We start from the raw sequence: 72,089 nt of genomic DNA on the forward strand, positions 1-72,089 counted from the left end.
ATATTTTTTTACCAGTATCAAAGTATGAAAAATAAGAATAGGTTTGAAACGTTCTGGCATGATATATTCCATGATATAGCTGCTCACCACAGAGCTATAAATACAGGTAGTCCTCTACTTACGATGGAGATGCGTTACGACGACCCCATCGTAAGTCAAAAATATCGTAAGTCGAAGATGGCCTAGCCTACCCAGGAGTCTTAAAGAATTGTGATAATTTAGTAAAACAGAGCAATTTACAGTGCCGTACTGTATAAACTATATACTCTATGTATTTATTAATTACAATACTGTATTGCACAGTAAAATGTAAAGTAAAAAAAACAAGGTACATTCTTAGCCTACCTATATGAACTGCAATTTAATAAAAAACATTTTCAGGAAACAATCCTATCTGCTATAAAAACTTTTAACATGCATTGAACATATCGTATCGTGGTAACCCTAAAATGAAATCGCTAAAGCTACGTATCATACATGCATTAAACGTATCGTAACGTATCATATTGTACTGTTTGCCTGCCGCGCGAAATGTTAAATATTTTTACAATTTTGTCGTATCGCTATCGCCATCGTAAGATCGAAATATCGTAAGTCGGACCATCGTAACTCGGGGACTATCTGTACTATGATACGCGTGGCATTGTCTTTGTACTGTTCGTCTTTTGTCGTTCTCTGGTCTGACACTGGTGAGACGAGGCCATAAAGAACAAAGCTGTCTCTAGTGTTTGCTAATCAGTTTAAAAAAACAATGTATATATTACCAGAGCATATTTGTTTTGCATGTTCACAAGGACGTGTGGTTAACGCAGACTTGATTCCTTGCAACAGGTATAATCTATTTGGTGTTTGAACATCTTAACACCTATATTCTCATTTGTGATAATTTTTATTGTTTTATATTTATATTATTTTATTATTTCCCTTCTACGTGACTTTACCGAAAGAACCAAGAATATGAATCCCTGCAGTCACGAAAGCTTTAAATCAAAATCTTAACACCTGTTTTATTGCCTGTTTTTGTATCAAAGCTAAATACTATTCGGTTAAAATTCATATTGATTTCTCCTGAAACCACTGAACATGCAGTTTTTCTTTCACGTTTAAAGCATAAAGAGTAATGGACTCATTCCGAGGTGGATCGGTGGCGCAGTGGATTAGCCGACTGCACTATGAACCAGGTAACCCGAGTTTGATTCCTGGCTACGGCTAACATCGGCGGCGAGTGATGGCTGAACCCGGTCCTGCGGAATACCCCGAGCCTTGTTTCCTGCCAAGGGCCATTTGGATATTTACAACATCATTCGCGGGCCATACAAAATGATCAACCAAAAAATTAGCCAGTTAAATTTGGTCAAATATTTAATTAACTCGCCCCTAATGCGATGGCTGGAACTGCTTCTCTTTGGGCGAGGCGTGTGATGTTAGCTGGTATTGATGTTGCTACTCGCAACTGCTTTTCCACTCATGTATAGTAGTAGCCACAAACTCTACACTACCTCTCAGACCCATTTGGATATTTACAACAGCATTCGCGTGCCATACAAAATCATCAACCAAAAAATTAGCCCGTTAAATTTGGTCAAACATTTAATCAACTAGCCCTTAATGCGATGGCTGGAACTGCTTCTCTTTGGGTGAGGCGTGTAATGTTAGCTGGTATTGATGATGTTGCTACTCGCAACTGCTTTTCCAGGTTTGCTCCTAGATTTATTGAATTTCGAGTCCCGCCTGCGGTTGCTTTGGCAGGGCCAGACACCAAATGATTCCGCGGGGCCTCACACGGCCCGCGGGCCGGACGTTCCCCACCCGTGCCCTCCTCACACCGCGGTGAGGTATGGTCAAATGACTACTCTACGACCAAAACAACACACCGCCACCAAAACATGTACATGGCACAAACTCTATCAAGCACGGGGTTAATGCGGAATAACGTCAAGAATATGAAACAATGTTCGGCATCATCGTTGGCCTTGCTCACTCCACTGCTTTACGAAGGACTCCCTGGCCGGACGAGTACACGGGGACGTGGTCTACCGCGGTGCTTCCTCGTTACTCTGTTTGTGTAAATCTAATCAGAACACTCATTTAAAAACAACAGCGCGGACACATTCGACCTTGAATCATTTGCAACCGCACGCTGCTTTGGGCCTAAGCAACCGCCTCGCCTAGAACACACACAACACACACACGCAACACCACTCGATATTTTCAGACGGACACGCTCTCTCCGTTGCCAGGGAACTCTCTAAAGCAAGCAAGCGGCGGCGGCAGAGCACCATTGACGAGTTTACAATGCGAAGAAGAGGCGAAGAGATGTAAGACAACACCGCCCGTGTCTGTACCTCTCAAGAGCCGCACGCGCACTGGTGACCCCGTGACCCCGGTGACGTCACAGGTGGGCGGGTCGTAATCGGAACTTCAAGCAAGAGCTGAGCGCTGAAGACGATGGCTTGGTTTTTTCGATTTCAAGCTTTCGTGACTGCAGCCGGGATTCGTATTCTTGGTTCTTTCGGTAAAGTCACGTAGAAGGCAAATAATAAAATAAAGATAAATAGTAAGAATTTATATTTTTTTATGTTTTTATTTCCCTTCTACGTTACTTTACCGAAAGAACCAAGAAGACGATGGCTTGTGTAGAGCCCGAAACGTCGTGATTTATTTTTTGTATTTTCTACCAACGTGACTCTACCGATAGAACCAACGAGTATGGGATTCCTGCAGTCACGAAAGCTTCAAATCAAGATCGAAGTGGCACTTATCTATACTATAAATACAACTTTGTTTTTTTTTACCAGGTAAGGCCCACTGAGCTGTATAGCTCTTATTTTAAGAAGCGACCTGTCCATGTGGAAATGTATAGTGGGCAAATGCTCGAAAAGCGTGATGTTGCTTCTGAATGTGGAGGGAAAACCGAAGAAAAAAAATCCACGCCACCACGGGGAGAGAGAGACACGCAAACTCCAAATCTACAGCAGACATCAGGGTCTTGATCGATCCCACGATCTCCTGCATACCAGGCAAAGGAGTTAACATCTCCTAGTCACCACAGCATCCATCTGACAGTTCACAAGCAATGGTAGAAGCTAGCCTGAATACTGATGAGACATTGAATGTTGAAACCAGCCCTTGCATGTAATTATCTGGCAGTTCACAATCGCTGGTTTAATCTAGCTTTACTCCTGATGAGAAACTGAATGTGCGTGCGATGTTGAACTTCTTTCGCACCGTACGTAGCCAACCTTGCTCATTGGAGGTGCGGGGGAAGGGCAACAAACTAAACACAAAAAGCAGTTCTTAAGAAATGAGTTTGCAATTCAAGTTTAAAAGTGAATAGCTCCCCAGTGGCGTCCTAATATCGACGTTGGGACAACCGGGTGACCCTCATCCTCAGCGAGGCTTTCCTGGGTAAAAATTCACAATAACAAAAAAAGTGATGATCTTTAATTGTGCCATCAGCGCCACCAAAAAAAACCAATAAAACCCCAACATATCTCGAGATAAAGAGATGCCCCCCTTTTTTACCCATATGGTCAGCGGACAAAATAATGAGAAGAGGTTTTCCCCTTTTTTCTGGCAACAAAAGAGGTGTTGAGATGTTAAAACACCAAACTGAAACTTTTTACAAGGAATCGTGTCTGCATTAACCACAATACTTGTGGTCAGAATGCAAACAAATAACATGCTCTGATAATATATGCATTGTCTTTGAAACTGATTGGTCCACACCAGAGACAGCTTTCTTTTGAGCCTCGTCTCAAACGGTGTTAGACCAGAGGACGCAAAAAGGCGTACAGCACAAAGACAATGCCACAATCAGAGTAATGAGGGCTCGGGGTGAGCAACTACATCATGGGACCTTTGCCAGTAACAAAATATGAGAGTAGGTTAATTTCCCCTTTTTTCTGGCAACAAAACAGCTGTGTTGAGATGTTAAAACACCAAACTGAAACTTTTTACAAGGAATCATGTCTGCATTAACCACATACTTGTGGTCAGAATGCAAAGAAAATCAGTTTCAAAGACAATGCATATATTATCAGAGAACGCTTTTTGTTTGCATTCTGACCAAAAGTATTGTGCCTAATGCAGACGTGATTCCTTGTAAGAAGTTTCAGTTTGGTGTTTTAACATCTTAACGCCTGTTTTACTGGTAGGAACCTCCTGGTTACATCAGCCCACAGGGGATTATTGTGTCCGTCCGTCGTGCAGGGAGGGGCTGGGTGGGGAGGGAGGGGCTGGGTGGGGAGGGGAGGGTGGGGAAGGGCTGGGTGGGGAGGGTGGGGCTGGGTGGGGGGTGGGAGGGGTGGGGCTGGGTGGGGAGGGGCTGGTCACCCCGTGGTGCCCTTATAAAACTCAACGTTTAACCTACTCACGCCGGCTTGTGCCCGCCCTCACAGTCGGGCATATTTGCGGAATACACCACGCCGCCGTTGACCCTGGCCATTGACCGAGCAACCCAACGTTCCTACCAATGTGTTGTTGCCATAAAAAAGGGGAAAACCTATTCTCATGTTTTGGTACTGGCAAAGGAGGTCCCAATGATGTAGTTGGACAAAAATAATGTGAACGTTGAATCTTCGGCGGGGTTCGCTCGCTCTCTCGCTTGCTAGAACTCCGATTACGACACCGCGGCGTCACCGCCTCCACGCGCCACACACGTGTCCGGAAGTGACCGCGAGAGCGACGCACGTGTTATCATCATCAGCTGCTGCTGCCGCTGTACGAGTGTGGTTATCAAAGTGCACCTAGCCTGGCACACAGGCGAACGGCGGGTGTTGGGGGTTGCCGCCCTTACACGTGGGTGAGCCGGTGGCGTTGCGGTTCGCGCGTCGCGCTACGAAACATGGCGAACCCGGGGTTCCGAGATTATGGGAACCGGTCCTGGGCCTCCTCCCCTAGGTCGACTCAGCCTCAAATTAGTACCTGGAGCGACGTGGAAACATCGCTACTAGGGAGACAAAGGCGGCCGGGCGTGGTGCTGGCCACCCAGCCTCTCGTGTGCCACAGTGCCGGCCTTCATAGGTGCTACTCGCTTTGGTGCAAGAAAAGATGTGGCCACTACTTGAGCAAAATTGGCACAAGACAGAGGAGGAAAGTGGAAACAAACGACGAAATGTGCAGTGGACACCTACGGGCTATCTGCCCATGGGTCGTGACGATGTTTACGAAGCGATATTCACAGTGTTCATGCAAAACAGTCGCTGATTTAACTCTAGAGTCATTTAAAGCGGTTCTGGGCACCGTATTCACGACTTGCACTGCAGTTTGAGCCTAAATATGCCTTGGCTTTTGCACGTATACGTGTAGCAACGTTAAACATTTAAATGAATATTTGGACGCGATCATTCGCTTTGCTGTGTCGTGTGTTCCTGTTTGCATGTTGGTACTGTTGAAGTAATTGCGCCTGCTTGGATTGGTAATTGTTCCAGTTTGCTTTGGTTACTACAATTTCCTGCAAAGTGTCTTGCGTTTTTCCAAGTTGTTGTTTTCTTCCAGTAGATAACAATTTTGAAATGTCAATTGAAATCTCTTTAGTTATTAATTCAGTGTGCAATAATTACGTGATAACTAATACATATATGTGTTTGTGGGCACTGACATCTACAGCGGCTCTTGTAATTGCCATGCCTCCTAGCAATCAATGCACAGCTTGTGGTTTAAACATGCGGTGTAACGTGCCGGCTCTGGAAATACATAGTTTGTCGTGTGCATCAACTTAACGATTCAAATGACACAGTCTCTCACATACAAGTGTATATGCAAAGGAAATGTGTTGTCACAGTCCATACAGGGGTGTCACGGTGGCGAGATGTTAACTATCTCGCCTTGTATACAGGAGGTCGTGGGTTTGATCCCGACCCAGATGCCAGCTGTATATTTGGAGTTTGCATGTTCTCTCTCCCCATGGTCGCGTGTATTTTTTTCCTGGACCTCCGGTTTTTCCCACCACATTTAGAAACATTCCTTTCGAGTATTTGGCTGCTATAAATTTCCGCATCATGAAGCCACATTGTTGGGTTATAATTCATGGCCGGGTCTCTTCTGAAAAAATAGCCATATAGCTCAGTGGGACTTACCTGGTTAAAAATAAAAATGGTAAAATAATAGCAAATAATATAATTAATGTTTGTCACTTGCGTTGGTGTTAGGTTGTCTCTCAACGCACACAGTGAAACCTTGGTGCGACAAGATCTCCCTGCCAGCAGAGAATGAGCCCCGAGCCATGAGAACCAAGTCCTCTGCAGCAGCAGCATCAAGCCTCTCTTGAACCTCTGGCTCTGAGCCCCTTGCTCAAGATGTCTGTGTACCCGGCTCGGCAGCCCGAGATCATCCGTGCGGCACAAAAGGACGAGTTTTACAGCAACGTGATCAAGGGTGGCTTGGCGGATGTCTTTCAGCTGCTCGTGGGTATGACCTGGCAAACTCACTCGCTGCCTCCATCGCCAGCCAGAAGTTCAGCCAGAAGTTGTAGAATTTGAATAATGGCTACAGCCCTACAGAGTTGGGGTAGCTGGGAATGGGGGCCTAAGCCCCCCCCCCTCCCTCATACCCCCTAGTGAAGACTCAGCCAGTCTTCTGACGACTTATGAAGTTAAAATATTTTGGCACATTATTTAACACCAGTGGCTTTTCTTTGAAGTTAAGATGATTGATGATGGGCAAAAGCAGATCATATCGTTATTTATATTCTTGGTTCTTTCGGTAAAGTCACGTAGAAGGGAAATAATATTATTTTATTATTTCTCTTCTACGTGACTTTACCGAAAGAACCAAGAATATGAATCCCTGCAGTCACGAAAGCTTTAAATCGAAATTTATAACTTTATCTATTAATATTTGTCTCAAGTTTGTTCAACACTGAATGTGTCATGCACCCGCTAAGTTTTTGTATGCAACCCTTTTGACAGGGTCATATAGTAAGTCACGTTACAGGGTTGTATGGTTGGCACACTCGCAGATTTCAAAACACATGCTTTAACGTATGTTCGTGAATCAAGTAGCTTTCATCTTCTTGGTTCTTTCAGTAAAGTTCAGACGCTGTCTTTCCGACAGACCTGTTCTTCACCTGATGACGGCTGCTTGCGTTGTGGCCGAAACGTCGTGAGAATTGTATTTTATTATGTAAAATTTTTATTATTTTATTATTTCCCTTCTACGTGATTTTACCGAAAGAACCAATAAGATGAATCCCTGCAGTCACGAAAGCTTTACATCGAAATTCAAGTAGCTTTATCATCGTCGTCTTCATGATATGGCTACTGTGAGGTGAGGGCCTCCCCACGTGTCACCAATGGTGGTTGGTTGGTTTCTACATTGTCCATTATTTGGTCCTCTAATATTTGTGAATAATATATATACATATTACAGAATGTGGAGGAATCTGATGAGCTATGAAGCTCTTTGTCACACATGTCTAATAGGGGCAGGTCAGTAAGTGACATCGACAGAAGAAATAGTGTAATTCTATAAATCTGTTTAGAAATTCTGAGTGTACATCGGGCCGTATGAAAATACTGTTTGTTTGATGCATTACAGGAGCACGCAAATGGCTACAGTGGAGGCGAGAGCTGGAGCTTTTGGCTGACGTCACATACCTCAGTCTGACAACGCTTTCAGGTGCCAGTGACAAGATGCTCTTACTGATGAACGTAAAAAATGTACAAATCAGAACATTGCGTCAGACCATTTATATGAAACAATTGATTGTTGCTGGTGAGTCATATGTTGTAATTCACGTGACAGCTGCAACCTGGAGAAGCACTATATTCACCACTGTTAAAAATAACCATTCTTGAATTGAAATTTCCTTCAAGTCCGTCGGCCTTCTCAGCTGTTGTGCCGCGGCTGTTTGCGTCACCGATATTACCCCGAAGTATTTCCACTTTCCTCTCGTGTGTCGCTGCATCTTTCAACCGAGGTAGCTTCCATCCTGTCCAGTGTCCGATATTCGACGTCCATTGAATTTAATCCCCACCGCAAATCACGACTTAACTCGCCGAATCACAAATTGAGCAGGCGGCAAATGACCGCAATGCCCTCGGCTGGGCGATGAAGGGTGCCTGAAACCGGTTCTGCTGCCATCCTCTACCCACCCATTCCGCCCCCCACCGACGCAAAACCCACCCAGGCTTCCAGACGCTGGGCGAGGAGTACGTGAACGCGGTGCAGGTGGACTCGAGCGGCCGGCGTGTCCCCTCGACGTCGAGGCGTGTGCTTTACGCGCTCCTGCACACCGCGCTGCCGTACCTGCTGGAGCGGGGGCTGGTGCGGCTGGAGCACGCCATCCAGCAAGCCGAGGTACAGGCGGCCGCACCGCGGTAACCCCCTTGCCTAGAGGAGGGGAACGAAATTGGGATTGGGGCGCTCTACATCGAGATTGTTTATTTTGTCTTCACGTGTGTAATTATTGTGACGGCGCTTTGGTTGGCAGATTTGTACCAGAAAGGCACCGCAAGTCAAAAATACATTGACTTGACTAGAGACCCAAGTTCGATTCCTGGCCATGGCTTACATGAGTGACTAATGAAATCCGAATCAATTCTGTGCCCCTCTCTTGCCCTGCCCCCATTCACCAGACTGCATTGACCAGCATGGTGAAGTATGGTCAAATATCCTCCACGACCTACATCACATGGGGGGGGGGGGGAAGCCTTCATCTAGCAGCACATTGACAAACAGCTGCATAAATAACATCGTTTGTAATTCATACGAATAATAAGTGGCGGACAAGTACATGTCATCTCTTATTGCCTTTGCAGAACAATGCACAGCTACAGCAGAGGGGCGAGCGTCCACTCTCTCATGGATCCTCAACCTACTCCCTCGACGACGAGAGCCACCTCCTCGCTGCCGGCAACAACGAGTCGTCGTCGGGAGCGCACAGGCGCACGCTGCTTTGGCTGTGGCGCGCGCTGGGAAACGCCGGGCATCGCCTGCAGGCACCGCTGGGAGAAATTGCATTGTGGATGCAGAGCAGGCTGGCGGAAGTGCAGGACAAACAGAGGCTGCTGCATGTTGTGCAGACGACGAGACAGGCACTCGCGTTCCTGCACCGCCTGCACATGTCCCTGTTCTACATCCGCGGTGTCTTCTACCACCTGGCAAAGAGGGTCGCGGGCATACAATATGTGAGTGCTGCTGGTGTGCAGTCGCTTGAGATACAGTTGCGTTACGAAATGTGAGTGCTTCGTGACGGTCAAGCTTCCTCGAGTATCAGGACTCCTCTTAAAGAGGAGGGATGTTTAACACGTAGGTTTTTTCACTCCCAGTATTATCGATAACAAAGGGATTTACGCTCTCTAATCCAAAACCAATATTAGATCATTGGGAACATTGATCAGTTCAAGTTCCAAGGTGGCTGTCGGATTCAGACCAGGATCTCGGAGCGTGCTCTGACCTCTGTGCTCTGACCTCTGAGCTCGTAGGCCACCTCACTCACCCGTATTGGTAAATGCAAACTGCATCTCACAGGATCTTGCCTTCAATTGCCTGTGTAGAACACACCCTCTTGCATCTTGCACCCTCTTTTTCCACTGTACGACCGAGCATGCCTGCGCCGGGGCTGTGCCGACCCAGCCCGGCGTAGCGCTGGAGACGGCCACGTTTGTCTTTCCACTGCAGAACCCAATGGGCGTCACCGCCACGCGGCCTGGATCCTGCCACAGTGAACGAGTCGAGTCGCGCGTTACGATGTAAATGATGAAACCAACTCGTGGGGTGTCTTCTTGAGGCCACAGTTTCACGGTTTGGTCCTAGCTCAGCTCAGTTAAATAGCCAGGTGAAAACAACCCATATCACGAGTAGACACAGTCCTGGCATGGCTCAAATGAACAAGTGGAAAAAGGGTGGCGGTTTACGGGCGCCGTGGTGGCGAGATGTTATCTGCCTCGCCTGGTATGTAAGAGTTTGTGGGTTCGATCCCGACCCTGACGGTTGTATATTTGGAGTTTGCATGTTCCCCCCATGGTCGCGTGGATTTTTTTTACCCGGGTCCTCCGGATGTTCCCCCCACATTTAGAAACGTGCGTTCAAGAGTATTTGGCCGTTATAAATGTCCACGTGATAAGCCACTTCGTTGAGCTATCATTTGTGGCCAGGAAACTTCCGAAAAAGAGCGATATAGCTCAGTGGGCCTTAGCTAATAATAAAAAAAAAGTTCAATAGCCAGGTGAAAACCACCCACATGAGGAGCCAGCCGTGGCATGGCTCGGATGAACAAGCGAAATATATTTTTTTGTCCCGATGTGCACGGCAGGTGCTGGTGAGAGGCTTCCCGCAGGAAGATGCGAGCATGCGCACCGCCTACCGTGTGCTGGGCGCCCTGTCGCTCGTGCAGCTCGCCTGCACGCTGGCGCTGTGCGCCCGTCGCGCCGTCACGAGGGCCCGACCGCGCCGCGACGGGGAGATCCAGCGTGTGGCGCCGTCCTCCCCATACGGCGGCGCTCGCGGGTGAGACGCCGAGCACTGAGCTCTCTCTCCCCTCCTGCGCGCGCGTTCCCAATGGGGGACGCTCGCTCAACAGTGGAGCCCCTACGAGCCGAGCGATTTGGTGGAGGACGAAGCCCCGTGAGGGTTAAGGTTACACTTTTGGGGCACCACGGTGGCGAGATGTTGACTACCTTGCCTGGTATGCAGGAGGTCGTGGATTTGATCTTGACCCTGACACCTGTATATGTGGAGTTTGCATGTTCTGCATGTGGTCGCGTGGATTTTTCTCGGGGTCCTCAGGTTTTTCCCTCCGTCTTTAGAAACATACGTTTAGAGTATTTGGCTGCTATACTTTTCCACATGATAAGCCACTTCGTTGAGCTCTCATTTGTAGCCAGGCCACTTCTGAAAAAAGGGCTGTATTGCAGTGGGCCTTACCTGGTAAAATAAAACATATTTTTGGTTTTTAAATCTAGATTGAAAACGAATTCTTTACAACTGCCTTTTGTATTTAGTTTGTTATCCTTTTCCCGCATCTCCGATTAGCATGGTTGGCTACGTACGGTGTGAAAGAAGTTCTGCATGCAAACATAAAAGCACTTTTATTGAGGATCTATTTATTTAAGAATTGTAGTTGCGGGGAAATAATCACTTCTTCTAAATGACGAGCTGGTGCCAACTAGCTTGAATTCCTTGGTGAATGCGATCAAAAGTGACTGGGCGGTAGAGGGCAAAGCCTTACAACGCCTTCAAGTATGAAAAATGATTAAAAAGAATTGCTGGCACAGGCTTGTGCGTTACTCCTAGATCCAGGAGCTGCCGGGTGGCAGAAACCATTGGCGAGAGGTGTGGTAGCATCAGTGGCTTTGGCCACGATGACATCTCGATCTTGATCTCTTTGTTCCTTTGCTCATGACGATGACGATCAGAGGTCGCAACCGGGTACCCGATACCCGTACCCTACCCGATACCCGGCTACCCGTACGCGGCCGGGTACGGGTACCCGTTTGCGACCCTGGTGCGGCAAGGTACGGGTAGACCGTGAGTCATTGGTGAGTAACTATTTGTCACTCATTTCCCAACGTCTTGTCTCTTCTCACAATTCAAGTTCCTAGAATCAACCCACCCGCGCCTGCAACATGGCTTCATCCCAGAGGTCGCAATCAGGTACCCGATACCCGTACCCTACCCGTACCCGGCCGGGTACGGGTAGGGTACGGGTACGGCCGGGTACGGGTACCCGTTTGCGACCCTGGTGCGGCCGGGTACGGGTAAGGAATCAAAACCCGTTTGTGACCTCTGATGACAATGCAAGCGATGCCAGCGTGTGCCACAAGCTGCGCGTTCCCCGCGCGTTGGCTGGCCGCTGGCGCCGCCTGGTGGCTCACGGCTTGAGCGTCCTCTCGTTTGTGTCTTGGGCAGCGAGGGAGCGTGGGGGAACAGCAGCAGCAGGTGCTCGCTGTGCCTGGAGCCGCGCCGGCACGCCACCGCCACGCCGTGCGGACACCTCTTCTGCTGGGCCTGCATCACCGAGTGGGCCGGCACCAAGGCAGGGCTTCTTGGCACCGCCAATGACAAATATCCTCCTTTCTTATTTTTTTTATATATATTAAGCAAATGTTTGAACTCACTTTCATGTGTTTTTTTTTTTTACGATGAATTTAAATACCGTAGCACAGCTTGTCAAATCCTGTTCTGAAGACCTACCACAGTCTAGGTTTCAATGTTTTCGCAGCGGCATTTGGCTCACCATTGAACAAAGACGGTCACTGCATCGCATGCTTTTAGACGTGCTTCTGCGGCCGTCTGGAACGCTCTTCCTTCGATATTAGGAAGCCAATGGGAGCTATGCACTTTTAAATCTGGATTGAAAACTCATTTCTTTAGAGCTGTTTATTGTGTTTAGATTTTGTCCTTCCCCAGCACCTTCGGTTAGCACGGTTGGCTACATACGGTGCGAAAGAAGTCCGACATACATACATTGTTGACCAATCATTTCATGTGTGCCATGTGAAATTAAGCCTTGTGTTGAATTTGGAGATTTATTCAGAGTATGGTGTAGCATTAGGACCGACGCTACTTTCCCCTCCGCGTGTTTTACACACTCCCATTATGAGTAAGCTCTGACCTTTGTACACCATTGTAAACAACACAAACACTCAATGCCTTCGTCAATAACACTGTGGCTGTGACAGGGAAAAACAAACCTTCTGGCTACCATCAAAGGTTTGTACACGAAGCCATCCAGATATACAAACACAGACATAACTTCAACCGTGATGATGGGTACAAACTGAGTAATCATTGGAAAGATGTTATTAACCATGTAAAAAAGATTTAACTACACATATTTGTACCATCTTATTTGACAGGTACTATTCTACTTTACCGAGTGTTGACATCCCCAGCGTTTAACAGTACTGCCTTTTTTGTATTTGGATTGTCAGCCAACACCGGTTGCAAACCGCCCCGAAGTCGAGGTGCACTGATTGTTCTCTTTTAGCTCCGCCCACCCCCCCAACACGTTCCATTCATTGGCTACCACATTCAGATAAGCCCCTCCCCCTTCCCTCCCCCTTAACTTGTATTTAAGAGCTTGTCTCTTGGAATTTTGCCTCACTTGATACAGTAAATTTAGCTGTGACGGTCCCACCTGATGACAGAGACTTGTGTTGCCTCCAAAACGTCGTGAATTATTATATTTCTATTATTTTATTATTAATTTTTTTACCTACGTGACTTTACCGAAAAAAAACTTAAGAGTATAAAAAATATACACAATCGGAGAAACGTTTCAGGGAATCGCCCTTCTTCGTAGCACATCGTTAAAAAAGCTGTCTCTGGTGTGGACCAGTCAGTTTCAAGGACAATGCATCTACTACCAGAGCCCTTATAAAACTCAACGTTTAACCTACTCACGCCGGCTTGTGCCCGCCCTCACAGTCGGGCATATTTGCGGAATACACCACGCCGCTGTTGACCCTGGCCATTGACCGAGCAACCCAACGTTAGGTTTTTTTTTTTTACTTGATACAGCTGTTGTGGCTGTGACGGTACCACCTGAAGACGGAAGCTTGTGTTGCCTCCGAAACGTCGTGATTTTTATTTTATTTTACTTTTTAATGTTTTTTTACCTACGTGACTTTACCGATAAAACCTAAGAATATGAATCCTTGCAGTCACGAAAGCTTCAAATCTAGAATCAACCCAACGTTCCTACCAGCTCCCTCCGCAGGAATGTGTTATCGCTAAGTAATGTTCGCCAAAACAGTTGGCCAAGTCGCCCGCCTGGGTTCGGGCTCGTAAGACTGGTGCGATGAAAAACCGTAACTCCTTGCCATCTTTCGATTTAAAGCTTTCGTGACTGCAGGGATTCATCTTGGTTCTTTCGGTAAAGACCAGGTCTGTCGGGGAGACATACGCTGTCTCCCCGTCAGACCTGGTCTTCACCTGAGGACGGCTGCTTGCGTTGTGGCCGAAACGTCGTGAGAATTGTATTTTATTATGTTTTATTTTTATTATTTTATTATTTCCCTTCTACGTGACTTTACCGAAAGAACCAAGACGATGAATCCTTGCCATCTGTATTTTTTGTTTTTCAGGCGGAGTGTCCACTGTGCCGAGAAAAGTTTCAGCCCCACCGTCTCATTTACTTGCGGAACTACAGATGAAAGTTGCTCATTTAGAAGCCCCGCACCCTCACTACTCCTCGTGTCAAATTGTTCTTTCCGAATGATGAACGGCCACTGACTTTGTTCCTGGTCGCCAGTACTTCAAATGTGAGGATGGAACTGTAAATTGTGTCAATTCTATTGGAGTTTGTTAATGATTATTAATTCGTTGACAAGCATGTAATTCATATGTTTGGCATGTACATTTGTGTAATTATTTAATTAAATGTTCCGGCTTATGCGCTCGTATGTGTGTGTTGTCTCTTGGAACCAGCTTATTGGTATGGACTCGGAACAAGTGTGCAGTTAAAATGTAAAATTTGCCATCATGTCACGATGCCTATTACAGTGCAATTTCAGCAATTTTTGCCACTGAAAATAATGCGAGCACCAATTCGTTGTTCTGTGCGAATATCAGTTGCGGCTAAATTGTTCAGCATTATAAAGTTGATTTTATTCTGTGACAAACAGCTTTCAGTTGTCATTTATGTTCGTATGTATGTAGCGTTTCATTTGTGGTTGATGATGGAATTAATGCTGGGTGTTTTTCATTGTATTAAATAGCACACAGCCTTGTGTTTGCTATGCCATGTGATACAGGGTGGTTCTGTAGTCAGGTCACAAGGGGTAATTAGATTTATTTGAACAAATGACAGGGTTAGTGAATTTATTCTAACAAATGTTCAAAACTGACTTCCATCAATTCACGCATGAATTCTCTTGACATGAATGTAGGACGTTTTATTTAAGGATTAGAGTTGCAATCTTTGAACATTCATTGTTTTGTCTCAATTCATTCCGAGTTCTTGGTTGAGTTTTGTAAAAATGTTGGGTTTGAGGTGACCCCCACATGAAAAAGAAAATTGTAAAGTAATAATGATCACAGATTTAATAAAAATAACTTAAAAGAATAATAGTAAACAAAAATAATGCCAGTGTTAAAATATATTAATTAACCGATGTGTTCTCTATGGTCACCCTGTATAACACGGCAGCCAAGTTTGACTGCTTTGGATGTTTCTAATGTGACCCTCGGGAACTTATCGTAAGTCATCTTCTTGGTTCTTTCGGTAAAGTCACGTAGAAGATAAATAATAAAATAATAAAACATAATACAATTATTCTCACGACTTTTCGGCCACAACGCAAGCAGCCGTCCTCAGGTGAAGACGCTGTCTCCCCGACAGACCTGGTCTTCATCTGAGGACGGCTGCTTGCGTTGTGGCCGAAACGTCGTGAGAATTATTTTATGTTGAATTTTTATTATTTTATTATTTCCCTTCTACGTGACTTTACCGAAAGAACCAAGAAGATGAATCCCTGCAGTCACGAAAGCTTTAAATCGAAATTTATCGTAAGTCACTTTAGTTGTGGTGTTGGTGCCTTTGGCATTTGCACTCAATTGTAAGAGTCATAAACATGGTCCAGTGTGACTTGGGCAATTGTCAGTAATCCACGGTTCATACGAATACAATATGTAGACAGAATCAGAACCTTCATCAGAATCTTTATTTATCCTTGAGAAATCCGATGATCTGTGAAGCTCTTTTTCACACGGCCAGTCGGGGCGGATCAGAAAGTTACAACACACAATAATGATGGCAGTGCAAAGTATAGGAAAGGTAAGGAAATTACTAAAAAAACATCTACTTTTAATTTTACTTGGTAATGCCCACAGCTATTAGGGGCCGTCCATAAATGACGTCACGCGATTTTGGACGATTTTTGACCCCCCCCCCCTCGTCACACGGCGTCACAAAAAGTTAGACTCCCCTCAAATATGACGTCACAAAGCTCTGCCCCCTCCCCCCAAATTATTTTTCAACATGCTTCAAATCGCTTAAAACTATTGTCATTGTAGTGCGTATTGAATGTGGCGCTGCACTGTGATGTATGAGAAAACATTTATTAAAAAGTCTATTTAATTAAGTAGAACGTGTCAATATTTATTTAAAGTTGCGCATTTTGATGTGACGTTACATTTCTCAAACCCCCCCCCCTCGTCACACCTCGTCACAAATGTCTGACCCCCCTCCCCCCCCAGGTGCGTGACGTCATTTATGGACGGCCCCTTAGTTATTTTTCTGAAGCGACATAGCTCAACGAAGTGGCTTATGTGGAACTGTCCATAACGACTATTAACACGGAGGCTTTCGCCAACAATAGCAACCATGGAACAGTTTATGTTTTGGGTTAGATCGTGTAAATATATTTGTCGTTAAACCCGCCACCACCCACATCCCTCGCAATTGCAGTGTTAGCTTCAGGCCTTGACTCGTAATTCAACAAGACGTGCCCTTCATAGGCGATAAACAGGCCACAGAGAGTTGACAAAGTTTGGACTTTGCACTTAACACAAATGGGCCTGATGAGAATTTAAAATAGATACAGTATGTCTGATGCCCAGTCTTTTTTTAAAAGGGACATGAATAGTCGCCTAACAGTAGTTATTGTGTACTCTGCAAACTCTTCAATGTTAAACATTACTAAATACACGCATTAACATAATGAAATCCGAATCAATTCTGTGCCCCTCTCTTGCCCTGCCCCCATTCACCAGACTGCATTGACCAGCATGGTGAAGTATGGTCAAATATCCTCCACGACCTACATCACATGGGGGGGGGGGGGGGAAGCCTTCATCTAGCAGCACATTGACAAACAGCTGCATAAATAACATCGTTTGTAATTCATACGAATAATAAGTGGCGGACAAGTACATGTCATCTCTTATTGCCTTTGCAGAACAATGCACAGCTACAGCAGAGGGGCGAGCGTCCACTCTCTCATGGATCCTCAACCTACTCCCTCGACGACGAGAGCCACCTCCTCGCTGCCGGCAACAACGAATCGTCGTCGGGAGCGCACAGGCGCACGCTGCTTTGGCTGTGGCGCGCGCTGGGAAACGCCGGGCATCGCCTGCAGGCACCGCTGGGAGAAATTGCATTGTGGATGCAGAGCAGGCTGGCGGAAGTGCAGGACAAACAGAGGCTGCTGCATGTTGTGCAGACGACGAGACAGGCACTCGCGTTCCTGCACCGCCTGCACATGTCCCTGTTCTACATCCGCGGTGTCTTCTACCACCTGGCAAAGAGGGTCGCGGGCATACAATATGTGAGTGCTGCTGGTGTGCAGTCGCTTGAGATACAGTTGCGTTACGAAATGTGAGTGCTTCGTGACGGTCAAGCTTCCTCGAGTATCAGGACTCCTCTTAAAGAGGAGGGATGTTTAACACGTAGGTTTTTTCACTCCCAGTATTATCGATAACAAAGGGATTTACGCTCTCTAATCCAAAACCAATATTAGATCATTGGGAACATTGATCAGTTCAAGTTCCAAGGTGGCTGTCGGATTCAGACCAGGATCTCGGAGCGTGCTCTGACCTCTGTGCTCTGACCTCTGAGCTCGTAGGCCACCTCACTCACCCGTATTGGTAAATGCAAACTGCATCTCACAGGATCTTGCCTTCAATTGCCTGTGTAGAACACACCCTCTTGCATCTTGCACCCTCTTTTTCCACTGTACGACCGAGCATGCCTGCGCCGGGGCTGTGCCGACCCAGCCCGGCGTAGCGCTGGAGACGGCCACGTTTGTCTTTCCACTGCAGAACTCAATGGGCGTCACCGCCACGCGGCCTGGATCCTGCCACAGTGAACGAGTCGAGTCGCGCGTTACGATGTAAATGATGAAACCAACTCGTGGGGTGTCTTCTTGAGGCCACAGTTTCACGGTTTGGTCCTAGCTCAGCTCAGTTAAATAGCCAGGTGAAAACAACCCATATCACGAGTAGACACAGTCCTGGCATGGCTCAAATGAACAAGTGGAAAAAGGGTGGCGGTTTACGGGCGCCGTGGTGGCGAGATGTTATCTGCCTCGCCTGGTATGTAAGAGTTTGTGGGTTCGATCCCGACCATGACGGTTGTATATTTGGAGTTTGCATGTTCCCCCCATGGTCGCGTGGATTTTTTTTACCCGGGTCCTCCGGATGTTCCCCCCACATTTAGAAACGTGCGTTCAAGAGTATTTGGCCGTTATAAATGTCCACGTGATAAGCCACTTCGTTGAGCTATCATTTGTGGCCAGGAAACTTCCGAAAAAGAGCGATATAGCTCAGTGGGCCTTAGCTAATAATAAAAAAAAAGTTCAATAGCCAGGTGAAAACCACCCACATGAGGAGCCAGCCGTGGCATGGCTCGGATGAACAAGAGAAATATTTTTTTGTCCCGATGTGAACGGCAGGTGCTGGTGAGAGGCTTCCCGCAGGAAGATGCGAGCATGCGCACCGCCTACCGTGTGCTGGGCGCCCTGTCGCTCGTGCAGCTCGCCTGCACGCTGGCGCTGTGCGCCCGTCGCGCCGTCACGAGGGCCCGACCGCGCCGCGACGGGGAGATCCAGCGTGTGGCGCCGTCCTCCCCATACGGCGGCGCTCGCGGGTGAGACGCCGAGCACTGAGCTCTCTCTCTCCCCTCCTGCGCGCGTGTTCCCGACCGGGGACGCTCGCTCAACAGTGGAGCCCCTACGAGCCGAGCGATTTGGTGGAGGACGAAGCCCCGTGAGGGTTAAGGTTACACTTTTGGGGCACCACGGTGGCGAGATGTTGACTACCTTGCCTGGTATGCAGGAGGTCGTGGATTTGATCTTGACCCTGACACCTGTATATGTGGAGTTTGCATGTTCTGCATGTGGTCGCGTGGATTTTTCTCGGGGTCCTCAGGTTTTTCCCTCCGTCTTTAGAAACATACGTTTAGAGTATTTGGCTGCTATACTTTTCCACATGATAAGCCACTTCGTTGAGCTATCATTTGTAGCCAGGCCACTTCTGAAAAAAAGAGCTGTATTGCAGTGGGCCTTACCTGGTAAAATAAAAAAAAATTTTGGTTTTTAAATCTAGATTGAAAACGAATTTCTTTACAACTGCTTTTTGTATTTAGTTTGTTATCCTTTTCCCGCATCTCCGATTAGCATGGTTGGCTACGTACGGTGTGAAAGAAGTTCTGCATGCAAACATAAATGCACTTTTATTGAGGATCTATTTATTTAAGAATTGTAGTTGCGGGGAAATAAGAACTTCTTCTGAATGACGAGCTGGTGCCAACTAGCTTGAATTCCTTGGTGAATGCGATCAAAAGTGACTGGGCGGTGGAGGGCAAAGCCTTACAACGCCTTCAAATATGAAAAATGATTAAAAAGAATTGCTGGCACAGGCTTGTGCATTACTCCTAGATCCAGGAGCTGCCGGGTGGCAGAAACCATTAGCGGGAGGTGTGGTAGCATCAGTGGCTTTGGCCACGACATCTCGATCTTGATCTCTTTGTTCCTTTGCTCATGACGATGACGATCAGAGGTCGCAACGGGTACCCGATACCCGTACCCTACCCGATACCCGGCTACCCGTACCCGGCCGGGTACGGGTACCCGTTTGCGACCCTGGTGCGGCTGGGTACGGGTATGGGTAGGCCGTGAGTCACTGGTGAGTCACCGTTTGTTACTCATTTCCCAACGTCTTGTTTCTTCTCACAATTCAAGTTCCTAGAATCAACTCACCCGCGCCTGCAACATGGCTTCATCCCAGAGGTCGCAATCAGGTTCCCGATACCCGTATCCTACCCGGCCGGGTACGGGTAGGGTACGGGTACGGCCGGGTACGGGTATGGGTACGGGTACGGGTACGGGTACCCGTTTGCAACCCTGGTGCGGCCGGGTACGGGTAAGGAATCAAAACCCGTTTGCGACCTCTGATGACGATGCAAGCGATGCCACAAGCTGCGCGCCCCCCGCCTCCCTGCGCGTTTGCTGGCCGCTGGCGCCGCCTGGTGGCTCACGCCTTGAGCGTCCTCTCGTTTGTGTCTTGGGCAGCGAGGGAGCGTGGGGGAGCAGCAGCAGCAGGTGCTCGCTGTGCCTGGAGCCGCGCCGGCACGCCACCGCCACGCCGTGCGGACACCTCTTCTGCTGGGCCTGCATCACCGAGTGGGCCGGCACCAAGGCAGGGCTTCTTGGCACCGCCAATGACAAAGATCCTCCTTTATTATTCTTTTTATATAAAACAAATGTTTGACCTCACTTTCATGTGTTTTTTTTATGATGAATTTAAATACCGTAACACAGCTTGTCAAATCCTGTTCTCAAGACCGACCACAGTCTAGGTTGCAATGTTTTCGCAGCGGCATTTGGCTCACCATCGAACAAAGACGGGTCACTGCATCGCATGCTTTCAGACGCGCTTCTGCGGCCGTCTGGAACACTCTTCCTTCGATATTAGGAAGACACTGGGAGCTATGCACTTTTAAATCTGGATTGAAAACTCATTTCTTTAGAGCTGTTTATTGTGTTTAGTTTTTTGTCCTTCCCCAGCACATATTCTTAGGTTTTTTCGGTAAAGTCACGTGACTTTACCGAAAAAACCTAAGAATATGAATCCTTGCAGTCGCGAAAGCTTCAAATCTTCCCCAGCACCTTCGGTTAGCACGGTTGGCTACGTACGGTGCGAAAGAAGTCCGACATATATACATGTTTGACCAATCATTTAATGTGTGCCTTGTGAAATTAAGCCTTGTGTTGAATTTGGAGATTTATTCAGAGTATGGTGTAGCATTAGGACCGACGCTACTTTCCCCTACGCGTGTTTTACACACTCCCATTATGAGTAAGCTCTGACCTTTGTACACCATTGTAAACAACACAACCACTCAATGCCTTCGTCAATAACACTGTGGCTCTGACAGGGAAAAACAAACCTTCTGGCTACCATCAAAGGTTTGTACACGAAGCCATCCAGATATACAAACACAGACATAACTTCAACCGTGATGATGGGTACAAACTGAGTAATCATTGGAAAGATGTTATTAACCATGTAAAAAAGATTTAACTACACATATTTGTACCATCTTATTTGACAGGTACTATTCTACTTTACCGAGTGTTGACATCCCTAGCGTTTAATAGTACTGCCTTTTTTGTATTTGGATTGTCAGCCAACACCGGTTGCAAACCCCCCCGAAGTCGAGGTACACTGATTGCTCTCTTTTAGCTCCGCCCACCCCCCCAACACGTTCCATTCATTGGCTACCACATTCAGATAAGCTCCTCCCCCTTCCCTCCCCCTTAACTTGTATTTAAGAGCTTGTCTCTTGGAATTTTGCCTCACTTGATACAGTAAATTTAGCTGTGACGGTCCCACCTGATGACAGAGACTTGTGTTGCCTCCAAAACGTCGTGATTTATTATATTTCTATTATTTTATTATAAAAATTTTTACCTATGTGACTTTACCGAAAAAAAACTTAAGAGTATAAAAAACATACACAATCGGAGAAACGTTTCAGGGAATCGCCCTTCTTCGTAGCACATCGTTAAAAAAGCTGTCTCTGGTGTGGACCAGTCAGTTTCAAGGACAATGCATCTACTACCAGAGCCCTTATAAAACTCAACGTTTAACCTACTCACGCCGGCTTGTGCCCGCCCTCACAGTCGGGCATATTTGCGGAATACACCACGCCGCCGTTGACCCTGGCCATTGACCGAGCAACCCAACGTTAGGTTTTTTTTTTTACTTGATACAGCTGTTGTGGCTGTGACGGTACCACCTGAAGACGGAAGCTTGTGTTGCCTCCGAAACGTCGTGATTTTTATTTTATTTTACTTTTTAATGTTTTTTTACCTACGTGACTTTACCGATAAAACCTAAGAATATGAATCCTTGCAGTCACGAAAGCTTCAAATCTAGAATCAACCCAACGTTCCTACCAGCTCCCTCCGCAGGAATGTGTTATCGCTAAGTAATGTTCGCCAAAACAGTTGGCCAAGTCGCCCGCCTGGGTTCGGGCTCGTAAGACTGGTGCGATGAAAAACCGTAACTCCTTGCCATCTTTCGATTTAAAGCTTTCGTGACTGCAGGGATTCATCTTCTTGGTTCTTTCGGTAAAGACCAGGTCTGTCGGGGAGACATACGCTGTCTCCCCGCAGACCTGGTCTTCACCTGAGGACGGCTGCTTGCGTTGTGGCCGAAACGTCGTGAGAATTGTATTTTATTATGTTTTATTTTTATTATTTTATTATTTCCCTTCTACGTGACTTTACCGAAAGAACCAAGACGATGAATCCTTGCCATCTGTATTTTTTGTTTTTCAGGCGGAGTGTCCACTGTGCCGAGAAAAGTTTCAGCCCCACCGTCTCATTTACTTGCGGAACTACAGATGAAAGTTGCTCATTTAGAAGCCCCGCACCCTCACTACTCCTCGTGTCAAATTGTTCTTTCCGAATGATGAACGGCCACTGACTTTGTTCCTGGTCGCCAGTACTTCAAATGTGAGGATGGAACTGTAAATTGTGTCAATTCTATTGGAGTTTGTTAATGATTATTAATTCGTTGACAAGCATGTAATTCATATGTTTGGCATGTACATTTGTGTAATTATTTAATTAAATGTTCCGGCTTATGTGTGTGTTGTCTCTTGGAACCAGCTTATTGGTATGGACTCGGAAGAAGTGTGCAGTTAAAATGTAAAATGTGCCATTATGTCACGATGCCTATTCTCTACTTATTCATTTTACAGTGCAATTTCAGCAATTTTTGCCACTGCAAATAATGCGAGCACCAATTCGTTGTTCTGTGCGAATATCAGTTGCGGCTAAATTGTTCAGCATTATAAAGTTGATTTTATTCTGTGACAACCAGCTTTCAGTTGTCATGTATGTTCGTATGTATGTAGCGTTTCATTTGTGGTTGATGATGGAATTAATGCTGGGTATTTTTCATTGTATTAAATAGCACACAGCCTTGTGTTTGCTATGCCATGTGATACAGGGTGGTTCTGTAGTCAAGTCACAAGGGGTAATTAGATTTATTTGAACAAATGACAGGGTTAGTGAATTTATTCTAACAAATGTTCAAAACTGACTTCCATCAATTCACGCATGAATTCTCTTGACATAAATGTAGGACGTTTTATTTAAGGATTAGAGTTGCAATCTTTGAACATTCATGTTTTGTCTCAATTCATTCAGAGTTCTTGGTTGTGTTTTGTAAATGTTGGGTTTGAGGTGACCCCCACAGGAAGAAGAAAATTGTAAAGTAATAATGATCACAGATAAAAAAAAACTTAAAAGAATAATAGTAAACAAAAATAATGCCAGTGTTAAAATGAATGAAATAACCCGATGTGTTCTCAATGGCCACCCTGTATAACACGGCAGCCAAGTTTGACTGCTTTGGATGTTTCTAATGTGACCCTCGGGAACTTATCGTAAGTCATCTTCTTGGTTCTTTCGGTAAAGTCACGTAGAAGGGAAATAATAAAATAATACAAATAAAACAATAAAATAATTCTCACGACGTTTCGGCCACAACGCAAGCAGCCGTCCTCGGGTAAAGACGCTGTCTCCCCGACAGACCTGGTCTTCACCTGAGGACGGCTGCTTGCGTTGTGGCCGAAACGTGATAATTATTTTATTATGTAAAATGTTTATTATTTTATTATTTCCCTTCTACGTGACTTTACCGAAAGAACCAAGAAGATGAATCCCTGCAGTCACGAAAGCTTTAAATCGAAATTTATCGTAAGTCACTTTAGTTGTGGTGTTGGTGCCTTTGGCATTTGCACTCAATTGTAAGAGTCATAAACATGGTCCAGTGTGACTTGGGCAATTGTCAGTAATCCACGGTTCATACGAATACAATATGTAGACAGAATCAGAACCTTCATCAGAATCTTTATTTATCCTTGAGAAATCCGATGATCTGTGAAGCTCTTTTTCACACATGTCCAGTCGGGGCGGATCAGAACGTTACAACACACAATAATGATGGCAGTGCAAAGTATAGGAAAGGTAAGGAAATTAGTAAAAAAAATCAACTTTTAATTTTACTTGGTAATGCCCACAGCTATTAGGGGCCGTCCATAAATGACGTCACGCGATTTTGGACGATTTTTGACCCCCCCCCTCGTAACACGGCGTCACAAAAAGTCAGACCCCCCTCAAATATGACGTCACAAAGCTCTGCCCCCTCCCCCCAAATAATTTTTCAACATGCTTCAAATCGCTTAAAACTATTGTCATTGTAGTGCGTATTGAATGTGGCGCTGCACTCTGATGTATGAGAAAACATTTATTAAAAAGTATATTTAATTAAGTAGAACGTGTCAATATTTATTTAAAGTTGCGCATTTTGATGTGACGTCACATTTCTCAAACCCCCCCCCCTCGTCACACCTCGTCACAAATGTCTGACCCCCCTCCCCCCCCCCAGGTGCGTGACGTCATTTATGGACGGCCCCTTAGTTATTTTTCTGAAGCGACATAGCTCAACGAAGTGGCTTATGTGGAACTGTCCATAACGACTATTAACACGGAGGCTTTCGCCAACAATAGCAACCATGGAACAGTTTATGTTTTGGGTTAGATCGTGTAAATATATTTGTCGTTAAACCCGCCACCACCCACATCCCTCGCAATTGCAGTGTTAGCTTCAGGCCTTGACTCGTAATTCAACAAGACGTGCCCTTCATAGGCGATAAACAGGCCACAGAGAGTTGACAAAGTTTGGACTTTGCACTTAACACAAATGGGCCTGATGAGAATTTAAAATAGATACAGTATGTCTGATGCCCAGTCTTTTTTTAAAAGGGACATGAATAGTCGCCTAATAGTAGTTATTGTGTACTCTGCAAACTCTTCAATGTTAAACATTACTAAATACACTCATTAACATTATACAATGTTGCTGGCACACTGCATTGTGGGAAGATTTGTTCTTGTGAGAACAAGGCACAATCCTCACTGAAATCCCAATCTCATTGGAAGGGATTTCACTGCCAGGCAATCTCCTCCCTGTTTCTGTTAACCCTTATACCCCCTTATCTTCATCAGTCACGACAAACACGTGTACACGGATTGTAAAGGTTTTCTTTAACTATTATTGTCCTTAAAATTTTGACTGAAAACTTTTGTAACTGCACGAATTCATATTCTTTGGATCTTTCGGTAAAGTCACGTAGATAGAAAAAATATAAAAGTAAATAAAATAAATAAAAACTACAACGTTTCGATTTTAATTATTTCCTTGTGCAGCCAGGGAGTAAATTGTGGTTCTGTGAAAGTCCTGATGTGCTGTGCAGTGCATCAATGCATGTGTGTACAGCAGCATGTGATGACTGAGTTCGGCCTGTAGGTGGCTGGCAGGGTTATTGAATAACCGCACTTGGACACCAGTCACATGGTTAATGGCGGCTCGGAAAGATTGCTGTGTGTGACACACGTGCGGTTGCATCTTACAGATTAACCACAATAAATGTCAGTTTAACACGTAGGCTTTCGCGACCAATATTATTCATGATAAACGTTTTTGGGTTAGATCGCGTTATGTGTCGTAACCCTCCACCACCCGACACGGCCAATCAGTAAAAAAGTGTCACGTTGACAAAAGACAAATATTTCACTACTTTAGCCCACCGGTGTGTTGAAGAGTGAATCCACAACATTTACATATTTTTTTAGTACGACATTCTGGCAAATTGCCCGATGATGCTGGATGTAATTACCAGCGAAACGTACGCATTTTTTTTTTGTAAATGTTGTGGATTCACTCTTCAACACACCGGTGGGCTAAAGTAGTGAACTATTTGTCTTTTGTCAACGTGACACTTTTTTACTGATTGGCCGTGTCGGGTGGTGGAGGGTTACGACACATTTATAAATAACGCGATCTAACCCAAAAACGTTTATTATGCACAATAAATGCGTTTGCCCTCGATTTGGAGCACCTTCCCACGTCCTTAATTTCGAGTGTGCAACAGCAAGTTAAACATTTGTGTTTTAATATTTGTTTTTTTTTTAATTTAGGGCCTCTTTATAACATATGCTACAGGCCCCGCACTAGCTTGATCCGGCACTTTGTTCAACGGCTAGCAGCTACAATCCGCCGCTGCTGCTGCGAGGATGAGCGGAGTTGGCGTGACCAGAACCGGCCCTAGACCTTTGGGGGCCCTAAGCAAAATTTGGTTGGAGGCCCCTTTGATGTATGATTTTTTTTCACCCACTAGCTAGCAGTGACTCTAGGGGGCCCTCTGCTGGCCACGGGGCCCTTTGCAATTGCAAGGGTCGCTTAGTGGCTGGGCCGGCTCTGGGCGTGATGGTGGTGGTTTTACCTTCCTTGACGAGGTCAGTGAGGGATTGCGGTTCACGTGTAGCTAGCACTTTGCATGCAACGAGTGTGACGTTTTAATCTGGCTCAACCACACTAATGTACTTCGAACAGAATGGCGATGATTCATCAACTCGTTGACGGGGGTGAATCAATGCACGATAACAACTGCCCTGATTCCACTTGAAGCTGGGATTTTTTTACAGTGTAGAAGTTGCTCATTTGTGGTCACGCCAACGTCAAGAGTTGTAGGTGGGCGTTTATGAAATCTCGCTTACCCCAACTTCCACTTTTTTCACTTCAATCTGCTGACATTGTGACGAGAACGTATTTTTTTTCTTCGTGTAGCCAAGTTAAAGACAAGTCAAATTCATGTCGTCCGTGTGATATCTTACACCGGGTAAGTGGCGCTTGATACCTTCGTATTTCTGGGCTCTCTTTTTGAACCCTACGGCTCTTTGTGTGAAGTGTTTCATTGCGGCTGTAATTGAGAATCTTCTAAGCGCAATAACAGCCTCAATACAGCTGCGGTGCTTTTACATTTCAGTGCTCTACGATAAGCTCTATCATACACATGCGTAAAGAAGGATGAGTATGATACCTTAAGAGTTTGCTGTATGGGTGGTGCAATGTGAATGTGTAATTGATTAGGTCATGGATTGGTTCGCAATATGTATCAAATGCTTATTTTTGGCCTGCTGTAAGATCAAAAGAATCGATTTAGTGTCACTAAATGTTGTCATTCAACCAGAGTAGCAATGTGTTATACAGGTTGCCCTCGCTTTATGCGGGTTCGGTTTGTGCGATTCCGCGTATATGTGGCTCACCTATTTGGACCGTAAATGCACTTACACGCGGTTTGAATTCACTCTACAAGGTGGTCCAGATTTCTTGTGACTCCCATTCTCAAAAAAAGTAAAAAAAACCCGTAAGGTTTATTTAAAACAGAAATGAATATGCGAAGGGAAAATAGTTTACGGGTTAATTGATGGAGGGGGGGGGGGTTCACAAGACATTTGGACCACAATGTACATGCAACTATGCGGTCGGACGTGGGACAGACAACATGATGTAGTTGTGCACTGTGTGTGTAACCGAGTGCGCTACTCAACGTGCACGTAGCCTGGCACAAGCACCGTGGGGACGTCACCGCCACTTAGTGGCGAATGGCGGTTGTTGTTGTTGCTACTCGGCAGGTAGCTGCCTCTGTCCGTGCGCTTCGTGAAGTGTACGCGGGCTCTTTGTGCGAGCTCGGCTTTTGGATTTTAACTTAAACTTGTGCCTTCATGAATACTCCCGTTGACCCAACGAAGGGGGGGGGCTTCATAACCTCCGCAGTGGGAATACAATTCGCGCGAGCGAGCGTGCGTGCGTATGTTGAACTTCTTTCACACCGTCCGTAACCAACCATGCTAAGCATCCATTCCACTGCGCGACTTCAGTTTCAATGTATTAGGTATAGCCCTGTGAGCCATTCGGCTCTTGCCGCAACAAAACAAAAACATGAACAAGAAAACATCTTAAAGTGAGTATGCGCAAACAGAAACATCCAGGAAAAAAGTCTTCCAGAAAAAGCACCGTACACCAACGCTGTGTGCAAAAATCCCAGTGGGATGCAAGTCAAACAACAACAACAACTACAAGACAACTTAGATTAAAGCCATCAGTCTAACTCCGCACTACAACAAACGAAAGATGGCCAAACTAAAAAACGTTTCGAAATCACCAAAATAAAGCCCTAAGCCAGGGGTCGGCAACCTGCGGCTCCGGAGCCGCATGCGGCTCTTTTGAACCTTGACCGCGGCTCCGGGGCGGATGCTAGCGAGGGGAGGAGGCGCACTGTGACACCTGCTCTGGCGTTGCCGCTGCTGACAGGTCGCCGCTCCGCTCCACACTGCCCGCCCGGTGACAGACAATAACGTTGCCGTTGCTTTGTCACATGTTTGGAAGAAGTAAAAACCTTCCTGGGCAGCAAAGAGCTCACCTTTGCTGAGCTGGAACAGCCAGAGTGGCTGGAAAAATTACATTTTATGGTAGACATGACAGCACATATAAACACGCTAAATACAACCCTTCAGGGGAAAGGAGGCACATCCCTGCACATGCTGGAGGAGGTTTTGGCATTCGAGCGCAAGTTGATAGTGTTTGTCAAAGATTTACAGAGAGGTACACTGTCTCACTTTCCCTCTTTGAGAGAGTTCAAACAAAGTCATGATACGATAAATTTGGAATATTTCAAGTCTGCAATCACCACAATGCAAAGTTCGTTTGGGAAACGATTCTGTGAGTTCAGAGAGGAAAAAACGACATTATCCTTCCCTGTCACTCCCCTGGCGATCGATCCATCCCTATTGAATATCAACCTGATCTTGAGATGGAACTGGCCGATATAGCCGACAAAGATATATGGGTGTCCAAGTTCAAATGCTTGACCGCTACTCTTGAGGATGTTGCCCGTCAGAAGGCCATTCTGGCTCAGAATCATAAATGGAGTGATATTGAAAACCTTCCCAAACAGGACAAACTTGTATTCGAAACATGGAATGCCATCCCCAACACTTATATAAACATGAAAAAGTATGCATTTGGAGTCCTGTCGATCTTCGGCTCCACATATGTATGTGAGCAGGTCTTCTCCAACATGAACTATATTAAAAACAAACATCGATCACGCCTCACAGATGACAGCTTGCAAGCCTGTGTGAAAATGAAGGTGACGTCTTACAGCCCTGATGTGCAGACACTGTGCACTGAGGTTCAGGAGCAAAAATCCCATTAACCAGGTAATTTAGCTATTAATTTGCAAAAATATATTTTACATTGTTAAGTGAAAAAGTCCTTTTTTTATTCAGATTGACAGCTGACTGCACGATCCTGTATATAGCAATAAGGTAAGAAACAATATATGCAGTGTTATATTTGTTTTAAATGTTGCAATGGTTTTGCGGCTCCCAGTTTATTTTTTCCTTCGGAAACGGGTCCAAGTGGCTCTTTATGTCTTAAAGGTTGCAGACCCCTGCCCTAAGCAATGTAACAGTGATCATAGGAACTTTGACCGAGTTTTCACAATAAACGACATAAACAACATGTACCACCAAACTCTGCAGCCATAGCTGACTGCATGAGTCACTCCACAACAGTAGGAGCATCAACATTTTTCAATGCATCTTTAAGATCAGCACACTAAATCAAAACACAAGATCATACTTTGCAGCAGTCATCCGGAGCGAAACATTTGATTGTAGGCCCCTGAATAGCAGTGGCAGCTCTGGGTGTACAACTCCTCTAGAGCAGTTTTGAGTGAAGATCTCATAGGTAGTGATTCAAGTTGCAGTTTATTGGCAATATCATTCCAGACCCTGGGGACATCAATAGCAAAGGCCCTTCCTCCAGTATTTGTACGGCAATAAGGAATGTTAAGCTGGTAAATGAGCAAAGACTTTAGGTCACATTTGTTCTTCGAAACAGAGAGGAGATCCAGCAGGTAGTCTGCGGAGTTTTTTGTAAGTACATCGTGAATAAATAAGATCTGGTGCACAAGCCGTCGAACATTAAGAGATTTAAAGTTTGACCCAATGTAGATATCACAGTGGTGAGTCCTATATGGGCAGTTCAATGCAAATCTTAAGGCCAAGTGATAAATTGAGTCAAGCTTCTTCAGTACAGTACTTGGGGCTGATTTATATACTACTAGCGGAAGTACCCGGCTTTGCCCGGGTGAAAAATATATTTCTTAAAAACCTTACATATATATACACAGATACTAAGGTATTGTCAAAGCCCGGTGGGCTGTTTGTACATTTCTCCACCAACAAATATATAAGAGGCTTTCACAAGTCCAAAAAGTTGTAGAAAGTGTGGGGTAAATAGTTGATGTCAAAAGGTTTCCGAAAATTGTGGTCTCCCCCCCCCCTCAAAAAATATATTTACCCCTCGTAGGTATATATACTAACAACACCTTACATACAACAGAGGAAGTGGTATCTATTGACTCTGTAGTAGTATCTACTGACTGTACCGTAGTATCTACTGAGCCAGTAGTAGCTACTGACTGTGTAGTAGTATTTAGTGACTGTAATAACTACTGACCATAGTAGTATTTACTGGGCCTACAGTAGTATCTACCGACTATATACTCGTAACGACTAACTGTATAGTATCTGCTGACTCTATAGTTGTATCCACTGACTATAGTAGTAACTACAAAATCTATAGCAGTATCTACTCACTCTATAATAGTATCTACTGACTCTAGTAGCTACTCACCGTGGTAGTATGTACTGACTGTATAGTAGTATATACTGACTGTAGCAGTATTGACTGACTGTAGCGGTATATACTGACTGTTTTAGTATTTACTATAGCGGTATCTACCAACTCGATAGCAGTATCTACTATCGCTACAGCAGTGTATACCGACTGAGGTCGTACCTGCTATCACTACAGCAGTGCATACTGCTGTGTTGGTACCTGCTATGATTATAGCAGTGCATATTGTGGTGGAACCTGCTATGATTACAGCAGTGCATACTGCTGTGGTGGTATCTGCTATGACGACAGCAGTACATACTGTGGTGGTACCTGCTATGATTACAGCAGTGCATATTGACTGTACTCATCATTCACCCTCACCATTCACCACTCACAACTCACCCTTACCACTCATCCTCACCACTCACCACTCCCACTCACTATTCACCATTCACCCTCACAACTCACCACTCACCAATCTCCCTCACCAATCTCCCTCACCACTCACCCTCACCACTAACCCTCACCACTAACCCTCACCACTCTCCCTCACCACTCTCCCTCACCACTCACCACTCACTCTCACCATTCACCCTCACCATTCAGCCTCACCACTCACCCTCACCACTCACCGTCACAACCACCACTCACCCTCACCACACAACCTCACCCTCACTATTCACCATTCATCCTCACCAATCACCACTGACCAATCACCACTCACCACTCTCCACTAACCCTCACCACTCAATCTCACCACTCACCCTCAAAACTAACCACTCTCTCACCACTCACCCTCACCACTCAGCACTCACCCTCACCACTCACCCTCACGACTCACGCTCACCACTCACCCCTCACCACTCACCCATCACCACTCACAACCGCCACTCACCCTCACCACTCACCCTCACCACTCACCCTCACAACAACCACTCACCCTCACCGCTCACCACTCACCCTGACCACTCACCACTCATCCTCACCAATCACACCCTCACCAATCACCACTCACCCGCACTGCTCACCCTCACCACTCACCACTCACGCTCACCCTCACCACTAACCCCTCACTAATCACCACTCATAACCGCCACTCAACCTCACCACTCAACACTCACCCTCACCACTCACCCTCACCACTCACCCTCACTACTCACCACTCATCCTCACCAATCACACCCTCAACAATCACCACTCACCCTCACCACTCACGCTCACCACTCACCCTCACCACTCACTCTCACCACTCACCCTCACAACAACCACTCACCCTCACCGCTCACCACTCACTACTCACCTCACCACTCACCACTCATCCTCACCAATCACACCCTCACCAATTACCACTCACCCTCACTGCTCACCCTCACCGCTCACCACTCACCCTCACCACTCAACCTCACCCCTCACTAATCACCACTCACAACCGCCACTCACCCTCCCCACTCACCCTCACTACTCACCACTCATCCTCACCAATCACACCCTCACCAATCACCACTCACCACTCACCACTTGCCACTCACCCTCACCACTCACCACTCACCCTCACCATTCACCGTCACCACTCTCCCTCACCACTCTCCCTCACCACTCATCCTCACCAATCACACCCTCACCAATCACCACTCACCACTCACCCTCAACACTCACCCTGACCACTCACCACTCATCCTCACCAATCACACCCTCACCAATTACCACTCACCCTCACTGCTCACCCTCACCGCTCACCACTCACCCTCACTACTCATCCTCACCAATCACACCCTCACCATTATATTTTTGCCCCAGTCAACGCCGGATATTTCCCATTCGTAGCAGTTTATATCAACTCTATAACCAACTTATATTAAACGGGAACAGCGCGATCCTAAAGTAATCTACAACCTTCGATTAGTCCTTTGTGCGATTCAAAGAATCGATTCCTGGCATGTTGGGGGTTTACATTTTGAATGACAGAGTTTTATTTTCATTGGTATGTTATGTTTTAATGTTTTCAGGAGTTTTTAATTACATTTTTGCCCCGGTCAACGCCGGATATTTCCCGTTCGTAGCAGTTTATATCGACTATAACCAACTTATAGTAAACGGGAATCGTCCGATTCTAAAGGAATCTACAACCTTCGATTCCTTTTCGCGATTCAGAGAATCGATTCTTGGCGCGTCGGGTTTAAAAGTAATTACACAGTTGTATTTTCATTGGTATGTAATGTTTTAAAGTTTTCAGAAGATTTTAAATGTATTTTCCCCCCGGGCAACGCTGGGTATATCGAGTTTATACCACAAAGTCGTCGCTTGACACGTGTGGGGTGTCGAGGCCTAGTACCGTGCAGAGCCTCCGGCCTCGCCTAGATTGCCCACCCGGCTGAGGCTGGGTACTGGGGCCGTTACCCCCCCCCGCGCTACAATAATACTGTCTAATCGCTATAATTGTATTATCTACCGACCCTATAATAGTAATTGCGCACATTGGGGTCGGGGGGGAATTGAAGAGGACGTGAAACTTTGATGAATTTACCTCAGAGTCGCGTGTTAATGCGTGTGCATATTTTTAACGGGAATTAAAAATGGCGCCCACCCCGCAGCGAAGGCGTCGCTACCCGTTGCCAGGGGCAACCGCCGTGGTCCGCGCCGGTCGGCAATAGTAAATAAATAAAGAAAGCGTTAAATAAATAAATAAATAGAGATCGCACTAAATCGATAATCGGTCCGATTTAAAGTTTAGAGACGAAAAATCGGAAATGCCTAAGTTTACCGCGGGGCCGGGGGCGTGCCCACCTGCACAATTTTATCTCGCCGAACCCCACGGTCCGAGAGCTAAATCCCCCGGTAGGGAGCGTATGCAGACGGACGGACAGACAGACAGACAGACAAAAAATGTATTATATAGGTTAGATGTCACAGTAATCAAGTAGAGGTAGTATGGTAGCTTTTATTAATTCCAAACGTAACATAGGGGGGAAGCCGTGCTTGTGTCGATACAGAAAAACATTTTTTTGTCTTTTTACCAATATAATCAATGTGATCTTCAAAATTCAGTTTCGAATCCAGGATGACCCCAAGATACTTATAGATCTTGACTTGCTCTATTTGATAATTATTTAAGGAATGTAATTTGGGAACAATAACTTCCTGCTTTAGTCCTAGTGAGAAGCATAGCACCTTGGTTTTGGATGTATTCAGGACTAGTTTAAGAGCAACTAGCTGATGTTGTAGTTTGTTGAAATCACACTGGAGCTTAGCAATCACGTCATCCGGAGAGCGGCCAGCAGTAATCAGTTAAGTGACATCTGCAAAAAGATTTACCCTGGAATGAACCATGTCAGTGCCCAAGTCATTTACATAAAGAGAGAACAAGAGGGGGCCGAGGATGGAACCCTGTGGAACCCCTTTTGTTATGAAACAGTTTGACCTCCAACCATCTGTGAATACAGTTTGGGTGCGAGAAAAGAGGTAATTTTTTAACCATTCTACTGCATGTTTGGAGAAACCGAGGCAACTTAGTTTACTAAGCAGGATGTTGTGGTCGACTGTAACGCCCATCCGTCCATGCGTATGTCCATCTGTACATCTGTACATTCGTCCGTCCGTCCATCCATTTGTCTGTCCGTCTGTCCGTCCGTCTGTCTGTCTGTCCGTCCATCCATCTGTCTGTCCGTCCATCCATCCATCTGTCCGTCCATCCATCCATCTGTCCGTTCATCCATCCATCCATCTGTCCGTCCATCCATCTGTCTGTCTGTCCGCTGGCCATGAACGTCCGGTACGGAGAACGAGTGAGTACGTCGGGCCGAGTGAGTGAATAGAGAGTGGCAGGAAGGGCTCTTCCCCAGCTTGCACGCTCCCGGGCTGCCCCAGCCAACCATCGCACCGCATGCTTCGAGAGCACTGCTAGATTAAAACCTGTTGTTAGAAAGACGGGAGTCGTCACACTGTGGCTGGTGCAGTGTTTGGCGTGCTGCGTGTCAGGAGTGTGGGCGGGGGGAGGGCACAGCGGTGAGCGCGCTGTGATAGCCCGTGGTGGTGGTGGTGGTGGCACGGCTGCTGCGGGTACACGAGTGGCTAGTGCGGAGCCTGGAGCATATGTTATAAAGGGGCCATAAATAAAAGAAACATAAATATTAAAACACACAAATGTTTTACTTGTATAGTAAAGTAATTGTGTATTTTCATTAGCTATACAGCCAGATAATACGACAAATGGCTAACCTTAAAACACCCAGTCGTTCGTAAAAGTTGAAGGCAGTATAGTCCTATAGTAATAGAGCAAGTGCAGAATCACTGAACCGGAATTGATAGCTTTAAAGCATTTAGCGCGGGGCCATTTAAAATGCGGGGCCCGTAGCATTTGTAGCTGATATTGCTACTGGGATAATCCGGCAATTGGTTTCATCTCGAGCAGTCCGAGTCTGTTTGAGGCGGTGCACCTCGCAGCGTGCGAGGTGACGAGGTGGAGGAGAGGGAAGAGGGGGAAGATGGTGCCCCCCCCCCACTCCGCGAAGTCGACGATGTGGACTTGCACCGATGAGCGAATCCATGCTTGAATGTTTAAACAAGTATAACCCGTAAAAACAAAGTTTTTCACTATAAATCCTTCATATGCGTGGCGGCTAGAGTCCTCTCGTCCTCTGGCTTGAGATGGCTGCCACCTATGGGTCAGATGATTGCATTGCACCATTAAGCAATTTTTAATTAAATATAATGTTTGTCCTAAAAAGTGTAAAATTTGGAAAAAAAAATTCACGAACATTAATTGTCACGCACAACGAGTCTGTGTGGAAAATGTCAGCTCGATTGCGATTGGATCACGGGAAGTGGGTTAAAAAACGACCGAAAGATTTGCACGGTCGTGAGCAAGCAAGCAAGTGAACTTAATATAAAGGATTTAAAAAACAAAACCGCAACACGCACAGTTCAAAAGATGTGCCGTTACACAGAGGCGTCGTTGAGTAGCAATAATAAACCAGCGAAGATGCAGACTCATACGACTTAGTGGCTTATGTCTGAAGTCCACGAGACGAGACAAACAGAATCCTTTGACCTCAGCATTAACCATTAACCCAAGGAAATCGTGGTCTGGCGTATGTCGTATTGAGCAGGGCAGGCCACCTGTACAAATTCGACCGGGTGTGAACGGTATACTCCGGTAGTAATAATGATCAGTGTCTGAGTTCGGGTGGCAGGGACTGATTTGGTGGTGCCGGTGTTGTGCTGAATTGTTTTACAGTAAACTGCACAGTCGTGATACGCCTTGGGCTGAATGAGCAATAGGTCAGGGTTGCTTTGTGTAAAACTAGCAGAATCGGAATCATAATATTTATACTGGATGAATCCGATGAGCTATGATGCTCTTTCTCACAGATGTCCAGTCGGGGCGGGTAAGACCGTTACAACAACAAACAACACAAAAACAAGCTCCTTACGCGAGTCGATACATCTTTTCACTGCCTTGCCCCACCGTAACCTCGCTTTTATCGTCTCGTATGTCCACTACCCCGCCCTCTCCTTTCTCAATCTCTCCGACTCCTCCTCCTAACCGTTCCACCCCTCTCCTTGTGCACAATCCACCGTTTGCGCTCCTTTTCCCTTCTGGAACAAACTTCTCCATCCACATGAAACGAGCACCGTCCCTGTCTCGTTTCAGTTTCATTTATTAGGTACTAGCGGTAAGCACCCGGCGTTGCTCGGGCGAAAAATACAGACACACACATGGACTTACACACAGACATTGACCCACACGTAGAAACACAACGACTTAGACGCACACACAGACATATGGTGAAACCCAGGATGGATCGTTAGCAGGCCAGCCTAAATGTTTCTAACCAATTAAGATGTTCCATTAGGGGGGTGCATGTTTTGCAAGCGTAGAGAAGGGAGGGACACTCTTAGTTCTTTCGGTAAAGTCACGTAGGTAAAAAATGAAATTAAAATTAATAAAAATAAAACAATAAAAATCACGACGTTTATTGTTTTATTTTTATTAATTTTAATTTCATTTTTTACCTACGTGACTTTACCGAAAGAACTAAGAGTATGAATCCTTGCAGTCACGAAAGCTTCAAATCTAGAATTAAAGAAGGGAGGGAATTACCGTGGCCGAAAAGACCTGCAGCTTCATGCGGAGCGAGAGACCAGGTAGCTTCCACACAGCGTAACGCAGCCGATGAAAAGATATGGCGCTCGACTGATTTGGAGTGAAACCTCTGCTGTTAAACCGGAGCCGGTTATGAGCACACTGGCCAGATATGGGAATCTCTCCAATCTCTCCACAACTGCCGCATCAGCAATTGTGAGTTGTGTGGGTGAATTGTCCGATGGATATAGCCCTGTGAGCCATTCGGCTCTTCAATCGGGTGCAACCGCAACAAACAAAAAACATGAACAAGAAAACATCTTAAAGTGACTATGTGACTATGTGCAAACAGGAAATCCAAGAAAAGACAACAAAATATTGCAGAAAAAGCACCGTACACCAACGCTGTGTGCACAAATCCAGTGGGATGCAAGTCAAACAACAACAACCCCAAGACAACTTAGATTAAGGCCATCAGTCTAACTCCGTACTACAACAAACAAACATGGCCAAACCAAAACACGTTTCGAAATCAACAAAATAAAGCCGTAAGCAATGTAACAGTGATCATAGGAACTGTGACCGAATTTTCACAATAAACGACATAAACAACATGTACCACCAAACTCTGCAGCCATAGCTGACTGCATGAGTCACTTCTCAACAGCAGGAGCATCAGTCCCTTCCTCCCTCAAGACCTTCACCTCTTCTCCCTGGCCCCATCCTTTCCTCTATCCCACTCACCTCCCTCCCCATACCCCATCCCTATTCAGCACACCACCTTTAGCTACCCTAATTGTACCACTCACAACCTTTGTAATGGATAAATGCGCTTTATAAATATTAAATAAGATGATAGGAGTACAAGAAAGGTAAACAAATCACCCAAACATATACAAATGAAACGAAACCATTCCCATCCTACCAGACAAAGCCCACTGAAGTAATACAATATTTTTCAAAAGTGACCTGGCCACAAATGATGGACTTTAATTGCGGCAAAATCATCTAAATAGTCTAAACGCATGTTTCAGAATGTGGAGGGAAAAACCGGAGGACCTGGAGAAAAAAAATCCATGCGACCACGGGAAGAACATGCAAACTCTAAATATAGAGACGTCAGGTTCGGGCTCGAACCCCCGGCCTCCTGCATACCAGGCGAGGACGATAACATCTCCCCATCGTGGAATACCTTAAATAAATAAATAACGTATCTAGGTTAAATTTGCATCATCGATTCCAAAGCTTTTGAAAGGCAGTAAAACAACAACAGCAGCAACAGTCCCAGACACACAGTCTCTTAATAATTGTACATTAAAATTGAACTCTCAATACATTTTTTTATTTAAAGCTTTCGTGACTGCAGGGATTCATATTCTTGGTTCTTTCGGTAAAGTCACGTAGAAGGCAACATTATAAAATAATAAAAATATTGTCTTATATTGTATATTGTTTTAGATATTTATTATTTCATTATTTTCCCTTCAACGTGACTTTACCGAAAGAACCAATAATCTCAATATATTGTTAAGGATTACATTTACAAATCACATTGGCAAAATGTGGCTGTATCCAATACTATTCTTCTGCTTCAGAACATGTTTTAAAGGAAGATGTATGATGTTAATTGAGGAAACAAGGTTGTTCGTAAACGTTGGTGCTGCAATGGCAAAGGCTTTGTCACCTATCACAATTCTTGTTCTTGGTATAGTTAAAAGGCAATTTGAGGGACACCTAAGGTTTCTTGGACTTTGCAATGGGGTTAATGAATTAACTAAGTATTGCACAGATTTTCCAATAAGAATGTTATGGATGAACAGGGCCCAATGCAAATTTCTTCTTGCATCAAGTGATGAGAGATTGGATTTTAATTAGAGGCCGTAATGATGTGTCCTGTATGGTACATCCAGTGCAAATAGAACAGCAGAATGATAAAGTGGGTTTAATCTCTTTGGTTCTTTCGGTAAAGTCACGTAGAAAGAAAATAAGTTAAATAATAGAATACGACGTTTCGATTGCAACACAAGCAGTCGTCATCAGGTAGAACTAAATTTGAGAAAGACAAAACACAGACACGGAGACACACAGACAGACACACAAGCAGAGAGAGACAACACACAGACACACAGAGAGAGACACAGAGAGAGAGACACACAGACAGACACACAATCAGAGAGAGACAACACAGAGACACACAGAGAGATACACACAACATGTGTCTCTGTGTTGTCTCTCTCTGCTTGTGTGTCTGTCTGTGTGTCTATGTTGTGTGTCCCTCTCTGTGTCTGTGTAGTCTTTCTCTCTGCTTATGTGTCTGTCTGTGTGTCTCGGTGTCTGTATTTTGTCTCTCTCTCAAATTTAGTTATACCTGATGACGACTGCTTGTGTTGCAATCGAAACGTCGTATTCGATTATTTAATTAATTTTCTTTCTACGTGACTTTACCAAAAGAACCAAAGAGTAATTCCTGCAGTCATGAAAGCTTCAAATCAAGTTTGGGTTTAATCTGTGTAGTGATTCGTTAGGAGCGGATCTGTAAGCAGCATCACCATAGACAGAGGTAGAATGATAGCTTCAACAATTCGGAGGCGTAATCGAATGAAAAAACAATGTTTATTTCTATATAAAAAAAATCTTATTTTTGATTTGATTTTCTTCGAGCTGTGATCAACATGGGGTCGGAATGTAAGTTTTGAATCAATTAGTAAACCCAAGTGTTTGAAGCACTCCGTTTGTTCAATGATATTGTTTCTGATATCAGTCATAGGTGAAGAGAATGAAACTGGATTTTTCTTTGAGGAACCTTCGTTTTTTTGGATTTTGGAGCGGATAATTGATGTTGAATTACATCAAAATCGTGTTGGAGATTCTGTTTGACTTCGTTAGGAGATTTACCTAATACTAGCATGACAGTGTAATCAGCAAAGAGATTTCATTCTGAGTGATTTAAGTTTAGTCCAAGATTGTTTAAATGAGAACAGAATTGGACCCAGCACGGAACCCTGTGGAACAACTTTTGTTATTTCAATATTTATGGACGAGATGTGATCACTATGTACTTGTTGATAACGGTCTGAGAGGTAGCTCTTGAACACTTTTATTGTACTGTGTAAATTTTTAGTTGACCAAGTCTTGTGAGTAGAATATCGGGGTCAACCGTATCGAATGCTTTTGACCAGTCGAGGAATAGTGAACAGCAGTAGTGGGCTTTTTCCAGGAGTGACTATCACTTGGCGTAGAAAGCATGCAAAACAACAACGTTCCAAGCAAATTGATACATAAAAGAGTGAAAAAAACCTTCAATCGACTCTATATTTCAGCGAGCCACCATAGTGACCGGAGTTTACTACCGCAGCAGTACTGTATGTATATGGAACAATAAGTACTGTCATCAATAATACGTGACGTCAAAATTGGAACAAGATGAAAAGTGTGCAAAGAAGCATCGAGCGTGCTTGGAATTACACTGCACAAGATGAGTGCACGAATTAGCAAACATACGCAGGTTAATGGCGTAATTGAAACTGTTCAGAAAATTTAATGGGTTTGAGCAGAAACATGCGTTTATCGTATTTGACTGTTATAAATTGCCACACGATAAGCCACTTAGTTGAGATATAATTTGTATTAGTCAGGTCCCTTCTGAAAATGAGCTATACAGCTCAGTGGGCCTTACCTGGTAAAATAAAATAAGTAAGTAATATTTAACTTTTTTTAAACACGCTTTTATTAAATGTACTAGTAATGGCAGGACTCTAGGAAGTGGCCCCGAAGCTTGCCGTAACGTAAGGGACCGTGGCCAATTACAGCCAACGTCAGTTGACCGTGGACAATTAGACCAAAGCCAAAACATAACATATAAAAAAGAATGTTTAATTTTTTTATGATAGAATATAGTATTGTCATCAGTATGACGTAAGTATACCAAGTTTGCAGTCGATACCACATAGGGAAGTGGGTTAAAATTGAGTTACAAGATTTGAGGATACAACAACGACAACAACAACAGAGTGAGTTAATAAAAAGCGTGTAATAATAAAATAGTAAATGTCGCGATAAAGAATAAATGTAAACGTGTCGGGAATATCACCTGCCAAAGAGATGGAGCGAGGAAAAGTCGCCTCGGGTACAGGTGCTAGATAGATGGTTGCATCGCAGAACCGTGGCGGTGATTGATGGCTTCGGTGGGGTCTACATACAGCAGTGGATTGATCATGGCTGACAATTGTGATGATGGCACGGAAGAGCAGCAATCTGAACTGGTGGGACCCGACATACGAGGTTCATTGAAAGCCCCACAAGCTTTGCAGTGCAGTCGTCGACCCTGGATGTAACAAAGGGCATGACAGGGCAAGGCATCGGGTCGGTCTGACAGCATTTCGGATGTGAGAAAAAGGGAACAAAGCATTGCTTATGCTGCATTGGCATACAGGAAAGAAAACAATCTGTCAAAAACACACAACCAAGATGCATATGCACTGTGTATATGCTCCAGAAGAAAACTCATGTGCATCCATCCAAATAAATGTATCAGGGTTTATACTGGTAGGAAACTCCTGGTTACACCAGCCCACAGGGGATTATTGTGTCCGTCGCGCAGGGAGGGGCTGGGTGGGGAGGGGCTTGGTGGGGGGTGGGAGGGGTGGGGCTGGGAGGGGTGGGGCTGGGTGGGGAGGGGCTGGTCACCCCCAGGTGCCCTTATAAAACTCAACGTTTAACCTACTCACGCCGGCTTGTGCCCGCCCTCACAGTCGGGCATATTTGCGGAACACACCACGCCGCCGTTGACCCTGGCCATTGACCGAGCAACCCAACGTTCCTACCAGCTCCCTCCGCAGCAGGAATGAGTGTGGCACATTAGGAATGGATCACTCTTTTAATTATATCATTGTGCAGCAAGGGAGTAAAGTGTGGTTCTGTGAAAGTCCTGATGTGCTGTGCAGTGCATCAATGCTTGTGTGTACAGCAGCATGTGATGACTGAGTCGGGCCTGTAGGTGGCTGGCAGGGTTATTGAATGACCACGCGCATATACCAGTCACATGGTTAATGGCGGCTCGGGAGCAAGGCTGTTTGTAACACACGTGTTGTTGCATTTTACAGGTAAAGGACCCAAAGGTTGTTTTTGATCGTTATATAAATGTTCTAGACTTGTTCTAGACTTGTTCTAGACTTTAAGCTTGGCTTTGAATTGTTCGTTTGTGATATATGCAATTGGAGGCGTTTTAGCACTGTGCATTGTAAAGGGATGACACACTGTAATTAGTTACTGTCATTGTAATTCTCTGACTCTAATACTGTTTAGTCTATAACCATGCCCATGTACCCAGAGTATGACTACTTGCAATGCTATTGAGAATAGAACACATGTAAAGTAGCAAGCTGTACAATGGTGAGATAGAGTACGTATACTGTACACATACAGTACATATAATGGGTGTACAGTGATCCCTCGTTTATCGCGGTTAATGGGGACCGGAACCCCTCGTGATAGGTGAAAATCCGCGAAGTAGGATTGGCCCCTTAGGAATTTCCGTATATGTGTGTGTGGGTACCAGAATGTTTAAAAAATGTATATTTATACTTTATATATATATATTTTACTTAAATCTATTTAATTATAAAACCTTAATATTATACATTCACTCTCTCTCTCATATGATACGTATTATGGTGTTCTACACTCACCAATGACAGTAGTATCTTGAGACTTGACTCCAGTAATGACGACGACGATGACAATGACGATGACAATGACGACGATGACAGACCTGTGCAGTTCGATGAATGTGATGATGAATGATGATGATGATGGTGTTACTGCACAGGTATAATGAGGCCTTTAAATCAGTTCGAAAAATCCGCGATGCACTGAGGCCGCGAAACTTGAACTGCGAAGTGGCGAGGGATTACTGTAATATACCGATATAAGTGGATGGTATAGATAGACATACAGCTTAGGATTAAAGTAATAGTCGAATAGTGATGTGCAAATGTGATTGCCAAAGACAAGGATGGTTTATCAGTAGTAGAATTGGGTTTAAGAGGCAGGGTTAATGAATAACCGCACGTGTAAACCAGCCACATGGTTAATGGCGTCTCGGAAGAATTGCTGCGTGTAACTCGCGCTGTTGCATTTTACAGAGTGTTGGTGCGGTTCTTCACAAGATTAATATTAACTACAATAAATAAATGTGCTTGCCCTCGATTTGGAGCACCTGCCCACGTCCTTCATTTCGAGTGTGCAACATATGTTTATGTGGCGAGATGCTAACTACCTCGCCTGCTGTGCAGGAGGCTTGTGAGTTCGATCCCGACCCTGACGCCTGCTGCTGTATCGTTGAAGTTTGCGACTTCTCCTTGTGGTTGTCGATTTTTCTCCGGGTCTTTCGTTTTCCCCTCCACATTTAGAAGCGTGCGTTTAGAGTATTTTGGCTTAATTTTGGAGCTTTCGTGACTGCAGGAATTATTCTTTGGTTTTTTCGGTAAAGTCACGTATAAAGATAAAATAATAAATTAAATAATAGCATACGACGTTTCGATTGCAACACAAGCAATCATCATCAGGTATAGTGAAATAGCGACATAAAATCTAACCAGAAAACTATAGACAGACATATAAGCAGACAGATATCACCAAGATACATAGCAGGAGCAACACAGGTAACAGAGAGGGGTGATCGTCTCTGTGGGGTGGCCTTAAATAGACAGAGGGGGGCGGAGGCAGAGAGAGGGAGGGGGTTAGAGAAAAAATGTACATGTCACTGAGTACGAAGGCTTAGAGGGAGAAAGAACACACTAAATTAAATAACCTAGCAAAGTATCGAAATGTTATGTAAAACGACACAGAGAGTCGGTCAACACACAATTAACGCATAGCCTGGTCGATTACGTATTTCAAAGATTGCTAAGTTAGAATTTAAGTGTGAAAATTTAGGTTCTGCTCTGTGTGTCTCCGTTCCTCTTGTTTTTATTTTTTGTCTTTCTTTGGAATTGTAAACGCAACTACGCACAATTCTGAGTCACGTACAACTGCTTTGCCGTTACTTATTGCCAATTATGGAATCAGACTATTGTCCTCTCATCTCTTAGAGTCCCTGGCACGTAATAATATGCTACACAGTGGCAGTGGGGGTCGCAAAATGCCGGTTTATTACTAATAAACCTCGATGATCCGATCGAAATTATGGATTTCGATCGGATCATTGCCCCCCCCCCCCCCCACTGGCTTCGCCAGTTGACACAGCCAATTAATAAGGTTTGTCACGTAAACAAAACGTGCAAACTCGTTGCTGCTTCAGCACACCGGTGTGTTGGAGAGTAATTACATAACATTTACAATTGAGTAGGACGTTTCACTGGTGATTACAACCAGCTTGCATCAGGTGATTTGCCAGATTTGTGAAGAAGTCTTCATGTTTCCAGTCTTAAATAGAGTAACGTGATGTATTTATGTTTTCAATTATCACCCCACGCATCTATTTTCCGTACATTTGCCGGTGATAACGTGCGTATACGACATTCATCGGTACGCACTTCTTAATATATGTAAAGTCTTTAAAAGTCCATCCAGTGCATGATTCATACGCCAATGACGCACATTGGCCGTGTGCAGCATGTAATCAAGGATCATGCGCAGCTTTGTGAAACTGAAAAGCCTCCTGAGATGCCACATGACCAGGAGATGGCAGTACAACATAAAATTTGTTCTTATATCTGTATTGACTGGGAATGTCACTGTGTGGTGCCGGGCTTGCGAGGCCACGGCGGGATGTCTACCGTTGTGTGTACACCACAGACACGGGGTGTAGTACCAGCCCTAGTGGGGGCTTGGGTGAGCGTTGGTTAAGCGCGGTGGCACCACGCACAGCTCCCGTTGAGAGAGCGAGGGGGTGTCAGCCACCTGGGGTTACGTTGGGTGCATGATACTCTGGCTGACCTGGGGACATGTGACCGGATGATACTGGAGGGGGCCACCGGTGGAGGGGGCCAATGGGTGGTCACATGGTCCGGGAAGAACTCTCGAGAGCCTTCGGGCATGGGGGCGAGAGAGATCGAGGTGGGCGGGGCGAGAGGCGGAGCCAGCCCCAGCCCGGTCCGATATAAGGGGGGGGGGGGGGCCCTGAGAGGGGATCGGGGTTCTTACTGTTGGAGAGGCCGGAGATCCACGTCAAGCTTGAAGAAGCCTCCAGCCACGCGGTCCGGGACCCAGCTTGTGGTCCGGACCGGGATAGTGGAACCATGTCTAGTTCCGCTGTAGCGTGGTTAGTTGGGTGGTCACCACCCGATAGTATGTTGTGTCAATAGCTTGGAGTATCTTCTTGGTTCTTTCGGTAAAGTCACGTAGAATGGAAATAATAGAATAATAAAAATAAAACATTATAAAATAATTCTCACGACGTTTCGGCCACAACGCAAGCAGCCGTCCTCAGGTGGAGAACAGGTCTGTCAAATAGACAGTCTGAATGGCACGCCCCAGGCTTGGAGCGACTATGCTGAGATGGAGGGGCGAAAAGCGCTTTGACAAAATAATTTGCTTATCAAGAGGAATTTAGCATTTATGGGAAATGCAGATATGCGATTAGTACTATTTGTGAAATGCGTAGGAGGTTTGGCGAGGGGTTTAAAGTCATTATGCCCATGCATTATGCAGGATTAGCAGTATCAAACAACAACAATATTATGCGCTAAACAATGGGGGTCTAAAATGTGTATACATTTATAAAGGACAAGACGAGGTTTGTATGACAGAATACACATTACATGATAAGAATATGTTCGTGGCTGAAGAATTTTAAATGCTACACTTTGGGATTTGTTTAAAACGAACAAGAATTATTCACAATCATCCATAATCACAATCACCATCTTTATTTAGACTGGAGGAATCCGATTAGCTATGAAGCTCTTTTTCGAAGATGTCCAGTGTGTGCGGGTCAGCAAGTGCATGTACAGTATACGGTATTGGGAGGTCTCCTCGTGTTTTTCCTGTGCTCTGAGCTCGTCAATCAGAACGAACAATGAGGGTGTCATGAATCTGATTGAATGTTTTCAAAACCACTTAGAACCAAGATGGCTTGTCACTTGAAAAAGGCGCCATCCTTAAAGCTGCATTCCGGTCGAAGAGATTACGGATCTCTAGCAAGCTCGACACCCAGCCTCCCAGGTAAGGCCGCAGTGTGCACTTTCACCTGCGGTGACATGACCACGTGGGTGCCACGCTTCGCTGCCTGGAACCATTTAAAAGGTTGCGAGTTCAAAATCCTGGTTGGGGATTGACTCGGCCCATCATTCTCATGGGGTCGATAAAGTAGGTACCGCTTTGTGGGGAAGTCAATAGTGGCTATCCTTTGGATACATTTGCTCAAGCAATAGGAATGTGGAGTTTCCACCACTGGCTCAGTGCTGTTAACAGGACATGAGCACTGTCTTAATGCTCATTTCAGCAGTAACTCACTTGGACCTTTGAAATAATACGTTTAATCATAGGCGGAGTTTGACTCCTCTACTGGGGGAAGCAGGGGTTCACTTTGTCCCTCAGATGAGGAATCGTGGGTGCAAGTAATTAAATAATTAATGTTTTGCATCTTCATTGTAAACTACTGAAAATACATTTATAAAGGTGTCCAGTTCGGGGGGGGGGCATTGCCCCCCTCTCCGACCAAACTCAGCCCATGCATTTAAATTGTATATTAAAGCATTGTATACATCACCCACTGCATGTTTTAATTGTTGCACTCCGACACTTTTGAGTATGCAAAGAAGTCGTGTGACATGTTTACAATCACATTGACACACACTGTTAACGTAGCTCTCTGAAATGTTTTAACATTTGTTTTGTCCTTTAAGAAATCCACAAAATCACAGACACAGTGGAAAATAACGAAAATGAGTTTTTGCAAAGAAATAAATGTAATCTCATTGAAGAACTCATGAAGATACCAGACGAGGTTTTAAATGAAGTAGAGTCATTGAATATAATAACAAAGCGCGAAAACAGAGACCTGAAGAGTGTGACGAAGCCGAGCCAGCGCATCAATCAACTTATTGACAAAATCAGCGGAAAAGCAAACGATCAGATTAAGCAATTTGTCAATGTTGCTTTGAATAATTTACAAAGGAGATTTCCTCAGCATGCAATTCCTCGGTATAGACAAGGCGAAATCGTTCTTGGACACACCTACGGTATGTCACCATCGACGACGTAACAACAGTTTGAAAACCTGCCATATATTTAATTTTACAAATGTCCAAACAATGTGTTTATTAACTCGTTACTCATGACCCACTTCGAACGAAAGTGGTGCGTACAACGAAACGGACTCTTGTGGTGATATCAAGGGAGAACAAAAATCACTTGTCATGATTCCTGCAATATAGGGTTAGTTCCAATTGCCACTGAAATTCAAATCTACCAAATTTCCGGGAAGCTAAACTGGGACACGTGGCAAGCTGACGGCCGACCCCCCTCCATAAGCCCCGCCTACTTTTCAAGAGCCACGCCTACTATGCCTCTTGCCCCACCCACTGAGCATCGGTCCCCGGCCACTGGTCATAGGGCCCCACCCACTACCCAGGTAACTGTCAACATTTCGATTTAAAGCTTTCGTGACTGCAGGGATTCATCTTCTTGGTTCTTTCCGTAAAGTCACGTAGAAGTGAAGTAATAAAATAATAAAAATAAAACATAATAAAATAAAATAAAAAAATAAAAATAAAATGTTTATTTTTTATTTTATTATGTTTTATTTGTATTATTTTATTACTTCCCTTCTACGTAATTTATTGTATTATGTTTTATTTTTATTATTTTATTACTTCCCTTCTACGTGACTTTACCGAAAGAACCAAGAAGATGAACTGTCAACATATAAATGCGTCGTTAAACCCGTCACCACCTGACACAGCCAATTCGTAAGATTTGTCACGTTAACAAAAAAAAATGCCAATTCGTTATTATTTTTCGATTTAAAGCTTTCGTGACTGCAGGGATTCATCTTCTTGGTTCTTTCGGTAAAGTCACATAGATTGCAAACAATAAAAATAATAAAATAAAACATAATAAAATTAAATAATTCTCACGACGTTTCGGCCACAACGCTGTCTCCCCGACAGACCTGGTCTTCACCTGATGACGGCTGCTTGCGTTGTGGCCGAAACGTCGTGAGAATTATTTTATTATGTTTTATTTTATTATTTTTATTGTTTCCATTCTACGTGACTTTACCGAAAGAACCAAAAAGATGAAAAGATATTTAGTCAATGCCAGTGAGTGGACTGCGGTCTGAAAGTCACCGTAAACGTGAGGTTAATGTAATCGAGTCTCTCACCTTTCTGAAGAGATGCCGCGACTCTAAGGTAATACCAATCGCATTTACACTAACCTCACGTTTACGGTGACTTTCAGACCGCAGTCCACTCACTGGCATTGACTATATATCTTTTGTATTATGTTTTTATTATCATTATTTTATTATTTCCCTTCTACGTGACTTTACCGAAAGAACCAAGAAGATGAATTCGTTACTAGTTCAGCACACCCGGTGTGTTGGAGAGTAAACCCACAACATTAACTATTCGAGTACGACTTTTCGCGAGTAATTACAACCAGCATCATCAGGCTTTGCGCCTTAACGACACTTTTATATTTACGCGATCTAACCCAAAACACCTCTATTATGGATAATATTGGTCGCGAAAGCTCTACTACGACGATAACTACGTGTTAAACTGCTCAGGCAACTCATATTCTATTGGGTCTTTCGGTAAAGTCACGTAGGTAGGTTCAAAGAAAATAACAAAAAACTACGACGTTTCGATCGCAACACAAGCGGTCGTCATCAGGAAAAGGGGGTTAGCTTCTAAGGGCAAACTGTTTTTATCGGTTTAAAATGGGCGTAGCCCAAGTGTCGGCAGCATGGGCGGGGCAGCTAATGTTAATGTAGGTGGTGGGTAGCGACCGCGTTGGTGGTGGGTTTTACACCAATTGAAGGGCTCATGCTCTTATGTTTTTTCGGTAAAGTCACGTAGGTAAAAATAAAAAATAAAATAAAAATAATAGAAATAAAATTCTAATAATAATAATTGTATTTCTATTTTAATTTCTATTATGTTTATTTTATTATTTATTTTTACCTACGTGAATTTACCAAAAAAACCTAAGAATATGAATCCTTGCAGTCACGAAAGCTTCAAATCTAGAATTGAAGGACTGCCAGGTAAAAATTTGCATGTTAATGTAAGATCGGTGAGCGGCCTCCACGGCGAGCGCGCTGAGGTGGCTATGTTAATGTGAGAGATTAGCATGTTAATGTGAAAGATTAGCATGTTAATGGAAGATCGCAGAGCCGCAACCTCTAGGTCGGCGCACGAAGGTGGCTGTGTAAGTGTGAGAAATAAAACCTGTTAGTGTAAAATTGGAGAGCCGAAAGATCGAAACATCGTAGTTTTTTTGTTATTTTCTTTGAACCTATCTACGTGAATTTTTAGATTTAAAGCTTTCGTGACTGCAGGGATTCATCTTCTTGGTTCTTTCGGTAAAGTCACGTAGAATGGAAAAAATAAAATAATAAAAATAAAACGTGACTTTACCGAAAGACCCAAAATAATATGAATTCCTGCAGTCACGAAAGCTTTAAGTCAAGACTTACCCAAGTAACTACCCGCTACTCAGGTAACACCGCCCACTACTCAGGTAGCCCCGCCTACTAACCAGATAGCCCCGCCTACTAACCAGATAGCCCCGCCTAATACTTTGGTAGCCCTGCCCACTACTTGGGTAGCCCCGCCCACTACTTGGGTAGCCCCGCCTACTAGCCAGATATCCCCGCCCACTACTTGGGTAGCCCCGCCTACTAACCAGATAGCCCCGCCCACTATCTGGCTAACCCCCCCCCCCGACTCTGGTAACCACGCCCATTACTCGAGTAGCCCCGCCCACTGTTAAGAGAGTCCTGAGAATGTTTCAAGTAGCGCGAATGACTGGTTAAGAAAATGAAATGAGAATGTAGCGCTTTAAATTTTAAATAACTCAACCTAGCATGTTATATTTGCGAAGTGCTTGTGACGTGATGCTCATAATGTTCAAATGATGAATGCTGTATTTGCAGAGAATGCTCAAAGGCTAAAACATAATTTGGAATGCGCGTACAATAAGACCTACTATCGAAGAGAATGCCACAGTGAGATGATAATGGACACACAGACCGTCTATATGGATTTGACTTTGTGTGAAAAAACACATGATGGTTCATGCAACGGGACGAATTACTCGAACGTGAAAGAGTTTGTACGTGACAATACGAGTAGACTGACCATCATTCTCGGGGAAGCTGGCGCAGGCAAGACTACAAATTGCAAACAAATTGCCGCCACGTGGGCAGAGGGAAAGTTGGAAGAGTATAAATTGGTTATACACCTCAATCTCCGTGAAATTTCTAAAGGCGAGACTCTTGGTTGCACGATTAGGAAACAGCTCCTTCCAATAAAACAAGAGCTAACGGAAGATGAGATCATTCAAGCTATAGAATCGGTTGAAGAGGAGACACTGTTTATTTTGGATGGGTATGATGAGTACCCACACATGGAGAAGCAATCAGCAGAAGGCAACATTTCTAATCTCATCAGGCAAAAATACCTTCCTAAAAGCCGCATTATCCTCAACTCGAGGCCATGGAGAGTCCGTGACGTTGAATTGTTTGCAGAGAAGAAGATTCACGTGGATAGTTTGAGTCGTGACGATTCACAGCTGCTGATTGTAAAAGTGATGTCATCATCTTCTCTTGATATTGACACTGCCAAGAAACAGATCAACCACTATCTGTGTCAAGACCTCTTAGATGAGCTAATCAAAAGGCCTTTCAATGCAACATTGTTAGGTCTAATCCTTAAAGATGAAGATCATGATCTTTCAGAGAGGAAACCACAGACCAATGCCTATGACTTAATGATAAGTCACAAGATTCAACAGTACATTCAAAAGTATAACCTCTCTCTTTCGAATAAGGAGCAACGAGAGCTTTGCAATGATATTGGGAAAATTGCATTCGAAGGTATGTTGGAAAAAAGGCAAAAATTCAACAGAGATGATTTTAAGGATGTGAATATTGATCATTCACTGAAACTCGATCTAATACGAGAAGAAGGGAATCCATTTAATAAACAGGAGCAAAAATACTCCATTATTAGCTCCGAGTATCTTGCAGGCAGGTACCTTGAACATGTTTTGTCTTCTGACCAAAATGTTGCTAAATCAACAGAAAGGAAAATCCAATCTCTTATTTCTCAGGAAAATGTGACAGAAAATAAAAAACTACTGCTCTTCGCCAGTGCCTCTGATAAAGCTTTGAAAGTAATTTTGGAGAAGCTCCTTCGCGTATTAAAACATGAGCACGAGGAGACAAAGAAGACCGACATTCTGCTCTTCTGCTGCCAAGTTATCTACGAGTCCCAGTCAAAGGGGAAAATGAAGGCACTGTGCCAGAAAATTTTCAATAAGCAAAAGCTACAGCTTACTTATGGGCACCTCAATAGCGAATTGATTCGGGCAATTTGGTATACGCTGACCCACATTCCAGAATGTGTGAGGTGCCTGCACGAAGTAACGTTAGACCTCACCGAAGATGCCCCTCTTGCTGACAACCAGAAAATTGTGAAAATATCTAAAGAAGTAACGGAGAAACTGTCCGACTGCAAACACATAACTATCCTCAGAGTCACTGAAGATGGGGAAACAAAATTCAACATTCTTCACGAGAAGTTTATTGAAAATGGTACGGTGATAGACTATGATTCAACAACGATTCGCAAGGGGCAGGAATGCTTTATGACAAATAACCTGCTTCTCAACATGAAGGAATACGAAACACTTTGCAATAACGTTGGAAAATTCACATTGAAACGTTATATAGAACATGGCACCACGGGCCCATTCTGGAAAGATGACTTGAAAAACGTCAAAATTGAGCATGCAATAGAACTGAATGTAATAGATGAAAGCCAGCAAGGTAGTGGAACTGAAATATACTTGACTACCAATCCAGAACGTCTCATGGGTGGGTATCTTAAACATGTCCTGACATCTGGAGGATTTTTTAGGAAAAGATGGGCAAGGAGAAAACTTAAGTCCCTTATCCCACAGGGAAATTCGAAGCAAAATGAAAAGCTACTACTTTTTGCCAGTTCCTCCTCAGTCACTGTTTCAAATGTCATCCTGAAGTACCTTCTCGTTACTTTAAAAGGGGAAAAACAGGTTCCGAAAAAGTCCGAAATTATTCTCTTCTGCTGCAAGATCATCCATGAGTCTCGGTCAAAAGACAAACTGAAGAATACATGCAAGGACATTTTTCGTCAACAAAATCTAATGCTTACCTGTGGCCACTTAACTGATCATGCGATCTTGAAAGATCTACACTATGTACTGAATCACGTTCCAGAATGCATGGAGTGCCTGCAGAAGGTAACAGTGGACCTCAATGTAGGAGTCGTTCTCGTGGATAATCAGGACATCACCGCGCTGTCACAAGCCGTGACTGGATGTCTGGCCGAATGCAAAAGCATAACTATTATTCCGTCACGTGAAGAGAGAGGAAGCGAAATGGGGAACATTTTTCACACGGAGTTTAAAAACAAAGGTAGAGTATACGAATGCAGTAATACACGTACAATAATTTATATTGACAACAATAGTAGTATACAGCCCTTGTCAATCCACTGCAGGATGAAAGCCTCTCCACTCTGTGCAGTCTTAAAGACTGCTTAACTATACGACACCATGCTGGGCAGTGGTGAAGCCATGTACCTGGGTCCATATGGCAGTGCACAAACCACAGTGCTACCAATCCACCCCAGTATACATTGACAGTAGAACACCAATATTCCGCACTCCAACGACTTGACGCCGCATCGGTTAGCAGCGACTTCCGTAATCCGTGGGGGCAGAGATCCTGAAATCTGCAATTTTACCACGTATATATTTTTTGGATACCATTCGGGAGTGGCTAATCCCTCCCATAAATATGCGCCGCGGATTTTCATTTTGTGAAGCGCTGTACACTTCTTCGCCTTGTGCAGCGGTGACTCTTTCAAAGCTTCACACGAGCCGGCCCTGGGGCTTTAATATCAAAAGAAAATCACTCTCTTCATAGAGCCATGCACAGAGACAGAGAACGAGATTTTCAGACTCATCTCTCTTAGCATTGCAAGGCTTTTTCTGTAAACGCAACACGGACTCTGTGTTTTGAGAGAGACGTAGCTGCTAAAAAACCAACAGAGCTGTTATAGGGACAAGCGAAGCTGCATAGAGACGAATCGTGGTACACTTGAAATCACATTTACATTTTATTTTGCTAAATGTCAGACTGTACTGACATGATCTGTTGAGTCGTAATATATGTTTCCATCCTTTTGACTCCCATATCAACTCCCAACAATGCAAAATTGTATTTCACATAGACCCATATGGCAAATTTATACATTTGAATCTCAGGAAACGATGCAAAATTAATATATTTTGGCTGATTAATAAATTCGCAAAAGTCACGTTTTGCACTAAACCCCGATGTCCGTGATTTCAGAGGGAATGAATGGAGTCGTATGGCCGATTCCTGCTCTGCACACTGCACCGGCAACCTGAGTTTAGTTCCGGGCCACGGTGAATATTAGTGACGATGTCCTGGTATGACATTTTCATGGCATATTTCAGGATTAACCTTTGCGGTACAGCACAGATGATAGGATCCGCAAGTAGATTCCCGCATATTATTGTGGGTTGTCTGAGTTCTGCTGTACTTTGCAGTTAAGGTGAAAACCTTACCCCCTCCCAACCTGGAAATGCAATGAATTTCACCTCCGATTAGCACGGTTGGCTACATACGGTGCGAAAGAAGTTCAACATGACGACTTGACACACTTCCCTTGAGATGGCACTTCATTGAAGACACGTTCACTTGACATCAGGCGGAGACCCCCACTGCAACAGCCCCGAGTCTCCCGCGCATCTCCCCCTTTTATACCGACCGAGGCCACGCCCCCCTTCCCGAACCTTCTCGCTGACTCTGGACGCTCGCTCCACCAGCAGACTCCACCGTCCTCTTCCGTCACCTGACCACGCTCCCTTCTCGATCATTCCCATAGCCACCAGTCCCTTCACACTCACAACTGACTCCCCTGTCATTACCTCCCGTGGCCACTAGTGCATTCGCACTGCAGGCTGACTCCCCTGTCATTACCTCCCGTGGCCACTAGTGCATTTGCACTGTAGGCTGACTCCCCTGTCATTACCTCCCGTGGCCACTAGTGCATTCGCACTGCAGGCTGACTCTCCTGTCATTACCTCCCGTGGCCACTAGTGCATTTGCACTGTAGGCTGACTCCCCTGTCATTACCTCCCGTGGCCACTAGTCGACTTACACCACGTGTAGACTCTACTGTCATTACACGTGCATTGTCATAAACACTGTACGACTAATTTTTGTCATCTATGTAGCCAACGCAGTGGTCACAGTGATGTAGGGATCGCATGCACCTGCAACGTACACATCAAAAATATATTCTTACACACAATTCTATGCATGCACGGTGAGCTTAAGAATTAATATTAATCGATGAATGAATGTATAGATGCATCGTTACACTCTCTTTACTTTAGCGAGTTGATTTAATTTTAACCAAGTGAGAACTCAAAGAGACAGGGATAGTCTCATTTGCAAGAGTGAACCGGGTCACCAAAAATGGTAAAAGAAAATGAACTGTATATAATGTGCATATACGTACAATACTGCAGTGTGTATACAGGACACAAAATAATAATTGGCGTCATTCTGGAGAAATTATTGAGTGGTGGCGCAGTGGTTAGCATACTGGGAAACGGAGTCGGCAACCTGAGTCCTGGCCATGGCTGACATGATTGACGAGTTAGATCTGAACCAGGCCTCAGCCCACACTCCCTACCTCCTCCAACCCGTCACTGACCAGCGAGGTGAAGTATGGTCAAACAACCCCTCATGGCTGAGACAGTGGGGAAGGCCCTCATCCAGCAGTGAATTATATAATATTAAAAAAGAACATCATTATATTATATAATATTGCATATACATTACATTGATATAAAAGTACTTGGGCGATTGTAGACTATAAAGACAAAATAATGTTGATGTCATATGTTACCACATTCTCTGATCCACATTGTCATTCCACCACTGTGGAATTGACCACATATGCAGTCGGTTTAATGTTACGCTTTTGGCCCAATTAAACATGACATTGGCCATAAACAAATTAAATTGCATTCATGTTAAAACGTCTCAAAACTCATCAGAATATGCTATGTTATGCTTTGAAGGTGATACAGGTCCTTTTTTGGAACCAGAGGCAGACGAAACAAGATCAGGTAAGACTGTGGACTGAGTTTAACACGTAGGCATTCACAACCAATATTAACCATAATAGTGAATGTTGGGTTAGATCGCGGTAAATGTGTATCGTTAAACTCAACACCACCCGACACGGCCGGTCAGTAAAGTCTGTCACGTAAACATAACATGCCAATTATTGACTAGTACAGCACACCGATGTGTTGGAGAGAATTGTAAATATTGTGGGTTTTACTCTCCAACACACCGATGTTGCTGTACTAGTAACGAGTTGGCACGTTTTGTTAACATGACAAACCTTACTAATTGGCTGTGTCGGGTGGTGGCGGGTTTAACCACACATTTATATTTACGCAATCTTAACTGTGGACTGACCTGCATGCATCTAAAAATCAGCACTTCTCTAAAGTCTGCTTTTTTTTGCTAATGCTTTTACATGTGACTGTCACACAGTTTAGAGCACTATATACGCAACGAAAACATATTCATTAATTAAATACATATGTAGTCAATGTTACGCGAGTGGATGTCAGCCCATTTAGTCACAGAGCCGCGTCTAAAGTCTGTGAATCCCTAAAGTCCGCGGTGCCACTGTGGTCTGCCAAAAAAACAAACTCCTACAGTTCCAAGGGGACAAAACTTCTCAAATTTGCAATTTGGTACGAATGGCGGGGACTTGCGAACTGGCGATAAATGCCTCACTTTTGTAATATATGCGAAGGCACGTGGGGCTTGAGAGCAATTCACGAGTTCATCGGCGTGTGTTGAGTTTGGAAAGCCATTCGATGGTGAGCAGCTACATCATGAGACCTCCATCTCCAGTATCAAAATATAAGAATACATTTTACCCTTTCTGGCAATAAAGCTGCTCACCCCGAGCTCTCCATGTCCTGATGGTGGCATTGTCTTTGTGCTGTTCGCCTTTTGGCGTCCTCTGGTCTAACACTGAGACTAGGCTCTACGAAAGCTGTTTCTGGTGTGGACCAATCAGTTTCAAAGACAATGCATCATATACTACCAGAGCATGCTTTTTTTTGCATGTTCACCACAAGTACGTGTGGTTAATGCAGACATGATTCCTTGCAAAAAAAGGTTTCTGTTTGGTGTGTTAACATCTTAACGCCTGTTTTATTGCCAGACAGGTTTAAACCTATTCTTATACCATCCCATGGCGTCTGGGGTCACCAGACGGTTTCCCGTGTACCTCCCAGCATGCTTTGGGCAATAATCAACAGTGTGAGGGATGGATTGCGCTTCCCCGCAGTCCCTATGAGGTGGCTCAACAAATTCTCCACTTGCAGAGGAGATTCTCAATCGACTCGTAGACTCACGTAGCAACTCGTAGACCCATAGAAACCCACGCAATACATAAAGTGACGTGAGTGGTCGATTGCACTTCACAGACAACTCCTTAATTCCCCGGGACACGAACACTGTTCAAAACCTGGACGGTGCCACTATAATGATCAGATACTCACTTGTTGAGAGCACGTTTCGTAAATTTTCACGGTTATATTGGTACTGCATGTGCAGTGCTGTCGTTATAAGTTGAAACTGGTAAACACACAGGAGGTATGTAAAAAAATAATGTTATTCTACTTTTTATATTTATTTGTTCAGAGACCTCTCACCTGTAGCACTAATGTCATTTGGCAATTTCTAGTTTCGTTTGCCTTTAGCGTATCTTGAATATTCATAATCAACGATTTTTGGGTTTTGATCGCGTTATTTATAAATGTGTCGTAACCCTCCACCACCCGACACGGCCAATCAGTAAAAATGTGTCACGTTGACAAAAGACAAATAGTTCACTGCTTTAGCCCACCGGTATGTTGAAGCAGTGAACTATTTGTCTTTTGTCAACGTGACACGTTTTTACTGATTGGCCGTGTCGGGTGGTGGAGGGTTACGACACATTTATAAATAACGCGATCTAAACCCAAAAATCGTTGATTATGAATAACATTGGTCGCGAAAGCCTACGTGTTAAACTGTATCTTGAATACATTGTGAATTCGTTTTCATCTTCGTTTATTTCATTAGGCTCCTGGAGACAATGGATTCATTTATGGAAACTTATCACGTATTTGGTATTTCCCTATCAGAGAGGTAAGTTTTCCTAGTTTTAGCTTCACGCACATTGCACATCTATGGCCAAATAATTTAAATGACGCATGGTCTATCCACAATTGAACCTTGGGATCGATTCAAATCCACCCCAGCAGAGGGCATTGGCTGTGACCCGGATTCATAAAATTAGTGGGTCGAGCAGCTAGCTCGAGGGTAGAGGGTTAGGGGCCGTCCATAAATGACGTCACGCACCTGGAGGGGGGGGGGGGTCAGACGATGTGTGACGAGGGGGGGAGTGAGAAATGTGACGTCACATCAAAATGCGCAACTTGAAATAAATATTGACAACACGTTCTTGTTAATTAAATAGACTTTTTAATAAATGTTTCTCCTACATCAGAGTGCAGCGCCACATTAAATACGCACTACAATGGCAATGGTTTAAAGCGATTTGAAGCATGTTTTTTTTTGGTGGGGGGGGGGGGGGGGCAGAGCTTTGTGACGTCATATTTGAGGGGGGGTCTGACTTTTAGTGAAGCCGTGTGACGAGGGGGGGGGGGGTCAAAAATCGTCCAAAATCGCATGACGTCATTTATGGATGGCCCCTTATCCTCAAGGGAGAGGATAGGTGGGGAGAAGGTCTGGCGTGCTAGCCTCAGAGTGTGGCACCACACATACACTTTGGCAACCATGGCTTTGCTCCCCATCCATGCAACATATAACGTTGAGTTACAGTACAGCATAGTCGTGCACTGCACGATTACCTGTCCTGAACGGATTTTGGTGTTCGGGTCACACCCAGGATCGCAAAAGGACTAACAATGAAATGACTAAATACTTTCTATGTATGTATGTTGAACTTAATTACCACATGTACGTAGCCAGCCGTGCAGAGTCATTCACAACAATGATTTGATAACAAAAAATTGAATTTGCATATGCCAAGTCACGGGAAATGTTGTATTCTTTGCATTGCCAATGCCATTCATGTGCATATTTCAGAGCAAAGGCATGAAGATGAAGAAGGTGAATCGTTGCCACTGCTCCAAAAATAGTTTAAAGGGGCAACTTTTGCAGTCAGTACGCGATGCAAACCAAAAACAGTCCTTCACAAATTGAAAATGTCCACTCAGCTCTGAAGATACACAGAGGGCACATGGGGGAGTAGGGGGGGGGGTTGGCGTCGGACGCAACAGGTAGAGCAACAACTGTTAAGCATTTCCCGTTGGTGAACCTTTTCCAATGTACGGTACGTTGAAGTTATTTCGCAACGATTAGCACGGTAGCCGACCGTGCTCATCGCAGATGCAGGGGGAAGGACAACAAACTAAACACAAAAAGCAGTTCTAAAAGAAATTAGTTTGTTAATCTGGATTATTTAAAAGTGCACAGCTCCAGTGGCTCCCTAATATCGGAAGGGAGAGCGTTCCAGACGGCCGCGAAGGCGCCTCTGAAGGTGCGGGTTTGTGGTGACTGGTCATTGTTCGATGGACAGCTAAAAGCTGCTCCAAGGATGAGAATGGGGCCCCATTTATCACACTGTGCTGAGTGATCACTCCTGGTGATACATGGATCCCGTTCCTGTATTTACAGCATCCACGAGAATCATTTCACATTTCTTTTCTGCTTGTCCACGTGTTGTTGTTCACTCTGCCCCTGGCTCATCGTCTGGTTTTTATTTTGTTGCGTTTCTAATGCAACGTCGGCCTAGCTGCTTTGACCCATTGTGCGGGGGGTCACGTGGGGTTAGATGTGGGGGGGGGGACACGGGACCACACCCAAGGCGATGCAAGGGTCACGCGGGGTCACGGGAGCACACCCAAGGGAAATAATTCAAGACGGTGGTAGCTAATCTTCTTGGTTCTTTCGGTAAAGTCACGTAGAAGGGAAATAATAAAATAAAAATATAACATAATAAAATAATTATCACGACGTTTCGGCCACAACGCAAGCAGCCGTCCTCAGGTGAAGAACAGGTCTGTCGGAAAGACAGCGTCTGAATGAAACACCACCAGGCTTGGAGCGTATATTTTAGCTGGGTTGGAGGGGGAAGAGCGCCTTGACAAAATCATTTGCATATCAAGAGGAATTTAGCATATTTATGGGAAATGCAGATATGGTGGTAGCTGTGGAGCGAAGGGCGAGTTAAGGTGACAGGAGGGAAACCCAAAGGAGAGGTTTGGCGGGAAACCAAAGAGATCGGGGAGGGGCTTAGAGGAACTTGTGGAAGGTTCCAGAAAGTGGTGAGGGAGGTGATCATGTAAGGGGTGTGCAGGGCCGGATTAAGGCACGGGGGCTTTAGGGGCTGGAGCCCAGGGGCTTCCACCAGCTGGATGGCCTCCAGAGATGAAGTGAAAAGTGATTTCATTTGTGAATGCTGAATTGTATTCGTTGTAATTTTTTTCTTTCACTTTGTTTTCCTTTTGAAATTATTACTGGGGGGCCTCACAGTACCTGTCGCCTAGGGGCCTACACAATTTAAATCCGGCCCTGGGGCTGTGTGTCGGGAGCTCGGGGTTTCCAGGGAGGCTTCCTACGAGAGAGTGTGTGTGTATGCCTTACTGGAATAATGACAGCACAGTTCCCTTACGAAGAAGATGCGTGTGGACTCCCTTTCACCGATAATTATTGTTGTTGATCGTTACTATTTTTACTCAAGCCTCAGAGAGAGCGTCATAGTTTGAAGATCCATCGTATTGAGATGAATGTATTTCCGTAGAATCTAATTGACAGTATGCATATGTCATAGGAAGAGACCCATTTTCTAAAACTAGCTTTTTGACATTGGTTGGATTCTAAATTGTTCTTTATTAGGTTCACTGTAATCTCTGTTGACAAAATATACACGTGTGATTGGAGACTAATGGGTCGAACTCTTCAAGACAAAAATCTCCTTTTTAAATACAAAAAACAGATCGCGTGTCAACTAGGGCTCAGGTGTGTCTCGCGTAACTTACGAGCGTTCTTTCTACGATAATTCGCTACAACGAGCAATTCGAATTTAGACCCATTTCGTTGGAAAAACGAGTAAAAGATTCGTTGATCAAGCGGAGAACGATGGATAAAACACGAGACACGTGGTGGTAGGGGGCGCGCGCGCACCGCGGCCCCCAGTTGCTTGTTTACCAGCTGTTTGTTTACCAGCTGTTTGTTTACCAGCTGTTTGTTTACCTGCTGTGTGTTTACCAGCTGCGCGGTGTTGCGTGCACCGCGTGTTTCGAGTGGGTGGCGAGAGATGGCCTCCTGGTGGCACTGTGATGGGTGGGTGTGTAGCGGCGGTGTAGCGGCAGTGCCGGATTAAGCGAGTGCGGGGCCTGTAGCATATGATGTTATCAAGGGGCCCTAAATACTGAAAAAAACATTAAAACGCAATTTTTTTACTTGCATAGTAAAGTAATTGTATTTTTTCATTTGCTATACAGCCAGATAATACGACAAATCGCTGACCTTAAACACCCTGTCGTTCATAAAAGTTGAAGGCGGTATAGTACTATAGTAATAGAGCAAGTGCAGAATCACTGAACCGGAATTGATTGCTTGAAAGCAGCATATGTAGCTACTCTTGCTGCGAGAATAACCCGGCACTGGGTAGTGGTGAGCGCGCGGTGCTACAAACCCGGCCACTCGAGTTCGATTCCCGCTCACGGCCAACACCAGGTGACGATTACATCTGAACCGGTCCAGGGCCTCTACTAGGTCGACTCAGCCTCAAATGAGTGTCTAGTCTGGTGTGTAAACATCGCCGCTCGTGAGACGAAGGCGGCCGGGCGTTGTGATGGCCACTCACCCCCTCGCATGCCATACCGGCCTTTATAGGTGGTCACTAACAGCACTTCCCCCAAACAGTCTATGAAGGCTGTGGTTTGCACTGTGGTTTTTCATTTGTGTGGGAATACGATGGTTGAACAAGTTTTCGCTTACCGAGCAATTTTCACGGAACGTATCTCGCTCGTTAAGTGAGACACGTCTGTATTTCATTTCTATGTTAACATTTAGCGAATGGGTCTGCTCGTCCCACTTCTTGTATGATGCCCGCAATCATTCCATGTGATCCAGGTGCTCCTCTCTCTTTAATAATTCGAATGGCAGTGTTAACATTTTGACGTGTGACATTTGGAACCTCCTCACCAAGTATATTCACAGTGACGTTCGAAGACATTTGTTAAATCTCGATAAGAGAAACAAAAGCATGAACTAGAGAACACGTGAAAAGAACCAACTGAAGAAGGCCTCAAAGTTGGGCTCAAGATAAATGTGAAATATATGGATGATACAAAAAATGATGCTAAATCTCAAAAGTAAGAATTCTAGAGAGGTGCATGCTCTGAAGTACACTGGGAGGACACCAATTAGACACATTGACTCGAGAACAGTTAGTGGACTCGGGCAAAATACATCGATCGAAGGGGTGATGGGGATGGAATGGCAAAGGGGCGATCTCCACTGACGGGATTGGATCAGATTTTTGCAGGAGCTCGATGGATCGTGGATTGTTAGATGGCAATGACTTGGGAAGACTAATTCACCAGTGAATATATCGTGGCTGATGAAGATACGGTTCCCAAAGGTGAAGTGGTGGTGCAGTGGTTCAATGTGGAAGTTGTTCTGGACTGTACAATGCTCCTTTTCTGTGCACCAGAGCTTGCTGACCAGCATGGTGAAGTATGGTGAAACTACTCCCCGTAATTCAATGATGTGGGAGGCCTTCACCCACCAGAGTAGTGTATTGACAAAGGGCTGTACATTATTACGTCCCCATTGTCTTGGATAAAAAAACACGTAAAAATAGCTTCATTTTCATGGAGATGTATATTTTTAGTTAAGCACAAATTATCGTGTAATTTGTACTAAATATCAGCATCTTTGGTGGTCCTAATTGAGTCGTTAATGCAGCCATTAATATGGCTCAATCAAACATAGCCTCTAATGGCAGAGGTCAAAGAGTATGTTGTGTATTTATGAGTGTGAGACTTATGTGTGTTAACATTTTATATGATAATAGTTTTTTCTACCCTTTTATCTGGCAATAAAACCGACACCTTTTTTACAAGGAGTCATGTTTGCATTGACCATAATACCTGCGGTCAGAATGCAAAAAAAAACACAACTCTGATAATGTATGCACTGTCCTTGAAATTGATTGGTCCACACTCGAGACAGCTTTTCTTAGAGCCTAGTCTGACATGGTGTTGAACCAGATGACGCCAAAAGGCGCACAACGCAAAAACAATGCACCTTCAGAGTATAAGAGCTCGGGGTAAACATTTACACCATTGGTTTGCATTCTGACCGCAAGTATTGTGGTTAATGCAAACATGACTCCTTGTAAAAAAAGGTGTCAGTTTTGTTGCCAGATAAAAGGGTAAAAAAAACAATTATCAAAATAGTTTAGATTTATTTGAATAATTTTTAAAGTGATTTATTTACTTTTCCTATACCGTGCACTCCGATCGTGTTCTTTGTATTTGTTGTAACGTTCTGAACTGCCTCTATTGTACATCTGTGAAAAATAACTTTATAGGTCATCGGATTTCTCAGTATAAATTTTCTGATTCTGATACGTGGCCATGCCTCTTTACTAGCAGCCTGGTGTCAAAAGCAACTCCTGCGATTGGATGTTCTTAAAGAGAGTAAAGCCTTATTCTTCACCCTCACAAAAGATGAACCTTAACAAAATACCATACATGTTTGTACTTTGCACACCGAGTTTCAAAATATATATTCTTTAGAAAATGTACAAAACAAGAATATATCAGTAATGTTTGCATTTTAACTGCCAAATACGATTAATTATCGTTATGTAAGTATTACGCATTTTACCTGTTTACATTTAACACTAAAATTGTCAAAGGTTAATACCCAGACCACGTGAGTAGAAGTTTCCCTCGTACAACTTAACAGCAATCTGATGTTGAACCCCCCATATTGACGGTCCACTATGAAAGCACAAGTCATGATTTATGTTGGAATTCATATACAGCGCTCTTAATCGCAGGGCGTGCTAAATGAGCAAGCAAAATGTCACATTCAGTATAAACCCTTCTGATCTGCAACCCTATTATCCGCGACTCCTATTATCTGCGTGCGCTGTGAGATTCTGCAAAGACTGCCTATTACGCGCGGCCATATTTTTTATTTGATCACGTGGGGTTTCCCCATTTTGTTTTGCTGAACGGCTTTCCATCGAATGTACCTTTTTAGCCCGGCATTTATGGATGGAAACTATGAAAATGTTCTAGAAGGTGAGGTTGTGGAATAACCTAGTTACTCTATCAATTGCATGTTTTAAAAAAAGTTTTAGTAGAAGATAATAACTACAGGTGTCTTTCGTTTTAAGAAAGGCACCTATAAAGAGATAAAGTTTGATAAATTATCTGAAATTTTGTTGTAAAATTGATGCACTATTTTTTGCTGTTAATCGTGTTGTTGTTCTTAAATGTTTGCTTTTTAAGTTCAGTGTACAAAGTAACAATAAAGACACTGTCATTGCCTGTGATTGTGAAAGCTTTCGATTTCTGTCTCATTTGGTATGAGCACGGTCACTTTAAGCAATGTGTTCCAGTATTTAAACTAAATTAATCAAATAATAAAATTAAAACATAATAAAAATTCTCACGACGTTTCGATTGCAACACAAGCAATCATCGTCAGGTGTGAAAACTACAGCAATACATTTTTTTGCTGTAGTTTCACACCTGATGATGATTGCTTGTGTTGCAATCGAAACGTCGTGAGAATTTGTATTATGTTTTAATTTTATTATTTGATTATTTCCCTTCTACCTGACTTTACCGAAAGAACCAATAATATGAATCCCTGCAGTCACGAAGGCTTTAAATCGAAATTTAAATTAATCAATTTAGATTTGACAATGTTGGGGGCCTTAGTAGCACTAACAAGCTGGACTCTATTGTGGGATAAAGTATAACTGTGAAGTAAACAGGATAACAGATGTATCATGTAGGGTTGCCACCTCTCCTGGTTTTTCCCAGAATCATCTTTTTGAGGGACATGAGCTGTCCTGGGATATCAAAATCCGAATATTTATTTAGACTGGAAGAATCTGACGAGCTATGAAGCTCTTATTCACAGATGTCCATTAGGGATGGGTCAGAGAGTCACAATTACAAACAATACAAAAACCGATAGGAGTGAAAAGTATCGGAAAGATCAAGTCAATAAATGAAAATAAAGAAAGTAAATAAGTAGAGATTGTATAAGTACATACATTTATGATGAGTTTTCAACACCAAATGCTATCTGGGGCAAGGCCGCAAAACAAACTACACTAAGACAGCAGACAGTCCCTAAATAAAATTGCAGATTAAAATGTAGCTATGGACGCATGGGTAAGAATCAAAGTTACAAATCACATTGGCAAATGTGGTTTTATCCAGCGCTAATCTCCTGCTTCAGAATATTTTCTGAAGGAAGATTTTGGATGTTAAAGGGAGAGAAACAAAAGTGGTTCCAACACGTTGGTGCTCCAACGGCAAAGGCTTTGTCACCGATTCCAATTCTTGCGATAGTTAAAATACAATTAGATGAACGTCTTGGGTTTCTTGGTTTTGACAGTGTGGATAATGTCTTAGCAAAGTAGAGCACAGATTTGCCAAAGAGTTGATGGATGAAGAGGACCCAAAGTAGATGTCTTCTTCTGGGAACCACACTGCCCCCACGTGGACACAGGCACACATCACATCGTCCCCCATCACCATCATCACAGAGCCAACATCACTCATCACAACCTCCCCCATCACCAAACTCACAGAGCCAACATCACTCATCACAGCCTCCCCCATCACCATCATCACAGAGACAACATCACTCATCACAACCTCCCCCATCACCAACATAACAGAGCCAACATCACACATCACAGCCTCCCCCATCACCAACATCACAGAGCCAACATCACTCATCACAACCTCCCCCATCACCAAACTCACAGAGCCAACATCACTCATCACAACCTCCCCCATCACCAAACTCACAGAGCCAACGTCACTCATCACAACCTCCCCCATCACCAAACTCACAGAGCCAACATCACTCATCACAGCCTCCCCCATCACCATCATCACAGAGACAACATCACTCATCACAACCTCCCCCATCACCAACATAACAGAGCCAACATCACACATCACAGCCTCCCCCATCACCAACATCACAGAGCCAACATCACTCATCACAACCTCCCCCATCACCAAACTCACAGAGCCAACATCACTCATCACAACCTCCCCCATCACCAAACTCACAGAGCCAACATCACTCATCACAACCTCCCCCATCACCAAACTCACAGAGCCAACGTCACTCATCACAACCTCCCCCATCACCAACATCACAGAGCCAACATCACTCATCACAACCTCCACCATCACCAAACTCAAAGAGCCAACATCACTCATCACAACCTCCCCCATCACCAAACTCACAGAGCCAACATCACTCATCACGACCTCCCCCATCACCAAACTCACAGAGCCAACATCACTCATCACAACCTCCCCCATCACCAACATCACAGAGCCAACATCACTCATCACATCCTCCCCCCATCACCAAACTCAAAGAGCCAACATCACTCATCACAACTTCCCCCATCACCAAACTCACAGAGCCAACATCACTCATCACAACCTCCCACATCACCAAACTCACAGAGCCAACATCACTCATCACAACTTCCCCCATCGCCAAACTCACAGAGCCAACATCACTCATCACAACTTCCCCCATCACCAAACTCAGAGAGCCAACATCACTAATCACAGCCTCCCCCATCACCAAACTCACTGAGCCAACATCACTCATCACAACCTACCCGATCACCAAACTCACAGAGCCAACATCACTCATCACAACCTCCCCCATCACCAAACTCATTGAGCCAACATCACTCATCACAACCTCCCCCATCACCAAACTCACAGAGCCAACATCACTCATCACAACTTCCCCCATCACCAAACTCACAGAGCCAACATCACTCATCACAACTTCCCCCATCACCAAACTCAGAGAGCCAACATCACTAATCACAGCCTCCCCCATCACCAAACTCACTGAGCCAACATCACTCATCACAACCTACCCGATCACCAAACTCACAGAGCCAACATCACTCATCACAACCTCCCCCATCACCAAACTCATTGAGCCAACATCACTCATCACAACCTCCCCCATCACCAAACTCACAGAGCCAACATCACTCATCACAACTTCCCCCATCACCAAACTCACAGAGCCAACATCACTCATCAAAACCTCCCCCATCACCAAACTCACAGAGCCACCATCACTCATCACAACCTCCCCCATCACCAACCTCACAGAGCCACCATCACTCATCACAACCTCCCCCATCACCAAACTCACAGAGCCACCATCACTCATCAAAGCCTCCCCCATCACCAAACTCACAGAGCCAACATCACTCATCAAAGCCTCCCCCATCACCAAACTCACAGAGCCAACATCACTCATCACAACCTCCCCCATCACCAAACTCACAGAGCCAACATCACTCATCACAACCTCCCCCATCACCAAACTCACAGAGCCAACATCACTCATCACAACCTCCCCCATCACCAACATAACAGAGCCAACATCACACATCACAGCCTCCCCCATCACCAACATCACAGAGCCAACATCACTCATCACAACCTCCCCCATCACCAAACTCACAGAGCCAACATCACTCATCACGACCTCCCCCATCACCAAACTCACAGAGCCAACATCACTCATCACAACCTCCCCCATCACCAACATCACAGAGCCAACATCACTCATCACATCCTCCCCCCATCACCAAACTCAAAGAGCCAACATCACTCATCACAACTTCCCCCATCACCAAACTCACAGAGCCAACATCACTCATCACAACCTCCCACATCACCAAACTCACAGAGCCAACATCACTCATCACAACTTCCCCCATCACCAAACTCACAGAGCCAACATAACTCATCACAACTTCCCCCATCACCAAACTCAGAGAGCCAACATCACTAATCACAGCCTCCCCCATCACCAAACTCACTGAGCCAACATCACTCATCACAACCTACCCGATCACCAAACTCACAGAGCCAACATCACTCATCACAACCTCCCCCATCACCAAACTCACTGAGCCAACATCACTCATCACAACCTCCCCCATCACCAAACTCACAGAGCCAACATCACTCATCACAACTTCCCCCATCACCAAACTCACAGAGCCAACATCACTCATCAAAACCTCCCCCATCACCAAACTCACAGAGCCACCATCACTCATCACAACCTCCCCCATCACCAACCTCACAGAGCCACCATCACTCATCAAAGCCTCCCCCATCACCAAACTCACAGAGCCAACATCACTCATCAAAGCCTCCCCCATCACCAAACTCACAGAGCCAACATCACTCATCACAACCTCCCCCATCACCAAACTCACAGAGCCAACATCACTCATCACAACCTCCCCCATCACCAAACTCACAGAGCCAACATCACTCATCACAACCTCCCCCATCACCAACATAACAGAGCCAACATCACACATCACAGCCTCCCCCATCACCAACATCACAGAGCCAACATCACTCATCACAACCTCCCCCATCACCAAACTCACAGAGCCAACATCACTCATCACAGCGTCTCCATCACCAACATCACAGAGCCAACATCACTCATCACAACCTCCCCCATCACCAAACTCACAGAGCCAACGTCACTCATCACAACCTCCCCCATCACCAACATCACAGAGCCAACATCACTCATCACAACCTCCACCATCACCAAACTCAAAGAGCTAACATCACTCATCACAACCTCCCCCATCACCAACATCACAGAGCCAACATCACTCATCACATCCTCCCCCCATCACCAAACTCAAAGAGCCAACATCACTCATCACAACTTCCCCCATCACCAAACTCACAGAGCCAACATCACTCATCACAACCTCCGACATCACCAAACTCACAGAGCCAACATCACTCATCACAACTTCCCCCATCACCAAACTCACAGAGCCAACATCACTCATCACAACTTCCCCCATCACCAAACTCAGAGAGCCAACATCACTAATCACAGCCTCCCCCATCACCAAACTCACTGAGCCAACATCACTCATCACAACCTACCCGATCACCAAACTCACAGAGCCAACATCACTCATCACAACCTCCCCCATCACCAAACTCACTGAGCCAACATCACTCATCACAACCTCCCCCATCACCAAACTCACAGAGCCAACATCACTCATCACAACTTCCCCCATCACCAAACTCACAGAGCCAACATCACTCATCAAAACCTCCCCCATCACCAACCTCACAGAGCCACCATCACTCATCACAACCTCCCCCATCACCAAACTCACAGAGCCACCATCACTCATCAAAGCCTCCCCCATCACCAAACTCACAGAGCCAACATCACTCATCAAAGCCTCCCCCATCACCAAACTCACAGAGCCAACATCACTCATCACAACCTCCCCCATCACCAAACTCACAGAGCCAACATCACTCATCACAACCTCCCCCATCACCAAACTCACAGAGCCAACATCACTCATCACAACCTCCCCCATCACCAACATCACAGAGCCAACATCACTCATCACGACCTCCCCCATCACCAAACTCACAGAGCCAACATCACTCATCACAACCTCCCCCATCACCAAACTCACAGAGACAACATCACTCATCACAACCTCCCCCATCACCAACATAACAGAGCCAACATCACTCATCACAACCTCCCCCATCACCAACATCACAGAGCCAACATCACTCATCACAACCTCCCCCATCACCAAACTCACAGAGCCAACATCACTCATCACAACCTCCCCCATCACCAAACTCACAGAGCCAACATCACATATCACAACCTCCCCCATCACCAAACTGACAGAGCCAACGTCACTCATCACAACCTCCCCCATCACCAACATCACAGAGCCAACATCACTCATCACAACCTCCCCCATCACCAAACTCACTGAGCCAACATCACTCATCACAACCTCCCCCATCACCAAACTCACAAAGCCAACATCACTCATCACAACTTCCCCCATCACTAAACTCACAGAGCCAACATCACTCATCAAAACCTCCCCCATCACCAACCTCACAGAGCCACCATCACTCATCACAACCTCCCCCATCACCAAACTCACAGAGCCACCATCACTCATCAAAGCCTCCCCCATCACCAAACTCACAGAGCCAACATCACTCATCACAACCTCCCCCATCACCAAACTCACAGAGCCAACATCACTCATCACAACCTCCCCCATCACCAAACTCACAGAGCCAACATCACTCATCACAACCTCCCCCATCACCAACATCACAGAGCCAACATCACTCATCACGACCTCCCCCATCACCAAACTGACAGAGCCAACATCACTCATCACAACCTCCCCCATCACCAAACTCACAGAGACAACATCACTCATCACAACCTCCCCCATCACCAACATCACAGAGCCAACATCACTCATCACAACCTCCCCCATCACCAAACTCACAGAGCCAACATCACTCATCACAACCTCCCCCATCACCAAACTCACAGAGCCAACATCACATATCACAACCTCCCCCATCACCAAACTCACAGAGCCAACGTCACTCATCACAACCTCCCCCATCACCAACATCACAGAGCCAACATCACTCATCACAACCTCCACCATCACCAAACTCAAAGAGCCAACATCACTCATCACAACTTCCCCCATCACCAAACTCACAGAGCCAACATCACTCATCACAACCTCCCACATCACCAAACTCACAGAGCCAACATCACTCATCACAACCTCCCCCATCACCAACATCTCAGAGCCAACATCACTCATCACAACCTCCCCCATCACCAAACTCACAGAGCCAACATCACTCATCACAACCTCCCCCATAACCAAACTCACAGAGCCAACATCACTCATCACAACTTCCCCCATCACCAAACTCACAGAGCCAACATCACATATCACAACCTCCCCCATCACCAAACTGACAGAGCCAACGTCACTCATCACAACCTCCCCCATCACCAACATCACAGAGCCAACATCACTCATCACAACCTCCCCCATCACCAAACTCACTGAGCCAACATCACTCATCACAACCTCCCCCATCACCAAACTCACAAAGCCAACATCACTCATCACAACTTCCCCCATCACTAAACTCACAGAGCCAACATCACTCATCAAAACCTCCCCCATCACCAACCTCACAGAGCCACCATCACTCATCACAACCTCCCCCATCACCAAACTCACAGAGCCACCATCACTCATCAAAGCCTCCCCCATCACCAAACTCACAGAGCCAACATCACTCATCACAACCTCCCCCATCACCAAACTCACAGAGCCAACATCACTCATCACAACCTCCCCCATCACCAAACTCACAGAGCCAACATCACTCATCACAACCTCCCCCATCACCAACATCACAGAGCCAACATCACTCATCACGACCTCCCCCATCACCAAACTGACAGAGCCAACATCACTCATCACAACCTCCCCCATCACCAAACTCACAGAGACAACATCACTCATCACAACCTCCCCCATCACCAACATCACAGAGCCAACATCACTCATCACAACCTCCCCCATCACCAAACTCACAGAGCCAACATCACTCATCACAACCTCCCCCATCACCAAACTCACAGAGCCAACATCACATATCACAACCTCCCCCATCACCAAACTCACAGAGCCAACGTCACTCATCACAACCTCCCCCATCACCAACATCACAGAGCCAACATCACTCATCACAACCTCCACCATCACCAAACTCAAAGAGCCAACATCACTCATCACAACTTCCCCCATCACCAAACTCACAGAGCCAACATCACTCATCACAACCTCCCACATCACCAAACTCACAGAGCCAACATCACTCATCACAACCTCCCCCATCACCAACATCTCAGAGCCAACATCACTCATCACAACCTCCCCCATCACCAAACTCACAGAGCCAACATCACTCATCACAACCTCCCCCATAACCAAACTCACAGAGCCAACATCACTCATCACAACTTCCCCCATCACCAAACTCACAGAGCCAACATCACTCATCACAACCTCCCCCAACACCAAACTCAGAGAGCCAACATCACTTATCACAGCCTCCCCCATCACAAAACTCACAGAGCCAACATCACTCATCACAACTTCCCCCATCACCAAACTCACAGAGCCAACATCACTCATCAAAGCCTCCCCCATCACCAAACTCACAGAGCCAACATCACTCATCAAAGCCTCCCCCATCACCAAACTCACAGAGCCAACATCACTCATCACAACCTCCCCCATCACCAAACTCACAGAGCCAACATCACTCATCACAACCTCCCCCATCACCAAACTCACAGAGCCAACATCACTCATCACAACCTCCCCCATCAACAACATCACAGAGCCAACATCACTCATCACGACCTCCCCCATCACCAACATCACAGAGCCAACATCACTCATCACAACCTCCCCCGTCACCAAACTCACAGAGCCAACATCACTCATCACAACCTCCCCCATCACCAAACTCACAGAGCCAACATCACTCATCACAACCTCCCCCCATCACCAACATCACAGAGCCAACATCACTCATCACGACCTCCCCCATCACCAAACTCACAGAGCCAACATCACTCATCACAACCTCCCCCATCACCAAACTCACAGAGCCAACATCACTCATCACAACCTCCCCCATCACTAAACTCACAGAGCCAACATCACTCATCACAGCGTCTCCATCACCAAACTCACAGAGCCAACATCACTCATCACAACCTCTCCCATCACCAAACTCACAGAGCCAACATCACTCATCACAACCTCCCCCATCACCAAACTCACAGAGCCAACATCACTCATCACGACCTCCCCCATCACCAAACTCACAGAGCCAACATCACTCATCACAACCTCCCCCATCACCAAACTCACAGAGACAACAT

General features: G+C 45.0%; 2 protein-coding genes across 3 annotated transcripts; both read left to right on the forward strand.

Annotated features, from left to right (window-relative positions):
- The first annotated feature begins 4,668 nt into the window (after positions 1-4,668).
- LOC144942710 (peroxisome biogenesis factor 10-like) lies at positions 4,669-14,516 on the forward strand. Of its 2 annotated transcripts, XM_078869568.1 has the most exons (9): positions 4,669-4,800; positions 6,153-6,411; positions 7,540-7,620; positions 8,132-8,301; positions 8,580-8,597; positions 8,763-9,131; positions 10,259-10,452; positions 11,854-11,980; positions 14,034-14,516. In XM_078869568.1, exons 2-9 carry the CDS (start codon positions 6,300-6,302, stop codon positions 14,100-14,102), a joined length of 1,140 nt encoding a protein of 379 aa, XP_078725694.1. In that variant the 5' UTR covers positions 4,669-4,800; positions 6,153-6,299; the 3' UTR covers positions 14,103-14,516. The 2 variants fall into 2 exon arrangements, with proteins under 2 accessions (XP_078725694.1, XP_078725695.1); XM_078869569.1 differs by lacking the exon at positions 8,580-8,597.
- Positions 14,517-15,700: 1,184 nt separating this feature from the next.
- Positions 15,701-22,712, forward strand: LOC144942656 (peroxisome biogenesis factor 10-like). The gene is made up of 5 exons (XM_078869454.1): positions 15,701-15,724; positions 16,809-17,216; positions 18,342-18,535; positions 19,959-20,085; positions 22,233-22,712. Exons 1-5 carry the CDS (start codon positions 15,701-15,703, stop codon positions 22,299-22,301), a joined length of 822 nt encoding a protein of 273 aa, XP_078725580.1. The 3' UTR covers positions 22,302-22,712.
- The last annotated feature ends 49,377 nt before the right edge of the window (positions 22,713-72,089 follow it).

Source organism: Lampetra fluviatilis, chromosome 28, assembly GCF_964198595.1.
Source record: "Lampetra fluviatilis chromosome 28, kcLamFluv1.1, whole genome shotgun sequence".
NCBI classification, from domain to species: Eukaryota; Metazoa; Chordata; class Hyperoartia; order Petromyzontiformes; family Petromyzontidae; genus Lampetra; species Lampetra fluviatilis.

Coding starts and splice junctions, on each gene's coding strand:
- LOC144942710 (XM_078869568.1), top strand. CDS start 6,300: ATGTCTGTGTACCCGGCTCGGCAGCCCGAGATCATCCGTGCGGCACAA. Junction 6,412..7,539: donor TGTCTTTCAGCTGCTCGTGG/GTATGACCTGGC, acceptor GATGCATTACAG/GAGCACGCAAATGGCTACAG. Junction 7,621..8,131: donor CAGTCTGACAACGCTTTCAG/GTGCCAGTGACA, acceptor AAACCCACCCAG/GCTTCCAGACGCTGGGCGAG.
- LOC144942656 (XM_078869454.1), top strand. CDS start 15,701: ATGGCAGTGCAAAGTATAGGAAAG. Junction 18,536..19,958: donor CCATACGGCGGCGCTCGCGG/GTGAGACGCCGA, acceptor TGTCTTGGGCAG/CGAGGGAGCGTGGGGGAGCA. Junction 20,086..22,232: donor CCGAGTGGGCCGGCACCAAG/GCAGGGCTTCTT, acceptor TTTGTTTTTCAG/GCGGAGTGTCCACTGTGCCG.